Raw genomic sequence first — 72,089 nt, 5'->3', positions numbered from 1 at the left:
TAGACTTATTCCACTTAAGTCCAAAAATGTTATCATTAGAAGAGATGTAAAGTTTGTTGAAAATATTTAACCCTACGAGCCTAGTTCGGCGGATGTGGCACCTCTTTCTATTCCTTCTACTTCTGAAAATATTTCTTCTTTAGATGATGATAGCGAGGATAACAATCCTCACCCACCTTCTCAAGATCCTCCTTCAGCTCCTCGGCTTCCAAAATGGGTCTATGCTACTCGGGATGCAGTAGGTACTCTTGCAGGTGATCCTACAGATCAGCGATGTACACGTTCTCAGTTCGATAGAGCCTCTTCTTTATTAGCTCAAGCTTCAACGAATTATGATCCTGACACCTTTGCAGAAGCTTAATGCCATCCAGATTGGGACGCAACTATGAATGAAGAATATCATTCGTTATTGGCAAATGATACATGGGATCTTGTTCCTCTTCCAAAGGGACGAAAACTTGTTAGATGCAAATGGGTTTACAAAACCAAGTTTGGACCAGATGGAAAAGTTGATAAACATAAAGCTCGTCTTGTTGCTAAGGGTTTTTCACAAGTTGAAGGCATTGACTATACTGAAACCTTCTCCCCTGTTTCCAAAATGAACTCTATCCACTTTGTTCTTTACTTTGCTGGCTCTTTCAAATGGGAAGTCCATCAGATGGATGTTAAATCTGTTAAATTGGAAACTAGGGCCAATCTCCATGTGGGTCGGTTTATTTATGGCCGCTGATATTTTTATTGGATCCCTCTCGTCGAGAGGTGTAGGATTGATCCAAAGATCGTCCGATTCTGATAAGTATTTATGGAGATATGAATTTATTTTGTTTATGTAATTATTATCAAGCCGACCAACTCTTATGTAGGCTCTAGAAGCCCAACCGACGTGTCTATTCATCATCCTCATTGTGGTATAAATAGATGAGGATTTGATATCATTCACACACTTATTCTTGATGTGATCTCCTCTCCACGTCTTGGGTTTTTGGAAAAGGAGAGTCACAAAAGGAATACGTTGGCCTAGTTTGAGGATGCCCTAATCCAAGGTAGTATTGAAGACACTTAGCCGCAGTAAGGAAGTCATTATTACGCTGTTCATGATGGAGACTATTACGTTGTTAATAGAGACACATATACAGTGGCAAACAATGAGGATATTACGCTGTCCAGGAAGCAGTTTATACGCAGGTCATGAAGGTCCCTATCCGCTGTAAGTGGAGACACCTTATCCACCGTAAATGAAGACACCATATACGCAGACAAATGGAGATGTATTAGGTGCAGTCATCTATGAATTGGGCCAAGGTAACAAAGCCACAGTCATGATAACCTAGCCGCAGTAAGCAGCAGGAAGATGATCTACATACGTTGTAATGGGAGTCAATCATACGCTGTAATAAAGACATCTAAACACAGCATGAAGACTTTATACGTTCCTGGTGACACAGTCTATACACAGCGATGGACTGATCTATACGCAACCATGGAATATGCGGCCTTGGAAACATTGAAACGTAATCATGAACCAACGCAGTCATGAAGATGGATCCAACGCAGTCAACACGCTGTTATGAAGACTCATTCGCAGGTCATACGTAGATATGGAGACACTATTATACATTGGAAGACCTTATACGCTGCAATGGAAACCAAACACACAACAATGGAAACATTCCCTAATCCGTTGTCAATGGAGACATATATATGCAGTTATAGAATCTATACACACAGCGTGGATAGTCTATACGTTGTCATTACACGCAGCAATGGAAACTCTTTATACACAGCCGCAATGTTGAAGAGGAATCACTGTAAAGGCATGAAGCCGAAGAGAGCCGCAGTCAGGCAAAGTCATAGTCAAATGGAGTTACAATCAAGGTCATGGAGCCGTAGTGAGTTTAGTCTCCTCGGATGGATTAAGGAACTAAAGCCTATCCATTCTCGGCATCGCAATCTTGATATGAGAAGGAGCAGTTCTAATTTCGGTGGCAGTCGTATAGCAGACTTGTTATAGTCTTGCTATAAGAATTCAATGAGAAGATCCTTGGCATACGTATCATCACTGCAATCAGATCTAGCTCAACATGTTTCGAAGAAGTGGCAAGGACAACATGATGATGAATGAGATCATGATGTATGGGCAACATAATGTAGATCATGGGCAGCATGATGTATGGGCTGCACAGTGATGCATGAGATCAAGAGCAGCATGATGATGCATGATGTAGCATGATGCATATGCAGTGGTGCAGCTTGAGAACCTGATGTAGGATGATGATAGGTGAAGGAGTCACCTTGGAGGATCAGTTGAAACAGAATTTCTTCAACTAATCTCATCGTTATAGGAGATGATCTATGCTCATATCTAGAGAAGTCAAAGTGTTGACTTCTATTGTAAATGTACTCTCTCTCTCTTTCTCTGCTGAACTTTGAAGATAAAAGAAGAATTGATCAAGGGTTTCCCCACACATTGTGGGGTTTGTCCCTGGCTTGCGCCATATCTTGTGTCCTCTTGTCTTGGCTTGTCTTCTGCGTTTTACATTTATGTTCTATGTGCAGTTTATCGTAATGCTGATGTGATTGCTAACTGTGAAAATTTAAATAAATTGCTCTAGCATAGAACATACCTAAATTTAACATGGTATCGGATCTGAGGTGAAGACAATGCCCAAGCAAGAGTGAAAGAGCAATCACCAAAGACAGTTGGGACAAGACAGAAGGATCAATGGGTTCCTCATAATTAACCTAGGGTGAAGTCAAAGCAGAGAATGTTATCAAAATGGCGCAGCAGAAGATTCTGATGGTCCATCTTAAGATCACTTCATTGGGAAGTTCAAATCTAAGGGTGGAAGGAAAGGCAGATGCCTTGTTGAAATAAGTTCGGCTGTTATGAGAAGGAATGTCCGAATAGCAGAGACACATCTCTTGATGAAGATAACAATCATTCCCGAGACATCTTCAATGATCAAAAGAATGACTGGTAATGCAGGTCATCCAGGAAATGGTCGACTCTTCCAGGAAATCAAGGAACCCCAAAATCTCTTTTATGTACCTGATCGAACCTGATGTCCATCTCGGAAATGGAAGTCAAGGTTACAGGGTAGCACTTATCGATGGAAAGGTATGTGTTTGAAAACAGATCTTTTAAAGATGTTTTTGAGTTCAGGGTTGTATCAAGTTGAAGGAAGTCCACTGGGGACCATGTCCATTAACTCAGCACCGGAGGTCTGTGAGTCAGATGGTGACTAGGATGCCTGAATTCAAAATGAAGCGTGAAGGTACATGTCCGAAATGTACCGAAGGAAAACATTATAAGGGGATCATTCCCCTCATGCAGCAGGTCCACAGGTTTGGAACAACCCGAGGAGTTTGAGAATCATGATCAAGGAATCTCATGTATACAGGTGGAAGAAAGCCCTCTATGGCTTGAAGAAAAACACCTCGGGCATAGTATGAGAGGATTGATAGTTGTCTAATGCAGCTGAGATTCACTAGGAGTGAAACCAATCCAAACCATTTCTCGAAGGTTGTGGATGATAAACCTCTCGTACCGGCACCTATGTCTGACAGGTGCAGACCCTCTCATTTATAGGAGACAGAGGGAGTTGGATTCTGAATGTGGGAAGATAAGCTGCAAGCTTGTGACTGCCTCGAGGATCTTAACTTTCAGAAGTTGTATGGTAATGATGTCGGACCAGATTTGGGAAATGCCTCTGAGTTTCATAAACTCATTCGTGTTGATGTTTTTGGAGAACCTCTGTTCGGACATCTGTGTTGCAGTTAGCATGGTGAGCTCATATTTGGTTGAGCCTCACTAGATTGGTGCCAAGAATCTTCTAAGATATCTTCAGGGCACAATCTCTCATGAATTGAGATACACTGCCGGAAATATGAAACCACATGATTATTCGAATGATGAGTGGGCAGGCAGTATGGAAGATCACTAGAGCACTTCTCAGTGCTATTTCTTTTTACAATTTGCCTCGATATCCTGGATGAGAAAGAAGCAGAAGTCGGTGACTCTGAGCACCACCAAGGCAGAGTACATTGTTGATAGTATGGCCTTCTGTGAGGCAGTCTGGTTGTTGAAGCCCTTCAGTGAGTTGTTTGTACACATGATGAATACCACTGTGATTCTCTATGACAACTAGAGGTGGGATTCAATTATTGAGGAATCTCGTATTCGAAAATTGCTCCAGCAGATAGACATCAAATACTGCCTTCTCTAGGATATGGTAAGTCGATGATAAAAGAGGCTCCATCGAACTGAGATGATGTACAGGACAGAGCCCCGAGGAAAGATCAAATTTGTGATTTTCCCGAACGACTTGGAGTCATCGAGAGACCTTTGTAAAAGGGTCTTGTATGTTGCATACATTGAGCTCTGGGAGCTCTAGGGGGCTTGCAGTTCTACTGAAGCAACATACGACCATAAGGTGACTCACCCTCCCCTGGTGGTGCGCACTGGAACAAGATGATTCGCTCTCTTGTGGGACAAGATGATTTGCTCTCTTGTGTAGCAGGATGATTAGTTCTCCTGTGAGGCCTGGATTGATGTGTTCTCCATGGCGATTGTAGCAGGATTCATGTTTTCTCTTGTGAGGATAGGATTGATTAAGTTCTCCTGTCAAGGCATCATACCCATGCAGTCTGGGACTCATGGGAAGTACCTCTCATATGATCAATGAGCAGGGAAATGAAGTTAGGGACCATAGTAGTACCGATGGACGCATCGTTGTATCTACCGTACTCCCTACGCTAGGATGACCTCCATTGATCTGGGATAAATAATATTGGTCTGGGACCAGTGGTAGGAGTTGTACATACTATGACGCTGACTTCGGGTCGGCTGAGACTGGTCTGGGACCAGTGGTACATACTCCGAGACTGACTTCGTGTCAGTGCAGGACTAGTCTGGGACCAGTGAGAGTCGTACATACTATGACACTGACTTCGGGTCGGTTGAGACTGGTCTAGGACCAGTAGTACACTCTCTGAGCCTGCGATACTGCTCTGGGACCAGTGGTAGGAGTTGTACATTCTATGACGCTGACTTCGGGTCCACTGAGACTGGTCTGGGACCAGTGGTACACTCTCTGAAACTGCGATACTAGTCTGGGACCAGTAGTAGGAGTGGTACCTACTATGATGCTGACTTTGGGTCGGTTGAGACTGGTCTGGGACCAGTGGTACGCACTCTGAGTCTGACTTCGGGTCAGTGGAGAATGGTATGAGACATTCTCGATCAATTCTTCTTCTTCATAGTTCAGTAGAGCAGAGCCAGTAGCGCTGAGTAGAGCAGAGCCAGCAGCGCTGAGCAGAGCAGAGCTAGCAAAGCCAGCAGCGCTGAGCAGAGCTGAACAGAGCAGAGCTAGCAGAGCCAGCAACGCTGAGCAGAGCAGAGCAAACCCAGTAGAGCTAAGCAGAGCCAGCAGAGCTAGGCAGAGTAGTGCAAGGCACTAATGGCAGAGATAGTACAATCGTACATATGGATCAGCGGATGGAGTTCTCCCTAGTTGAGAGGGAGTGTTAAATTGGAAACTAGGGCCAAACTCCATGTGGGTCGGTTTATTTATGGCAGCTGATATTTTTATTGGATCCCTCTCGTCGAGAGGTGTAGGATTGATCCAAAGATCATCCGATTCTGATAAGTATTTATGGAGATATGAATTTATTTTGTTTATGTAATTATTATCAAGCCGACCAGCTCTTATGTAGGCTCTAGAAGCCCAACTGACGTGTCTATTCATCATCCTCATTGTGGTATAAATAGATGAGGATTTGATATCATTCACACACTTATTCTTGATGTGATCTCCTCTCCACGTCTTGGGTTTTTGGAAAAGGAGAGTCACAAAAGGAATACGCTGGCCTAGTTTGAGGATGCCCTAATCCAACGTAGTATTGAAGACACTTAGCCGCAGTAAGGAAGTCATTATTACGCTGTTCATGATGGAGACTATTACGCTGTTAATAGAGACACATATACAGTGGCAAATAATGAGGATATTACGTTGTCCAGGAAGCAGTTTATACGCAGGTCATGAAGGTCCCTATCCGCTGTAAGTGGAGACACCTTATCCACCGTAAATGAAGACACCATATACGCAGACAAATGGAGATGTATTAGGTGCAGTCATCTACGAATTGGGCAAAGGTAACAAAGCCACAGTCATGATAACCTAACCGCAGTAAGCAGCAGGAAGATGATCTACATACGTTGTAATGGGAGTCAATCATACGTTGTAATAAAGACATCTAAACACAGCATGAAGACTCTATACGTTCCTGGTGACACAGTCTATACACAGCGATGGACTGATCTATACGCAGCAATGGAATATGCGGCCTTGGAAACATTGAAACGTAATCATGAACCAACGCAGTCATGAAGATGGATCCAACGCAGTCAACACGCTGTTATGAAGACTCATTCGCAGGTCATACGTAGATATGGAGACACTATTATACATTGGAAGACCTTATACGCTGCAATGGAAACCAAACGCACAACAATGGAAACATTCCCTAATCCGTTGTCAATCAAGACATATATATGCAGTTATAGAATCTATACACATAGCGTGGACAGTCTATACGTTGTCATTCACGCAGCAATGGAAACTCTTTATACACAGCCGCAGTGTTGAAGAGGAATCACTGTAAAGGCATGAAGCCGCAGAGAGCCGCAGTCAGGCAAAGTCATAGTCAAATGGAGTTACAATCAAGGTCATGGAGCCGTAGTGAGTTCAGTCTCCTCGGATGGATTAAGGAACTAAAGCCTATCCATTCTCGGCATGGCAATCTTGATATGAGAAGGAGCAGTTCTGATTTCGGTGGCAGTCGTATAGCAGACTTGTTACAGTCTTGCTATAAGAATTCAATGAGAAGATCCTTGGCATACGTATCATCACTGCAATCAGATCTAGCTCAACATGTTTCGAAGAAGTGGCAAGGACAACATGATGATGAATGAGATCATGATGTATGGGAAACATAATGTAGATCATGGGCAGCATGATGTATGGGCTGCACGGTGATGCATGAGATCAAGAGCAGCATGATGATGCATGATGCAGCATGATGCATATGCAGTGGTGCAACTTGAGAACCTGATGTAGGATGATGATAGGTGAAGGAGTCACCTTGGAGGATCAGTTGATGCAGAATGTCTTCAACTGATCTCATCGTTATAGGAGATGATCTATGCTCATATCTAGACAAGTCAAAGTGTTGACTTCTGTTGTAAATGTACTCTCTCTCTCTTTCTCCGCTGAAATTTGAAGATAAAAGAAGAATTGATCAAGGGTTTTCCCACACATTGTGGGGTTTGTCCCTGGCTTGCGCCATATCTTGTGTCCTCTTGTCTTGGCTTGTCTTCTGCGTTTTACATTTATGTTCTATCTGCAGTTTATCGTAATGCTGATGTGATTGCTAACTGTGAAAATTTAAATAAATTGCTCTAGCATAGAACATACCTAAATTTAACAAAATCTGCCTTCTTGCATGGGGACTTGCATGAAGAAATCTATATGGAACAACCTCCTAGCTTTATACAAACAGACTCCAACCTTGTATGTCGGCTTAAGAAATCCCTTTATGGTCTCAGGCAAGCCCCTTAGGCTTGGTATGCCAAAATGGATAGCTTTCTTTTAGATACTGGCTTTTCTAGGTGTCATTCCGACAATATTGTCCAAGAAAGTGGTTAAGTCTCTTATCATTCTTGTTCTTTAGTTGATGATCTTATCCTTACTGGTAGTGATCCCAACCTTATAAACCATGTGAAGTCTAGCCTTAAAAAGCAGTTTGAAATGACAGACTTAGGACACTTGCATTATTTTCTTGGTCTTAAAGTCTTGCAATCCAAGGAAGGTATTTCCCTTTCCCAATTCAAGTATTCCTGTGATATTCTACGCCACTTTTACATGGAAGATTGTAAGCCAACCCCCTCTCCCTTTCAGTGTAGAGTCAAACTTTCAGTCACTTGTACTTTCACTAAAGTTGATGCTACCTTATACTGTCAACTTGTAGGAAAAATTTTGTATCTGACCCAAACCTGTCCTGACCTTTCCTTTGTTGTTGGCCTTACTGCTCGGTTTATGCAAAACCCACATGAAAGTCACTGGAAAGCAGCTAAAAGAATACTTCGTTATGTTCTAGGTACAATTCAGTTTGGGATTCATTACAGTGCAGAAGCATCTCCTCTATTGGTTGGTTTCACTAATTCCGAATGCGCTGGTGACCCTATGTTCGAAAGTCTACTACAGGTTATGTGTTCACTCTTGGTTCTAGACCTATTACATGGGCTTGTAAGAAACAAAGTGTCATTTCTCTTTCTTTAGCAGAAGCAGAGTATCGTGGCATCGTAGAATCTAGTAAGTAAGCCCTGTGGCTTCGTCAGATCCTGTCAGAGTTTGGCTTTTAGCAGCAGCATCTGACTACACTTTGGTGTGATAATCAAAGTGCCATTCAACTATGCAAAGATCCAGTCCAACATCAACATAGAAAACACATTGAACTACACATGCACTTCATCAGAAAGCTCATTCATGACCATGTTCTTGAAGTGCAATATTTTTCAATCGATGATCAAGTTGCAGACATCTTTAAAATGGCTCTCACAATTTGACTCCTTCTTATGAGAATTCTTCATATTGAGAATGTCCAAGTACCTTGCATGGATTATGAATACCTCCCTAGTTAAGAGGGAGCGTTGAAATATGTAACTAGGTTTAATCTTCATAATGAAATATGTAATCATGATTTTATGTATTTGATGTAAAAATAAAAATAAATTTATAATTGTCATTCTTGAGGCATGGGTGTCATGCTCAAGGGAAATTTATTTTTATGTCAAGCCCCCATTGAGTGCTTCTAGGGATTGTTATTGAGTCTACAAGTCAATTAAGTCATTGTCATGTATGGAAGACCCTTTTGGGCATGTTACATATTGTAAAGAAAATTTATTTGAATTAAAAATAGATTCAAAGACCCTCCCAGACCTTTTCAAACAAGTAGCAACAAGTCGGCCTACATGAAGGGACAAATCGGCCTAAAGGTGGCAATTTGTACCCCTCAAAAGCCTATATATAAGAAAGAACTCGACCTCATTTGGACATACTCTCAAGCAAGTTCGATCTCCTCAAGATAGAAGTTGGAAAAGGACGAAAAAGAACAAGGGGGGAAAGATCAAAGCTTTTTGCCTCTCTCTCTCTTGTGTTAGGGTTTCTACAGTTGTTGGGAAAGTCAAAGTGTTGGATAACTGCTGGGTTGAAGTTACAGAAGAAACTATTGGGTCAAATTTCCAAAATAAATTGTTGGGTCAAAGGTCCAAAAGAAACTGTTGGGTCAAAATTCCAAAAGAATCTACTAGGTCGAAGTTCTAGAAGAAACTATTGGGTCGAAGTTACAAAAGAAATTGTTAGGTCGAAGTTGTAGAAGAAATTGTTGGGTTGAAGTTGTTGGGGTCGAAATTGCTAGAAATAAAGCTCATCAAGGAGAAAGGATGACTTGGTCTTGGAGGGACCTTTATCAAGCGTCTTAGGTCTTGGAATTTGTTATTTGAAGGTTCTATTTAAGAAGAGAAGAATTCTTGTGGGTTTTCCTCTCAAGTGGAGAGGTTTTGGCCTTGGTTGATCACCTACATATTGTGTCATCTTGTCTCATTGTTATTTATGATTTGGTAATTGTTTTATGAAACATTAAATATAATCAAGACAAAGAATAAGCTAATCAAGTTTAGTAAAAATACATCACAAGCAGTTATCAAAGTAAGAGAAATCACCTAACCTAGATGCCCTGGATTTCACAACACTGACAACTGGATCAAATGTCTTCTCATATTCCTCTCCCTCTTCCTGGGATAATCCATGCTTTGTACTTCTTTATGGCATTTACTAAATGTTAGATCTTGTAAATCCACCTTGAAGTCATCACTAAATTTCCATGGATCTCAATACAATGACATCCTTCGACTTGCTGAACTGCCTACTTCCTAAGAGCCCTTTCAGTATGATTCTAGGTATCAATACAATTTCCGCCTCTTGAACATGAATCACTCCAGGGAGAATCCTCTTGGCACAAACCCTAATTCATTCTTCCAATACTTCCATCTGCTTCCAAAGCCTTAGCAGTCTTCACTGTGTACCTATAATCCTCACTAGTAGGCCATGGAAGAACAGCTATAACCCAACAAAAGAAACAAAGACAAGAGGCTAACAAAAATAATAAAATAAATAATAATCAAGGAAGACAAATATAGAGAACTTATCTTTTGAGGATTGTAAGGAATTGTCAACTCCCTCTTTCTCCTATCCTACTTCCAAAAATCACCGAAAATTGTTTGCAATCTTATCAACTTAGTAAAACATATCATCGTACTTATCATCAACGACTAATGCTTTTGTAGTCTCATTCTTGGATTTCTTCTTATGTGTATGCTCATCTTCATTATTGTTTGTAGCTAAGGTATTATGATTTCCCTTCCTCTTCCTATCATTCTTCCTTTTAGGACACTTATTTTTATAATGACCAAACTTGAGGTGACTGAAACATTGAATATCCTTCTTTTCTTGAGGAGTTGGTATTCTAACTGCATTCCTTTGAAAACTTCCAAAATTTCTCTATCCTGTGATATTCTTAGAGTGGGTTGTAAATGCTCGAGAGTCACCATCTTTAGGTCTTAGAATCTTCCCCTTTGAGACGAGTCTATATTACTCTTGAGTAGATCAGGTTCATAATTCCTCAATACTTAAAATTTATTTTCTGCCAAAAATACTAGATGCAAATGAATCCCATGAGTCAGGCAAAACATTAAGTATTATAGTCACTGTTGGAAAATCAAGAAACTTATGAATTATAGATGATTTTCCTTAACTTGATAATTACTTGTGATATATGTTAGACTTTTATTACTTTATTAGTTCTTGTTTAGCAAGAAATTACTAAAATAATGAAGATCACAAGTAGTCAAAGTACACAAGATATAGTCTCCAAGCCAGGGAAAAACCCCTCCAAGGGGAAAATCCAGAAAGAATGCTTCGATTCTTATACAATATTCTTACAATGAGACTCACAAAACCCAAATACCAAAGCCCAAGGTCCTCCCAAGCACCAAGTCAATCCCCCAACAAAATCTTCTTCAAAGCAACTTCCAAACTTCAACCTGTTGTAACTTCATCCCAGATTTTCGGCCCTGCAATTTCAGCCTCCTACAACTGGCAACAACAAAACCCTAACTTTGCACGTGTGGAGAGAGAGAGAATATCCCAAGATAATTTGACTTATTTTATTCGTCTTTTCCAGCGCTTTTTCTCCTTCGCTATTGCAGATCAGACTTGTGTTGGATGTGTGTCTCAAATGAGGTCGAGCTCCTTGTATTTATAGCCTTCTTGAGGGGCCAAATAGCCCTCCCTTAAGCCGACTTTTCCTTGACTGAGGCCAACTTGATCTTGGACGAATAAAAGGATTTTTCTTGACAAAATAAATATCTTTCTTTGTTACAAGAGTCCAAATGGAACTATTATACATGACATAAATTTTTCTTTTTCCTAGAAAGACCTAGAAATACCTAGAGGCATGAATAACATGATTTTGACCTAGACTTGAGCATGAAACCCATGCTTTACATAAAATAAAATTTTATTTTCTTTATTTTTCTTTCTTTATACAAAGTATATAATGTCATGATTACAATTAGGCCATTATGAAGACCAACTCTAGTTACAATTTTAACACTCCTCTTAACTAGGGAGGTATTCATAATCCCATTACAGGTACAAGGAATCTCAATCTTGAAGCATTCTCATAAGAAGAGTCGAATTGATAAGCCATCTTGTCAAGCATTTATATCATTACCAACATTTTCCTTGAAGGTCTTAACTATACAAGATCAACTTTATTCAAAAGCATTATGTTGGGAGGCTTTACGTGAATTGCCACACTACCTCTAAGGCAAATACCTCATCTGAATGTTCATTGGGTATGTCCTTTTAGGACTATTGTTATCTTGGATTTCCAATATTTAATCCTCAAATAATATCGGTCCTCTTTGACTACTCTTACCTTGGATGCCCTACCTCATCCTCAAAGAGTATCGGTCAACAACTTCTTTTTCTTGGATTCCACGATCCATAAGAAGTCTCAATCTCAGATGCTTATCCAATCCTATGGATTCCATTCTTTCTTTATGGCCTTCACTAAGACTTATTGTTGTTAGTCATGGTCTAGTGCATGACCCATAAAGACAAGAACTATCCAACATCACTCCCTCTCAATCACGGAAGAGATGTCTACCAACCCAAGCTTGTATCTTAGATACTCAAGCTTATTGTTTGGTAACGCTTTAGTCAAAATATTTGCTACCTGTTCATTAGTAGGTATATAGGCAGCTCCAAAACCACCCCATCTCATACCAAACTTCTGATATAGTGGTACTTATTATTTATCTGCTTCGTCCTAGCATGAAACACCAAGTATTTTGTCAATCCTATACAAATTTCATTGTCACAATGTATACATGTAGGGCTAAGCATCACTTTAAAGAAATTTGATAATAACTTCTTGAGCCAAACAACTTCCTGACAAACTTCACTTGTAGCAACATACTTAGCTTCAACACTACTTAAAGCAACTATATCCTGCTTTCTACTCATCCATGAGACCATGGAAGACCCTATGCTGAAGCATCCACCTTTTGTGCTTCTTCCATCTGTCTCACTGACACCCCAATCTGAATCTGTATGTCCCATGTGTTGGATTTAATTACCAGTATACTAGAGGCAGTGATGTATGGTTCCACGCAAATATCTTAGGATATGCTTTGCTGCAATCCAATGATCATGTTTTGGCTCCATCTAAAACTAACTGAGGACATTTATGTCAGGTCTTGTATTTACCAGATACATCAGTACCCAATCAACTTTATGTAGTAAGTAGGATCCACCAGACTAGAATATGAACTCCTCAACTTCTTTAGATTGGTAATCATAGGTGTCATCATAAGCTTGTTGTCCATCATGTCAAATTTTTTAAGAGTCTTGATCACATATTTACCTTAACCAAGATATCTCTCTCTCGTCTTCTACCAAACTTCTAGTACCAAGTACTAATGCATAATCCCAAGATCCTTCATATCCAACTCGGTTGTTAACTTCTTCTTTCATTCCTAAATCTGATGCTCTACACCTATGAGTAGTAGATCATCCACATACAAGAGTACGATGACTAGTTCACCTTGGACTATCTTGATGTATAGGTTAGGATCTGCAAAACTCTTGGTAAAACCAATTCCTAATATGTATGCATCCATTCTCAATACCAAGCTCTAGGTGCTTTCTTTAAACCATATAAAGCCTTCTTCAACCTACAGATACGAGTCTCCCTCTGATTTATTTCATATCGTTGAGACTACTCAATGTAAACCTCTTCATCGATAGTCCCATTCAGAAAATTTGCCTTTACATACATTTGATGGATGTTTCATCCCATAGTAGTAGCGAGAGAAACAAATGATATTATGGTTGTATATCTAGATGTAGGAGAAAAGGTTTCTTTGTAATCAATACCTTATTTCTGTGAGAAGCCTCTTGCTACAAACCTTGCTTTGTATTTATCAATGTTCTCATCCACAACGTGCTTTATTTTTTAAATCCATTTTGAAGTGACTATATAATTGTTACTTGGCCTAAGGACAATATCCTAGACATCGTTCTTCATGATTGACTGGTATTCCTCTTGCATTGTGTTCCTCCACTCTTGATGTTTATCTACATATTCATAGGAGGATGGTTTCTCTTCAATGAGATTTGTCATATATGCAGCATACCCAGAATACCTCTTCGGTATTTTTCTTTCTCTAAAGGTTCCCTTAGTTGTGTGTCCTTCTGCTTCTTGTAGAGTAGCTCTCAACCAAGCAGGCCTCTTTTGATTTTCTGGAGCAATTACTTGTTGCACAAGCTCACTTGGACATTGAACAACATATTCTTGATTAGATGTTTGATCATGACCATCATTGTCCCTTGATATATCCTCAAAGATAGGTATCTCTTCTTCATAAGAATCGACAAGAGCATCTTTTGATTTCCTATAAGTTATACTTTCATCAAAGATGACATCCCTGCTTACTTCAATTCGATAATCCTCCTTAATATAGATTTTGTATGTCTTATATGAAGCAATATACCCAACAAATATGCCCTTTGGACTGGTAGGATCCAACTTCTTTCTCTTTTCCATGGGTACATGTATATACACAAGACAACAAAATATTCGAAAATGATCCACACTTGGCTTCTTTCCTGTAAATGCTTCTTCCAGAGTCACGTTGTTGAGAATATTGTGAGGACTTCGGTTCTACAAGTATACAATTATCACACATGCTTCTCCCCGTAATAATTGAGGAATATCTTGATCGTGTAGCATGACCCTGACACGTTCTTCACTAGTCTTGTATTTCCTTTCGGCCAAACCATTTTGTTCAGGATTATAAGGAAAAAAGAGCTCCCTCTTAATCTTTTCTTCCTTGGAGAATGTTATTAGTTCTTTCGAGGTGTATTCTTAGAGCCTTGATCTTTCTCTTGGTTAGATTCTCCACTTCATTCTTGAATTCCTGAAAATTATCGAATACCTCATCTTTGTTCTTGATGAGGTATAACCAAGTTTTCCTTGAGAAATCATCAATGAAGGCCACATAATATTGATGCGCACCAAGAGACTTACTGTCATCGGTCCACATACATCTGAGTGTATGAGATCTAAAACTTCCTTAGATATGGCATCACTTCTTGCAAATGGCTACTTTACGTTCTTGCCTAGAGCAAATCCCTTACAGGTCCCTTCATGTTCTTCCTTAAATTCAGGGATGCCATTGACCAATTGACTTAAAGACGGAAAAATATTATAATGAAGGTGTCCATGCCTTCTATGCCATAGTTCAAAAGGACTCACATCCAATTGGACTAGGGCTTGAGATAGAGGTGTAAAAACTCTATGTAATGTCCCCTCATGAATCCCAATCACCCTAGCATCATCAATAATAGAGCCCTTACCCAAAACCAAAACCTTGCCATCACAAAAAACAATTATATCACCCTTCTACACAAGAAATAGAAAGTAAGTTTTTCTTCAAACTTGGAACATATAGAATATTGTTGAGGTGAATACTTCCACGAGACTCGAGCTTCAACGAAGTAGATCCAGTCCCTTTCATTGGATAGCTCTTCTTGTCTCCAAGTTCGATTGAATGAGAGGAGGTTCCTTTTAACAAAGTCTGAAGTTGACTACATTCTCCCTTCATATGTCTGGAAGCACCACTATCAATAACCCATGCATTCTCATCCTTGAAAGTTCCCGATAAAGCGGAGAACAAATTTCCATCTATTACTTCCTTTGATAGCTTGGAGATGATCTTCAATATGAAATTCTTGATAGATGTAGAGAGATTCCTATGAAACTTGTAACCCTTTCTCGTAACCCTTGCCATAGTGCCAACTAAGATGTGATCTTCAGTCTCCTTCTTGCACCTTAGCTCTGATACCATGTTGAAAATCAGGAGACTTATGAATTATAGATGATTTTCCTTAACTTGATAATTACTTGTGATATATGTTGGCCTTTTATTATTTTATTAGCTCTTGTTCATCAAGCAATTACCAAAAATTGAAGATCACAACAAGTCAAAGTACACAAGGTATAAGCTCCAAGCTAGGGAAAAACCCCTCCAAGGGGAAAACCCATAAAGAATTCTTCTCTTCTTATAGAATCTTCTTACAATGAGACTTCCAAGACCCAAAGACCAAAGCCCAAGATCCTCCCAAGCACCAAGTTAGCCCCCCAACAAAGTCTCCTTCAACGTAGCTTCCAAACTTCGACCAATTGCAACTTCATCCTGGATTTTTGACCCTGCAATTGCACCTCAGAATTTCGGCCCTACAATTTTTCCCTACTGCAACTAGTAGCAACAAAACCATAACTTTGGATGTGTGGAGAGAGAGAATATCCCAAAACACTTCTTCTTTTCTTCGTCCTTTCCATCTCTTTTTCTCCTTCGCTATTGCATATCGAACTTGTCTTGGATGTGTGTCTCAAATGAGGTCGAGATCCTTGTATATATAGCCTTCATGAGGAGTCAAATAACCCTCCCTTAGGCCAAATTTCCTTAACTGAGATCAACTTGGTCTTGGAGGAATAAATGGATTTTTGTCGACAAAATAAAAATATTATTTGATACAACGAGTCCAAATGGGACTACAACACATGACATAAATCCTTCTTTTTCTGAGAAAGACCTAACAACATGAAGAACATGCTTTTGACCCAGACTTCAGCATGAAACCCATGCTTTACAAAAAATAGAATAAAGTTTTCTTTCCTTTTCTTTCTTTTTCTTACTTTATACAAAGTATATAATGTCATGATTACAATTAGGTCATTATGAAAACAAAATCTAGTTACAATTTCCAACAGTCACAAGTTCTGTATCGGGAATAACTTCATCAATAACTTGAAGTTGATCTCTCAATTGAGAGATCCTCATGAAATATGAAGCCACAATATCATCCTTTGTCATTTTAACATCACGAAGTTCATTCTTCAAACTCATTTTCTGACCAATTTTATTAATGGTATACAATCCAACTAGGGCATCATACACATTCTTTGAAGAATCCAAACCTGAAACATATGGAATTAGATTATCTCTAATGGATTCCATAATAATCCTCATGGCTGTGATTTCATTCTTCTTGTATCTCTTTTTCCCTTCATCATCTTGTGGTTCAATAACCTTGCCCTTCACATGATCCAAAACATCATTTTCTGCAAGAATAAGATCAATCCTTGTCTTCCATGCCCTGAAGTTTGTAGCACCTTCCAACTTGTTTTCTGTCTTAGTATAGGAACCCATGGTCATAGATCTGGTCAACCAATCAGATTGGAGATGTAGGTATCTTTTAAGAGTGATCTCAATGCCCCTTTTCCTTCACCAAAGCTCTGATACCATGTTAATTTTTAAGGTGCAATTAAGACAAGCACAATTTTCTGTTCCAGATAATTACTTTCCAATGATACAATTTTATCTTTAGCACATTCCATATCATGAAGCAATTATACTTCAGAAAATTCAACCACAAATGCAATAGAGCAACAAAGATCACAGTAAAGAAATAAAGATGCACAAGACAAAATTATCTTATGAGAAATTATCTTATCTTAAGATAGCCTTTTCTTATGAGAAATTTTTCCAATTCAACAAGAGATACAATTTGATATTCTAGTCAAAGTTAAAGTCAAACAAACCACATCACTTTTCAAGTCAAATTTGGTTAAAGGAGAGAGAAATAACAGTCTTGTTCAACTGGTCAAATCTGGTCAATAAGTTGAATTTCGACCTTTGTTGCTTTGGTTAATTATGGTAAAAGAGGTCAAAATTCGGCCCTGCAACTTTCTCAGAAATTTTGGCCAAATTGTCACTTTGACCTATGGTCAACGTTGGTCAAACATGTCCGCTCAAGTCAAAATTTTGCCCATAAATTTGGTCAATGTCCATTCAAATATTTAAGTCAAAGCAACCCATAAAATGCGAAGTCAACAGTAAACAAAGATGGGACATGTCAAGCTTTGTTGGTCAATGTTTTCTTCCTCCTTTGCATGTGCGAACAAAAATCTTCTTCTTGTGATGATTTGAGTTGTTGTAATGATGCCAAATGTGGAGAACGAGTGGTCAATATATATGAGTCACATCAAGGGTAATTTGACCGAGGGTCAAACCCCTTCAAGAGGTGGGTCGATCTGTCAGTCTTGGAGCCTACATAAACAATAAAATAAAATTTGTTTTCCCTTTGACTTGTTGACATAAATACCGATCACAACTAAAAATTTCAACAATAAGTTGTCTAAATGCTACTTAACTTCTTTGGGTTCTATTAATGAAGGCTAGCAAGCAAAATTTCATTTAAACCTTTAATTATTAAGCGCTAATAATAACAAATGAGTGAGTAAAGAATACCCTTACCAAGGTGCCAAGTTTAAGATGACTTTGTTGTTTTACCCTTGGATAAGTGGTAGTAAATAAACAAATAATTATTTTTTTGTACTTTTAGATTTGCAAAATTGTCAAAAAGCACAACAAACCATCAAGCTAATATGCCTTTTTGGGCCACCCACAACTGTGGGAACACAAAGATTAATGGGTTTGTGGGTGGAGAAGCTTGGGAATGAATTAATGGTGATAAAAACAATCCAACAACTTGAATCTGCAAATAAAATGTAATTCCCAATAATTTGGAAATTACTTGTATAAACAAGGGTTTAACTCCCCCTGGGTCAAAACCTAGAATTTTTTTCAGCAACAAAATACACTTTTTGACAGTTGAAAAATGTTAATTTTTATTCCAAAAAATAAATAAATATGATATAAAACATATAGGGAAATAAAGCAAGGGTTTCTGATTGAAAATTTTTGTTGCAATAATTTAAAATTTATAAGAAGAAATTTCGACGTAAATCACATGCAGAAAATCTTTGTCGATGCATTTACACCGAAATTTCTTCTTATAATTGTTATGGATCACAGAAGCCTCAATTCAACCAATTTAAAATTTGTAAAATATCTTAATACTACCCTCATGAAATATTTAACTTAAGAGCAAAAAACTAGAAGGAAAATTATTTTTGGATAATAATAGATCTAAATTTAAATTCCCAGGGATCTACTAGTTTTCAATAAAATAAAATTTAATCCAAGCTTAGAGAAAAAGAAAAACAAAACATTTTTTTATTTTTATTTTCTATTATAATAGAAAATAAAAGAGGTTTTGTTGTAATGAGGCTTACCTTGATCCCGCTTTTGACCTTTCATAGCGTCGAATCACAATCACGGCCCTCTCTTTTTTAGTTGTGCATCTTGGATTAAAGAATGGGATTAGAGTCTAGACAACTATCGCACTCAAACTAGTCTACAATAGTGGTACGAGCTTCTGAATCCCACCACGAAAAATCTCTCCTTTAGAAATGCCTCCAACAATTGGATCAACTACGACATACAATGAGGTCACTCCCTTACTAAAGTAACCCCCGATAAAGGTTTCGTTTGTCCATCAATTGCACTTGATTAGCATTGTACACAAACAAAGATGACATGAAGCATAGCTCCTTAATCTCCCCTTCCATGTGACTCATTTTCCCTCAATGGATCAACCCAATAATCTTGCAATAAATTGAAAATACTTATGTCTAATGTATGAAGCACTAATACAAAAAGCTAAGAAGAAAAAACATAGAAGAATCAACCCACAAATTGCACTAAATTTTTTATTATTATTAAAAAGGAAAATAGTGGTCTCACTGTTAAACAATAACCTCTTTGAGTAGAGGGTCTAGCCTTATATAATTTCACATTGTAATAGCTAGTAAACGACTAATTTAACCCCCTCCCAAAATAATATTTTTTGACTTGTAATCCACAAATTTGATGACTAAGTCATTACATGAAAATAATTTTATGTAGTAAAATAATTAATTCACCCACAAGGGGGTCGACTTGTATGATTTGACCAATAATTTTCTTAGAGACTCCAATGTCTAGCTTGCTTTGACCATGAATGCACTTGATCTAATGAATGGTAACCAAAAATTCCCCAACAATTAGTTTAGAAGGTTCCCATGTGTGGCTTGGAGTGGAATCGACCCACATGAAACCGCACGTGTGGCTTAGTAATGGCCATGACTCATTTTGGAGTGAGTCATTTTGCTTGATTTGGGTTCAAAGATCCTTGCAAAGTCTAAGAGACCGAATATCTACCTTTTCAACCCAACATTTACCTTTATTTGGCCCCATGTGTGTCTTTTTGACCCCCATGTGTACCTAGAAAGTATTTGACCAATCCACATCATGGTTTGAATGTGGAGTGTTTCACCTGGAATTGCAAGCATTTGACTTAGAATGGGCAACATTACCCTTTGAATCAACATTTAGCTTACAATAGGCAATGTTTCTCTTTTGATTTTGTTGGACCTTCAATGTTCCATGTTACCACCTTTACTATCTCACAGTTTGCCTTTAGAGTAGGTCCATCTTGCTTGCATGGGCATGAAAACTTCCATGTTGATCTTATTTTAAGCTTTAGAAGGGTTGTATGTGTGATAGAGAGCTCTATACACAACATGCAACGTAAAAAGTATCACATGCAATGTAAAACTTGCTTTGTCACCTTTTCTTCATACATTATTAGGCCCATGTCCCCCTTTTAAGACTGAACTTTACATGAAAATACGTCTTTTTTTCCAAAATTTTGACGTGGCATGTCAAGTTAAAAGTATGCAACATGGTGAAAAAAATGTGCCCTTATTGGATTTTGGACTCAAAATTATGTGCATTGAGATTCTTCAAGTGCCTCGAAAAACATATATTTTGTGGAAAATTGAACTATATTATACCACAACTAACAAGATGCATACAATCTCTATGACTCATGACCATCTAGGAAAGACAAGTGCACTTACGACATAAGTTGGACAAGACCTACATAGTGCAATCACCCCTATAGAATCAATGGCTCTCGTAAATCGTGTCCCAATAGATCTATCTCAAAATCTCTAATTCTATCTAGGATGAAAAGTGGGGACTAAAGGGACTAGGCATGGCCAACTATAAGAGGTGCCATATACTTAATTATCACATGGCCTATAGGGCTTTGGGACTTGCATCTCTCTAGTCTTACAATGTTGTTGTCCTGAAAATATACATGGTACCTCCCAAGAGGTAGTACTCCACTTTCTATTCTCGTTTCACCACTTGTTTCTTGTCTAATCTTCATAATGGAAATATAACCTAAACTCTGAACTACCTTCCCTAATTACCCCTTCATCCACATGCATAAGCACCTTCAATTACTCTTGTAAATGGCGAAGTGGGAAGGGCAAATACTACACCTCCTTGTTTGACATGTGATCTCATGTATCATCTCTTTATAAGACCAATCAAAACTTATTTTTGAATCAACGTAGACAATGCCTTAATTTATCAAGTAACGAGAGCAAAGAATTAGATCTTAACGTTGGGTGTTTAGCCACAACAAAGCATGTTAGTGATACATGGCATTAATTGTACATGGATGTACACCAACTATTAAGCTAGCAAGAAGATTGCATAGGGAGAAAAATAATAAAGGATGAGTTTTCTCAGATATAACTAAACACTTTGACACTGAAACACGAGTCAATACTCGATATGCCTTATCATGCCCCTTGTATATCAAATTTGATAGTTTTTTATTTAAGAACATCCTAGATAACATCGTGCAATCAAGAGAAAAAACTAGCTTTAAGCAATGTCACCTAATTTGAGTTCAATGACCTTTGAAGTTCAACAAACAAATTTTAGTGATGAATTTGTCATTAAATTTTATAAACTATAAAATTTGAAAATTAAAAAATATATACTAAATTTTTTATATATATTATATGCCAATGATAAATATGAAAATAAAAATTATATATTAAAAATATATAATTAAAAAATAAACATAAAATATAATAATAATACTCTAACTAATAGATTGAATGGCCATTTTCTCAACAATTTTTCTCGTCGATTTGCGTAGAGATTTTTAACAACCATCAACTTAAAGTATTTAATTATTTAATTTACAAAGTTTAAACGCATCGTGTTTTTTAAGATTTTTTAAAATGCTAAATTCATTTATTCGTTTAAAAGTTTAAATAAACTTGAAGTATTAAATTATTTAATTTGCAAAGTTTGAACACATCTTGTTTTTAAAAAAAATTAATCTTGTTTTTAAAAAAAAATTAAGATGCTAAATTCATTTATTCATTTAAAAGTTTAAATGATAATAAATCAAAATCCCATTCAAAATTGTCCACATGGGGTAGCTCAAGCGGTAAGGGCCGTGGAAATGAAGTCTCACCGAACCGGAAGTCTTGGGTTCAAATCTTGGGCTACCCCTCCCCGATAGAGGGGTACACAATGGACATGTAAATCAGAAAGTCCCGCCCCAGCGTACAAAAAAAAAAAAAAATCCCATTCAAAATTGTATTGCCTACTCAAAAATAAATAAATTATTCAAAATTATATTGTCTACCCAAAAATAAATAAATTATTTCATCTATTAATTAGACTTAGACTTCCATACTGCCCATAGTACAATATAAATATCCTTAATGATTTATTAATAATATATCACATATTTAATAAAATGTAACTAGTAAAATTCAGACGAAAAATTATATATCTAAATGAAAATAGTGTCTCTCAGTCAACTTGTGATCGAACCTGTCTTTAACCCTCTCCTTGTGTTGCCTGTGAACTCGGCGTCAGGACTGTAGTCATTGGACAGTACGCTCTCACGGAATAAAACTACTTGCCCCTAAAAAAAATTTAGCTCTTAAGAATCTTTTTTCTGCAAAACAGCCCAAAATCATTCTAATCCAAGAAACCATGCACAGCACTCCTGTATCTATTTCAGAAAAATGTTGCCTACTTGGCATATGATTGCTTTAGAGGCAAATGGTCTTTCTAGGGGCCTAGCAGTTTTATGGAACCCTAATTGGATCAGAGCGAAAGCATTCAAATGCTTTGCCGGCATTCTCATATCGGCGTCTATTAGGGGGAATGACTGGCCCATAAACATTTTAAACATGTATGTTCCTTACAAAAACAAGATAACATACTAGGAGAAATTTTTTGCATCAGAAATTGTTGATATCGAGTATTTGATGATTGCAGGAGATCTAAATGTCACGCTAAGCTCTGATGAAATATGGGGGAACAGTCGGAAAAAAGATCCCCTTGCTGACCACATTAGATATGAGTTGCTGCACAGGAATCTTGTTGACATAAATCCACCTAAAATGATGCCAACATGGGATAACGGAAGCACTGAAGGAGCATATATAGCAAAGAGACTTGATCGTTTCATTCTTCATGGTAGTATAATTGACAGACTAGGCATGCCCTATACATCAATAGGAAATGATTTTATATCAGACCATAGGCCGATATTCTTAGGATGGAGAGAAAAGGGTATTCTTTTAAATTTAACAGGCTATGTTTGGAAGACACTGATTTCAATGAAACCATAATTAGACAATGAAAGGAATTATCATCAAAAGAGAATATGCCTCCATTTTTAACTTTTAGAGATAAGATGGTTTCCATTAGAATTTTTGTAAAGGATTGGCAGTTTAAGAAAAGAAAACAAAACAGATCAGCCCTTTGGGAAATTCAGAAGGAATTGGATAGCATCTCTAGAAATTTAGCTGCTCATGGTATCCCTTTCAACATGAGATGTCGTATAAAGGCACTACAAAGGAGGAAATGCAACATCCTGGAACAAGAAGAGGCATCATGGAGATTAAAGAGCAAGGCAATCTAGCTAAAGAAAAAAGACAGAAATTCAAAAAAAATTCACAGATTTGCAAGCTCAAGAAGAGAAAAGAATTTTATATGGAAAATAAAAGGCAAAAAGGGAGACTTTCTATACTCTCAACAAGACATCTCAAGTGAAGCAGTAAGATATTTTGGAAACCAATACAGAAGATCTGATGTTTGCAGAATCCAAGACATTCTGTGGGGAATAGATCCTTTTCCTCAAATGTTTGATGGGGATCAAAATGATTCTCTCTTTCAGCCAATAACGGAGGAACAACTTCTAGGAACCATGAAATCCTTTAAAAAGGTTAAGTACCCTGGACCAGATCGCTGGACACGATCGAATTCTTCATTCATTTTTTTTTATCTTATCAAACAAAATCTGCTAAGGATGGTTGAGGGCTCAAGAATGTCAGACAGCATCCACCAGATTACCTCATCCACTCATATCGCCCTCATCCCCAAGAAAAAGGAAGCGGAATCTTTCCAAGACTACAGGCCGATATCTCTCTGCAACATTTCATACAAAATCATTTCAAAAATTATCGCAGAAAGGTTAAAAGGAACCTTGTCAAAGTATTTAACAAAGGATCAGCATGCTTTTCTGAAAGGAAGAAATATTTTGGACGTTGTTGCTAACACTCGGGAGGTTTTATTTTCCATGCACAAAAAAAAAGTGAAGCTACCATCTCCAAAATTGATCTCCGTAAAGCATATCACTGCCTCGATTGGGGTTTCATCAGATGCCTTCTTGCAAAGATTGGACTAAGAGCAAACATGATAAATTGGGTAATGCCCTGTGTGGAGAAGGTGAACTATGCTGTTATAATAAATGGGATTCCATCTCCTTTTTTTCTTGCTGCCAGGGGTCTGCGCCAAAGATGCCCGCTATCTCCCTTATTGTTTATCCTGGCAAATAACTCACTAAGCCTGCACATCAATAAAGCAGTTAGTGAAAACAGATGTCAACCTCTGAGGATCTGCAAGAACAATTATATATCGCATAATCTATTTGTTGATGATATTCTTATTTTTGGAATGCTTTGCAGGCTCACTTGGTTATGCTTATATGATATCCTCAAAAAGTTCCAAAGGGTCACAGGCTTACAAATAAATGAATCCAAATCTACTCTCTTACATAATGATGGTAATCCGGAACTAATAGAGTGGATTTCCTCTCTCTTTGGGATTGAGACGCGGTCCATCAATCAGGGAATGAAATATTTGGGATTCTAGCTAAAAGCAAAAGGATACTCAAAAATGGACTGGCAATGGATAATAGAAAGATACTATAAAAAGATTTCAGTATGGGAATATAAATGTCTTTCTATGGCAGGAAGAGTCATTCTGGCTCAATCAGTCCTAACTGAACTCGCGGTTTACTGGGCACATCTTTTTTTTCTTCCAGCAAGGATTATTCAGAAAAGAACAAGATAACAGCGAATTTTATTTGGGGTGGCCAGGCTGAGAAAAGAAAATGTCACTTGTCTAAGTTATCTGCCATCTCGTTGCCAAAAAATCTTGGGGGATGGGGGCTGCTGGACCTGCAGGTTTCTGGAAAGGCCCTTCTATGCAAATCTCTATGGAGAGGGATTTTCGGAGAGGGTCCATGGAGCGATACCATAAAAAAGAAGTATATGGGAAGTAAGGATATCTCATACTGGTTCAGATTAGGAAGGATCGGCTCCATTTATGGTTCAGCAATATGGCTAAGTTTTCATAAGATAGAAGGATTTTTTCTAAAGAATCTAATTTGGAGTTTCCAAACTAGTAGTAAGATTCTCATAGGACTTGATGCCTTCTTGAGCAGGCAGGAGGAAATCATCGTGCCTGAGACACTCCTTAACTTTTTCCACAGAAAAGGTTATTTTACCTGGGACAAACTTATTGCTGAATGGCATGGACCCTTCCCTATTTGGAAAGAAGATGGCAATATGGGGATCACTGAGAATGTAGCAAGACAGTGGAAGAAGTTAAAAGTTTGTCTGAGAAACTGCGGAATACATCGCTCCTTAGATATCGATGTCCTAACATGGAAAGATATGAAAGGGATATCCCACGTTAGAGTATAAGATATTTACCTGAGTCTAATAGCCTCAGAAAATGCCATTCCCAGCGCTCTTTTTCCATCAACTTTCTGGAAATCAAGATGCCTCTCCAAATCCATTTTTTTCTCGTGGCTGGTATTCCACAATAAGAACTTATCTTGGGAAAATTTAAAAAAGAAGGGCTGACAGGGTCCGCCTTTGTGCTCAATCTGCAAATCTGAGGATGAAACAAACTGTCATATGTTCCTTCTCTGTCAGAAATCGCAGCAGATTTGGCAAGCTCTGGAAATTTTATATGGATTCCCTCATGCTTCTCACTCTTCCATACAAGAGGCTTTTGTTTGGTGGAACAGGCAAAAGGAATCCTGGAGGCCTATTTTTATCATTACCTTATGGTGCATATGGAGATGGAGGAACAACAAAATCTTTAAGTAAAGTAAGGAGCCTTTCATGGAAATCATCCATAGCATATCTTTTCTTTTTGATTCCTTAACTGAAAAGCCTCCTAAGGAAAAAAGATTAATTCCCATCATGGATGATCAATGTCATAATATGTTCCCGAAAGCGTTCTTTGATGGAGCGGCACAAAACAACTCTTGTGGCTGTGGAATCCACATCATCATGGATGAAAATACTCAATTTCTTATTTCATGGAATGGAGGAAAAGGATCCCGCTGCAAAGCGGAGGCGATGGCTCTTGCGGGGCTTCTCTCTTTCTATTTCTTCTTTAACATTCAGTCTGTCTCAATTTTTGGGGATTCCAAAGTAATGGTTGATTTTGTTCTGGGAAAAATCCATATTAGCAATCCTCACCTTGCAGGCTGGATGAACAGGATTGTTTTCCTATGGGAAAGGATGGTAGGATGTTCCATTCAGCACATTAACAGGGCTCAGAACAAGAAGGCAGACAGTTTATCAAAGGAAGGTCTGTTTACAACTCCAGGTATATGGCACATGAAGGTAATTTCAGACAAGCAAGTGTTCTCTATCACAGAATTTTCTTTACCTGATGCATAATATCATCTTGCTGGTATCAGGTATGTTTTGTCAATTTTGTCCTTGGCTGTCCTCGTTATGTTTTTGTCAATCACTTTTTTGGAATTGTGCTGTATCCTCCACAGAGGGTCTTAGTTCTCCAAATGTTTGCACTTGCAAAATATCATCTTTGAGGCCTTTTTTCAGAGAATGGCTCTCTTTTTTGGATGATCATCAGATCTATGTTTCTTGGGGATTTCTATCCTCTTTCTCAGGTTTCTTCTGTAGCGGATTATTAGTCCGTTTCCAGCTCATATGCTGTTTCTATCTGGCTATGTATTCTGATCATTATATTCCTTATATAATATAATCACTTTTTCGTTCCTGAAAAAAAAAAGGAATGATGCCATACTGTGTACACGGAGGGAGATCCATGCAGTTCGTTTTTTCTAATTTTTTAGACTCTTTATAGAGTATCCAATTTGAATTCCATCCAACTCTGCAATTTTTATGCCGAATTTGATTGATGTTGACTTTGTTGAAGATTCCCTTTCAAGTTTACCGAACCTGAAACGATTTTTATTCTATTTATCTCGAAATTCGGCAAATTTCAACTTTTGACATTGAAGTTTGTCGAATCCGGTGACACAAGCTTTAGGAGCCTATTTAATGATACAGAAGCATCATCTAGAAATGGATACAGAAGCCTCCAAATGCAACTGCTAAGAGGTAAGAGATAAGGAAATTGAACTCTGTTAACAGACAATTTGACAAGCTTATCAAGATAATATCAAACGTGCAACTCAAGCACATTATTATAATTCTTCATTATATTTCTATTGTACTATGTTGCTTCTTTTTGGCAAAATGTCTTAATTCAAGGTAAAACTGATCAAAAAACTTTGTAGTTTCCTTAATTTTTTATATCCTCGGCATAGATTTCATCACATATAGAGATCTATCATCAAGACCTTGATCATAGCAAATGATATTTGGCCTGGAGATAAGGCATATTTGTAAAGGTATTACAGATTTGTTTCTTTAATCCTGGAAGCATGAAATGAAATAGGTATATTATATAATTGATCTACAAAGATAAGTCCAGAAATTAGGTAAATGATATTAGCCATAGCACCCACTTTGCAGCGACGCATACACAATCTAATTGAGCTACAAAATCGATACTAACACCACAGCAAGACAATTATCATAGACCTAAGAACTGTGTCGGATGTCTCCAACATGTCCATGTGATTAACCCTGATCCATACAAATACTCACATAAAAGAATCTTCAATTAACTTTTATTGTACACAAAAAGAGGATTCAAAACAGCAATTTTTTTTGAAGTTACTATTGCTCACTACAACACATCAAGGTGTCAACTTAATCACTTCAATAACCACTATAGTAAATAAAGTAAAATATTCTGTATGGGAGAATTGTAACAAAGTTTACTCCCGGGAGGTTAAAACAGATACATTCATTGAAACAAGAGCCTGTAAGAATGCATCTTATGATAAGAATTACTTCCACTTTTTGAATTTTCCAGACTTTCCATGTTTCCCAAACTTCCCATGCTTCCCATGCTTCCCATGCTTTCCATGCTTGCCATGCCCACCAAAACTTTCGTAACCACCAAAATTGCCATGCCCACCAGAACTTTCGTGACCACCAAAATTGCCGAGACCACCAAAATTGCCATGCCCAAACATACCTTGTGTCCCCGCGTTGCCATGTGGTTTGCCCAAACCATGTCCTAATTCGTGAACACCATAAGCTGCAGCTGCAGCTGCTGCACCTCCAGCAAGAACTTTCCCCATGCCATGCCCTGAGGACTGCCCTGAAAATGCCAAAATGACCACTTAGAAAGATCCGTTTTTTCTATTCCTAAAGCTGTTGACTTAAAGAAGAAAGAAAAGGGCATTTTAACTCCCTTTAAATATTTGTCTTCCTTCGAGGGAATCAGTGGTCATAGCAGGAAACCATAGAAAAGGGAATTTATCTGCTTATGAGTAGTTGCATTTTTTTAAGAAACATTGACAAGTTTCAAATCCAAAAAATACACATCTAGCACAGCACAGAAATATATTAGCACTTGCCACCCCAAAAATATATCAAAAGAGTTATTAATAAGATAGAGATCACCATAGGTATAAAGTGTTTGAAAATGAAGAACTTTTTCAAATGTTATTTAAGGGGAAAAAAATCAGTTCAATCATATCACACAGGATGACTGGCCTATGCTCGTCTTTCTCAAACATTCCAACAAGGGTTCTACGTACCATAGGAAAAAGAGCTTACCCACTAGGCAGTTTACAGTTAACTCAAAAGTTAAGAAATACCGCTAATTAGGGGTGCAGGTGATTGACCATTATGCCCTTCCATCTTCTTGACCTCATTGACAATCCTCCCGACTGTAAAAGACTAAAGTCGAATTCAGTGAAGATTTCTTGACAAAACATAAGATATTCAGTCTCCAATTTGGATGGGATCCTAATTATTTCATTACCCAGGATTTAGTACATTTTAAGGATCCATTTGTTAAGTAACAGCGACTTTTCACTTGATAAAAGGCAAGAATCCAGTTTGCATTCTGAATGACATCTTCTGTTTTGATTTCACGTATGAATGCAACTACCATCACATGCGTATCACAAGGGGATACACCGTGCTTCAGACTTTAGACTAATAGTTTAGTGTGCAGCATAGAGACTATAAAATCTTCCCCGTGACTTCATTATGGAATACACTGGGAATTCAATATTATTTCGGGTCATCTACTTATTGAAGAGCCCGTTTCACATCATCTATTATTATTGTATTTATACTCTGGCCTTGTATTTTTCTAAACTGAGATGTTGAATCACAAACAAAATCTTAAAAATTTGATATTAGTCTGATTAAATTTGATTCACAGTTCTGATTCTAATAAAAGAGGTCCTATGGACCATGCAGGTCTCAAAGAGCATTAAAGGATAAACACATAAACACTAACATGTGAGCAAGAGACTCATCAAGTTAGCCCCAAGGGTTAGCTCAATTGGTAGAGTCCCCGTTGTTAAAGCACCTCTGCTATTGAGAGGTCGGGTTCAATCCTCTCGACACTCTTGGGGTGAGGCTCCATGGTTGAGCCGGCAAGAAGTGATTCTTTCGGGTAGATCTACCTGGTAGAAATATTTTTCTAAACTGAGATGTTCAATCACAAAAACAAAATCTTAAAAACTTGATATTAGTCTGATTAAATTTGATTCACAATTCTGATTCTAAGAAAAAGGTCCTATGGACCATGCAGGTCTCAAAGAGCGTTAGAGGATAAACAAATAAACACTAGCATGTGAGCAACAGACTCATCAAGTTAGCCCAAGGGTTAGCTCAATTGGTAGAATCCCCGTTGTTAAAGCACCTCTGCTATTGAGAGGTCAGGTTCAATTCTCTCGACACTCTTGGGGTGAGGCTCCATGGTTGAACCGGTAGGAAGTGATTCTTTCGAGTAGATCTACCTGGTAGAAATATTTCCGTGGACGTAATAGTGATTAATCTCCAGGGACCATGAACCATGAACCACATAGTGAAAAAAAAAGACTCATCAAGTTGCCAGAGTGCATAGGTATGGGTGCAGTTACATCACTTATTGAAACAGGGGCAGTGGTACGCCAGAGTACACACATCATAGTTTATATATATGAAAAAAACACAACTGAAATTTATGTAAGTCAGCAACGAAATTTATGTAATTCGGCAATTAATCAAATTCATTTTCATTGGACATTCAAATCAATCAAGCAGTCACCAATTGACAATGGACATTCAACATTGAACAATGTTAAGAAAAGCTTGATCATTCTCATTGAAACTCTAGAATCCTAAACCAAGTACAATGAAAAATTGCCTAATGGCATTTCCAAAAATGAAACAGAAAATACAACATAGCTAATTCATCAAGGCCAGTCTTTTTGTGCATCCTCGTCATCAAAGTTGCCATACCTGACTCAGCACAAGACTTCTTCGGGCCAGAGGGTCAAAGTTGACTCTAGACTTGTCAAAAACTCGCGAGTCAACCCAGTAATAACTCAACATATTGAACAATACAAGAAATATAATTTTCAAGAAAAAATAATTCTGAAATGAACTTAAATTAAAAATGAGAGATTACACTGAACATAATGCAAAAGCAATAAATATAATTCAAAAATAACATATGCAAACACAGCAGAATATCATACAATTACAATCAATCATCATATCATCAAAACTCGAGATTCAAAATTGCCATGTAATGAATATAATTCAAAAATAACATGTGCAAACACATGGCAGAATATCATACAATTACAATCAATCATCATATCATCAAAACTCGAGATTCAAAATTGCCATGTAGCATGAACTATAGCATGAAACTGTGATTCATGAAGCAAATAAATAAAGGTTCTCAAACTTTCAAACTTTCCAACATCAAGAGTCAGGACTTAAATTAAAATCTAAAACAAATGACAAAATCTGAAAATACTGCATAAATGTAACAGCCTAAACCAAACCCAAATAATGGACCCATTAAGTTGAACCCTGTTTAATTACGAGGTGGCTAGTCTCATTACAAACACATGTTCCCTAGGCATTTTCTTGATTCTTCTTTGCTAAAGTTGAATTCCTGTGTTTTGGTCTCACAGTATGACAATGCTCAACTCAAGAAGCGTAGAAGAGGATGCACGGTTCTATTTCACAAACTACTGAAATGCCAAAGAGTTGTGAAGACCGTTGAGAACTGGAAAACACCAATTTCTACTCTTTCCTTGTGAGGGATCCAACGGATATGAGTCCATTACCGAACATCCTAAATTTGGGAATCCAAATTTAAGCTAATGAAAGCAAAATATAAGGTAAATTATTGAAAGTTAAATACAATACCAAAGGAGTCAGCAGGTTTTTCCTTCAGCCTAGCAAATGATAGATTAGGGTCTACAATCTTGGGCCCACCTTTTCTTTTTATTTTCATGCCTTTAAAAAATAAATGCGTTTTTATGGGGAACTTGTGCTGAAGTCCCTGTTTAAGAGGGTACACTTCCTGAAATTGGGTATGTCTGTCTATTCTTGTCAGGGCATACATGAATGGACACAGCAAGTGAGGGTACATACCCAATCCCCAGGGCCCAGGTACAGGATACACACACCAGTACCTGTACCCAGGTACCCTGGGTCTGGGTACACATGCCCCTGATACATAATGTTAGTTACATTCTGCTTTTCATGGTGTGCATATGATGTGACAGATTCTATTGCTAAGTATATTTTTAAATACATACCCTAACATTATGAACATAGAAATACAGTGGCATCAGATAAAAAGTACCAAGCCCGTTGAATAGTGTGAACACTATCATCCAGTTCGTTCTTTTGGCAAACTTTATTAAATGGATAGTTCTCTAAGTTAATTCACTTTGCAGGAGGAACCCAGGTATGGTTGGGTCTCACGTAGAAACAGACAGCTGCTGTCATATATATAGTTCTTTTCAATTGATCTCATTTTGGGACATTTTTCTCTAAAACACTTTTACATATTCTGTAAGTTACTTGAATCATGTAGATCTCTAAGCTTGTTTATATGTTATTTAAGTTTGCTTCACGTGGTTTTAGATAAAATAATAATCCTGTGGATCCCTCATAAAATCCTTTAACATTCCAGTGAAGTAGAAACACACTTCTCATGATTTCTTTATCAGAATAAAGCAGATACAATTTTTTAAACTTGAAAATCAAACATATAACTGACATACCTTGGGGAGGATGCCCTGAGGAGGGACCTGGAGGCGGATAGCCACCATATGGAGAAGGATAGGCTCCTGGCATAGGCCCATGTTGAGGGTAACCATGTGGTGCATTATGCTCTGATGGAGGATAACCACCCTGTGGAGGGTACCCATGTGGTGCATTATGCTCTGATGGAGGATAACCACCCTGTGGAGGGTACCCATGTGGTGCATTATGCTCTGATGGAGGATAACCACTCTGTGGAGGGTACCCTGCAGGAGGGTATCCCGAAGGGGGGTATCCAGCAGGGGGGTAACCTGCAGGGGGATATCCAGAAGGTGGGTAACCAGAAGGTGGGTATCCTGAAGATGAGTGACCATGTAAAATGTTTGAAAACAGTCCTTTGTCACCTTCCTCAGCCTCGTATCGTTGTTTGTTGCCTCCTCCCATTCTTCTGTTTTGTGAACAGAGAAAATAGTGGAAAAGAGTCAGAATCATGAAATAACTCCTAATGAAGTTCAATTTAAGCATTCAAACGTTTGATATATAGTTCATCTAGTAAGCTCCACCTATCAGTAGGAAATTCTCCAAATATTGCTTTGAAGCTAATGTCATAAAAAAAGAACAGATGATAAACTGATTATATGATTCACTTTGGTATAATCACTTAAACAAGCAGAATTTTTTGAATGTCAGGACCAACTTCCCAGCGACAAGATAAGATTCCAATGACCTGAAGAAATGTTGAAATCAGTATACACTGCAGCTATGCAAGGTAACAATATATCCAGAGATGCAACTTTTAGAAGCAGAACAGAGTTGGAGACCAAAATTATGCCTGATGCACTTCACAAATCTGAAATGTAGACAACCTGTCAAAAACAGTCAGCAAGTTAACCTTAATAGGACACCACCAATTCATTCAAAAGATACATTCAATGTTCTTTAATTCAACTCAATTATTTTCCTCGCATGTAATAGACTTCAACAAAATAGATACGATTACAAATCTCTCTCATTTCCAGAAGCGATATAAACAATAGATCACTCGATTTCCATTTGTTTGTGTTATGGAAGTTTGAAGTTCAAACATTAAGATTGCTTAAATGGAAAGTCTACATTTGTGCAGCCTCGGATGCAGGTCTCGGCCAAGCCAACCAAGCAAACATCTGACCAGGATCCATGTATGAAGACTGACTCAAGATACTATGCAAATATCTTGGCTCCTACCAGCCTTCCCATAGGATTCTGCTAGGTGAGATAAGGCAGCAGGTTAAACAGTACTGTTTTAGTTTTGAATATTATAACTCATAAAGTTGTAAATGATTTCCAAATAATGGTCAAGTAGATAGCAATGCAGCTTGCCTGATACATCTCTACTGCCACATTAAATACTTTTTAAGCAGTGACAACAAAAAATAGTTTGGTACATATCTTCAAATATAGGGCTATTAATTGGCATACATGTACATAACAAAATTCTCTCAAGGGAAGTCAAGGTTGTTGTATGGCAAAGATAAAGTCCAGTGACATAAATTCAGTTGTCTAATTGATGAAAATGTAGTGAATGCTGATCTATTAAATGTTTCAGTGTTCTTTTTTCTTCAGTGGGGTATTACATTGTGGAAATCCCATATGGATCCGACAAAGATCCATGGTGTATCCTTTCAGAAATGGATCCATGAAAGTACCCAAGACACATCCAATGAAGATTTGGATTGGATCCAATATATATCAGGGTGTATCCAATGAGCAGCTGGGTATGACCCACTAACATTGTTTTATATGATAAAATATCGGATTAGTTAAATATTCAAGCACATAACATAAGTCAACCATAATTCATTTTTAGTAAAAAATAATCTATAATAAACTCAAGAATCATATGTCAATAAATTCAACCTAAAGGTATCTTAATATTTACTTACAAATTCAGTTTGACCCCAATCAAAAACCTACTCACCACCTTTCAAGTCCTCATCTTGAATTTGATAGGCAAATCAAACACTTCATGGATTTCATTAATTTATAAAATTTCAACATTGTACCTAATATATTTGTTAATTGCATAGATAGTTGATTTATACTTCTAACCATTCACATTTGCAGTATTCCAAGATGCTTCAAGGAAGCAAATATTACATTTTCACTTTATCTCCAGCTTTAAGCTATCTGCCTGGCCTATAGACTCTGAATCTGGAAGGTCCCTATATCCTAGACTCAAGGGGGACAAATATTCCATTTTCACTTTATCTCTAGCTCTAAGATATCTTCCTGGCCTATAGACTCTAAACAATTAAGTCCAAAATGTCATCTTTGTCTCGTCAGTAATACAAAGCAGACTTCCACATCATGTGATTTATTGTTTTTGGCTTGTGGCAGTGACACTCTTCTTTTAGGACTCAAGTCCTCAGCCGGTTGGTAGGAGCATGTGGGATGTGATAAGACTAATTTCCATCTCCTTATGGAAACGATATTGTCATGCAACTTTTCAAGAGGCAAACAAATCATTCCCCGTGAACAAAGTTTCCACATTCATATCAGATTTGGCTATCCATAATTCAGCCAGAATAGCTATTTTTCAGAAGAAAAAAAAAAGGATATATATATATCCTTCCAATTTGAAAATATTCAACCAGAAAAAGAATTCATGGCAGTCTTTGTTGGACTGCGTTTTGGCCAAGTTAATGACTCTGTGACCAGACTAGGGTGCATGACGATCACAATCAAGCAGACTGCACCAGCCTTCATACAGTTAATACTTACTTGATAACCAAATTGCAAAATGTTATTTAAATGGTTCCATGATGTAATTACTGATATTCTGATAGCCTTATGATAGAATGACAAATGTTGTTGAAGCCAATCACAATGCTACAATGAGACTCTTATGTTTGTATGATTTCTCCAATGTCAATAAAGCATATCTTTGGTCACAGTGTTTTTCTATTTATGCATCATTATGTTTTCATGTGAAATGTATGTTTAATGTTCACATAATGAATCTCTGCATGTAAAATTTCCTTACTGCATCTCAAAATGAACCATGAAGTAACACAAGCCCCCCTGTTACCTCAAGTGAGTGCTGGTAATATGTCGGTCACTTTGAGAGAAAAGCTGGACTACATAATGTTGGCAATAAAGGGTCAAAATATAAGCTAACATTTGGCTCCACAGTTGGGTATCCTCTGCACACACCCACATTGATGAAGGTCGTGTATTAGGAGTTTGGAGATCCACATTACTAGACATGGGAGAATGGTGGAACATTGACTGTGATAGTTTTGCTCTTAACTCTTGTGACAATGTCGACATAACACCTCAAAAGTTGAAGATCAATTTTATCTATCATTCACTTTGGGGATCATTTTGGTAAATATTTCCAGCTTTGTTGCAACACTGGTTGAACAGATTTGCAACAAAAAGGCGTTGACTTTCCAAATTTCCAAAATAGCAGAACTTTCAGTGGACTGATGAATGTTGGATCAATTGAGCACAATGATCATTTGTACGCATGCAGTATATCAGTGGGTGCAAGGGTACAATCAATTATTGTATCATCGAATTTGCAATTGGAATTTATGCATCATATGATCTTGCACACGAGGGGTTTCTAGTAGGATATTGAAACTGTTTGTTAAGTAGATACCTGTGTCCATCAAAAGTTGCTAATCAAGCAGGGAGTTGGGAGAACCCTGTCAGAGATCAATCTACAGGGAGAGCACATATCAGAGCAATGCTTTATTGGGATGCAGAGAGAGGCAAGATTTTGTTAGAGGAAGGTGGGAGATCAGAGGAGATGAAGTCCCAGTAGAAGTCCCAGTAGAGACTAGAATCACGATAGTATTGAGTAGGAGTAAGATGGCAATGTGACATGAAGAGAATTGATTGCAAACATCAGACAGAAAAAAATTAGAGTTGACAGAAGATGAGAATATTACAGCCACTTGTGATAGGAGTGGTAGAATGTATGAGATATAGGTCACAAAGTTGTGCAATGGGACAGGGTTGGGGCAAGATGAAAAAATCGGTGGTTGTCTTGTAACTCACAGATGAATAAGTGCTAAAGCCAAATGTTGCACATAGATATGCAAAAGAAGGTTACCAAGTCCATTGATTTGGGTGGTATTGTATCCCTTAATAACCCAATGGATTTAAAAGACTATGAGCATAGCTTCAATGATGGCATCGACGAAGTTGAGGATAGGCCTGTGTAATTACACTTGAGCAGCAAACGGATGTCGTTGCACTAGAGATTATCTCCACCATCCTAATTATATATCTCCATTGACATCCATAGAGACCAATTAGACAATCAGCATAGATTGTTGATAGTGATCCCACCAGTGGTGTCACCCCCAACATTGCTCCCCTTACATAAAGAAACCAATAGTATTTGTTATCAGAAAAAATATAATTGACGAGTTAGAGGAAAGATTGAGTAGAGAAGTTATTTCAAGAGACAAACTTAGCAATTCGTTTGAAGAATTTGAGATTATGAATTTGGAGATAGATTGATTCAAGTTGATATAGTTGGTTTTATACAACAATTACAATAGTTAATCACGTCTTTACACTCAATCAAGGCAACTATTATTATCAATGGCACCATTAGTGACATATAACCCTTCCGTCATGATGTCACAATAAGACAGAACAACAAATGTTGATAAGAAATTGCCTAGTTGTGAAACCATATGGATGGCCTGAAGCATAACAAATAAAGCTCGAATGTTGGCCAGATTTCCAGCTACTTTATGCAACCTCAGCATAGCATAGAGTGGCATATGACAATACAGCAATTATAGTGACAACCACACTTAAGAATGCAACATTTGAGACAAAAATTGTGTATCGACAATTTGAACAACAATATATTGTAGATAACCAAATTGAACAAAAACTTGGAGAATATTTTCAAGATATTTTGTAAAAAATCCATTTTCAAATTCCTGACATTTAACATAATGTTTATTTGTAGGTTGCAGTTAGGACTAAAAGAAGCGTTACTTTAGCATAAATTAGTGGATAATAACAATGAGTTGTCAATGGTCTTAAGGGTAAGGCTACTGCAAATTTGCCAGATGCAACATCAATGACCCAATCAGCTTGTGGGCGGGATCAGGATGGCATCCCTTACAAAGCAATTGAAAGCGATGGAATCAAACCCCACGAAGACAAGAAGTATAGTGTATGAAATGGAATACAAGAGGATACTATAAAAATTAATAATCAGAAGTTGCAGGTATGGTTTTTGTTTGATTGATACCAAGGGAATCTACGACAGTGAATGTGATCTATGGGGTTTGCAACACACATGGTAAGCATCCTACCCATTTGTGGCCATTGTTGCAACATTATTAAAAGACTATTATATCCACATAGTGTGTGTTCTATGCTTTCCATACCACAATATACACCGTGCAATAAAACATGTCCACTTGGGCTTGCATGTCACATGTCCCCATGTCAAACATGTGAGGTCCCAAGTGTAAGTTGGACACATGAAATGAAATATGTCCTCTATGACTTCACGAACCATATATGCAATGTGGAATTGGACATGTCCCTTTGGGCTTGCATGCTGCATTTCCATGTCTAGAATTGGAGATATTTGGGACCAAAACATACTACTCGATTTTGCAAGCCGTGTGTCCCCATGTAAACACATGAACATGCACTATCTAAGAGTTGAACGCATGTTAAGACACTCTTGGGCTTGCATGTCACATGTCCCCATCTCAAAAGTGAGCATGCATTATCCAAGTGACAAGCAAACATGGGACATAAGTCCCACGCATGTCCAACACTTGGGTGTCACATGTCTAACACTCAAACCTCGCCTCTCCCAAAGTGTTTGACACGTGGGATGCCAAAATATGTGTCTCAACATGTCCAAAAATGCATCTCAATGTGTATTTCATTTAGTTTTTATTACCCCCTCAGAATTTTTCTCCTATGATCCTGATACAAATGGCAGTTCCAAATATGACACCCATAGTTCTCCACAAACAATTGATGATGCTTCCCACATTATTGCTCAACTCAATCACACTTCATGGTCATGGTGCTCTACATACATGAGGTATATATTTTCATTGCTCCATATCAAGTATTAATGCCTTATGTATTTGACATGATGCTAGTGACCATCAATTGAGCCGGATAATGGATCATGATGCTCTAAATTTGTGCCCTTCACCTTGTTTCACTTGGTGGTCATCACCATCTTCTAGATAATGTTCACTTGGGTTGAGCCATACTACTAGGGGGGCTTGGAAAGGTATAGCTTACCCATATCCCATCCATACTTAACACTTTCCAACTCTCCTAATTTCCATGGTCCCCTTCATGATTGGTTGTCATATGTCACAAAAAGGTTCATGCTTCCTATTCTCATGAGAAGGATTTGTAAGCTTGAGGTTGATGCAGCTAGTATTTAATAAAAAAGGAAAGAGCAAAATATAAAATTCAAAATGCAAATGAAAATTGAAGGGATATAAATGATAAGTCAAAAGCCAAAGCAAGCTTGAGCTATGGCTCCTCACTATGAAGCCATTACTCCAAGTCCTATGCAATGAAATGCATATCTAAAAGGACTAAATGAAAAACAAAGAAAAAGACAAGCAAAGGGGTAGTAAGACATAATGTCAAGGAAAGGGTATCTCAATGCATAAGTGCCCCATCAACAAATGCACTCGTGGATGAATATCTAAAACAACTTAACATAATTATGCAATACAGTTCATGAAGTTATCTTCCCAAAACCATATTGTCTATCACAAAAACTACTCCTTGATGTTTTTTATTGGGAAATACTTCTCTTCTTAGGTACTAGCACATCTAATAGGGGCTAATGATGACCCTCCCATACCAAAACTGGGTAACTTGTATGAATTCTATCAATTATTATGAAGCTTGACAATGATGCTTAATGTGATCTACCTAGTGGCGTGTACATTTGACATGACTCACTTTTTATGTTGCATTGGGCTTGTGTACATGCCTCCAGATTGATGACTATATTGGGTCACTTGACCCCTCTCTTTGGACGATATACCTTGCATGACTATGACTTGTCCTTTGGAAGATGTTGAGGGGCTATTTGCACACTTGAAGGTGGTTGTTCCACCTTTTAGGAGAGGTCATTCCACCTTTTCAAGAGGATGTTGGGATTCTTGATGACATGACACCCTTGTGGAGAGGACGTAACACCTTCTTGATGAGACGTTGCACCCTTTGGAGGGAACATTTCATTTTGGAGCACCCTTACACACCACTTTTGAGTAAGTCATCCACTCTTGGATATCAAACATACCACACATGTAACTTTTATCATGCATTTATGGAGGATGACTTGACATTAGAGCATTTTTACTTCATTTTGGGAGCACCATTGGGGTCTTTTTGACTCATAAACTCTTGTATCGGATATATTATGTATTGTGACCTTATCTCCAAGGCTTGTAAAGAGATAAATGCATATTTTATTTTCTTAGGGCCTTCACTAGGAAAATATTATTATTTTAAATGGAAGGGCACTACATCTCTCATATAAATAAGAGAAGCACTTACCATTTGTAACTCATTTTTAGCACTGGTGGACAACTTCTTGTCTACTTTTACTTCTTTTCTTCTATATTTGCTATGGATGGATAGCCTAAGTGACTTGTTGAGGAGATGTTTCATGGATGACTTTATACTTTGTGGATGCTCATGACTAGGTTTTGAGAATGCAAATGATTTCTTGAGTAACTTAGGAAGGAAAAAGGGGCTGAAATGTTTTGTTGGCATAGCGTGGGGGCCCACCCACATGAGGAAATACGCACCACCTTAGAGGGAAGTTCGAATGACTAAGGAGGGAAAGTCGAATTGCTAGTTGGAGGGGGCCCACATGGGAAAAGAGGCCCACAAATTATAAATAGAGGAGGCTCAGCCTCATTTGGCAACTTTTTGACATATTGAACTCAACCTTAGTTGCTCGAGCTACTTAACTTGGTCACCCGTTGTTTAGCACAAGTTCTCCAAGCAAAGAACTCGCCCTCTCTTCGGTGGACCACGAGTGCCACCCTAGTGAGGTTTCTTTCTATCATTCCAAGAGATTGCAGGTGGATATTCAAAGCCCCCAACTAAGCCATCATTCAGTCAGTGCGTACTCCAAAAGGACGCAATAGTGGAATACACAGTAGATAATTCAGTGGCCTTCCAGGGAGTAATTACCGGAGGGGTTTTGGAGAAGGAAGTACAGGGGAAGTCTAGCCTTTCGGAGGATTTTACAAGCTGGAGATTTCTGTTTGGGAGCAATGTGATTGCCAGCACTCAGGACAAGCACAGGGATTCATCACTAGGCACACGTGGGGAATTCGTGGGTTAGTTGTGGAGCGAGTATTTGCCGAGAGAAATAAGGGAAAGTTCGGGGAAGATTATCTCAACCATTTTGGTGTGTTTTGGGGGGCTTATTCTGGAGTTACAGGCAAGTCGTACACTACAACAATTGTAGGAAGGCGTCGCTCTTGGGAGGCTGAATTTCCAAGGTCAAAACCAGGCAAACCCTTTCTGGGTTTTGGTGGGTTTTGGTCGAGGAGCTTGGGGCTAATTTTGCAGAATTTTTTGGGCAGATCTGAGGGTGTCCATAGGGGTCCCAACTCAACCAGCAGCTAGAGGAGCTAGGGGGAATTTGGGCCAAAATTCCGAGGTCAACATCTGACCAATTCCTTTGTGGGTTATTCTGGGTATTTGGTGGAGAGACCTGAGTTAATTTCCCAAATTTTTTGAGCACCAAAGGTGGGGTTTCCAGCAGCATCTTAGCAGCAAACAACACATTTTCACCAGGCAGCACAGAGCATCATTGCAGCAGTGATTTGTGCCATCTGAGCTTGAGATATTACCACTTGGGCTTGATCACGCTTGCCATTGAGGCAAGCCCAAGTGAACCACTTCCACATTATTGTACTTTTCTCCCAAATTATAATAAAATGGCTCAATTATTGTTTATTCCTGGACTTTTTTTGGGTGTGCACTGAATGTTTCAATTTTATGGTGTTGTTTTTATTGTTTGCTTTGCATAGCACTATTTTTCCTAGTTTGGAACATTACAGTGCTATCATAACACGATCTTGGCCCAGCTGTGGGTAACCAGTAAGATCATGGGAGATTTGGGCATGTATTCACAGTGACGAGTTACACCATACACCACCCATGGCTCAAGGGAGATTCAGTATGCAGGAATTATGGGGTGGAATTCGCTAGAACGATGAGAGGTTGGCTCAATTGAGGAAGGTGTCAGACCAAATCCATCCTTGTCCTTACAGCAGAGACACTAGAGGTGCACAAGTCATGGGAGTACAACCATCTACACCATGTGGGGAAAGCCGACAAAATCTGGGCACCGAATCTCCTGAAAAGGAGCAAGCAAGACAGGCACAGTTAGAGGGTGAGACTAGGGGGCGCTTTTGTTGGTGGGGTGGAGACCTGGCTTTAGATATCAGGAGCTTAAGGAGGAGGTTAAGCATGATGTTGAGAGCCCACGAGATGGTGAGGAGCACATCGATCTACCTGGTGTGGCACAGGAGTCACCATTATTCGAGACCTCTTTGACAGCCCCAGTTGACACCTTGGTGGAGAGGACAAAGCCTACACACACAGAGCCATTTGTTGAGGAGGAGCCACCCCTAAATCAAATATCGATAGTTGTTGAGGTATCCAGAGTTGTGACTGAGTCTGCAGGTGATAGATACCCATGGTAGTTTCATCATTTCCAGGTCGGCCTTCTAACATTGTGAGAGAAGATCACCACAATACGAGAGGACATTCTATAGCAAAACGACGAGCTGGAGGGCATGAGAGTGGTTTGTGCTGAGTCAGCGACCAAACTGACTCGCGTTGGGGAACAGTTGGATTCCCTAATGGTACCACTTGAGTGCACTTTAGAGCATCAGAGCAACCCTCTTCAGAGATACATAGATGGGGCTTGTAGCGTCAGTAGTTTGCCTCTGCACCTTGGAGGGAGAGAGGCAAAGCCACTTCAACATATTTTATGTGTTGACCAGGCCGATGAGATGAGGCGACATGAGTGGTGCAATGTGCAGCATTCGTCGGATGGAGGACTTGTCCTATGTATGAGAGTTCGTATATTCAATCCCTCTCTTGGGGTTGGATGGTGAGAGATTTTGAGTTGGTACGTAGTGCAGTGGGCTATGCAAATGGTAGTGGATCGACATGAATCTCAACAAGAGCTTTCATGCATTGGGGATACTGGAAGCCCAGACTGGCATTGGGATCCAGGCGGGACTACTTATCGTTCCCCGAATATACCGGTTCACTGTGACCGTGGTGGTGTAGTTGGCCTAGCGATTGAGCACACATTCACTAGGGGAGTTTTGGCCAGTACCAACAACCAACCAGTTTGTGGGCAGGCTCCTTCGATTGTCTTGGTATGACAATTGTGCATGGGATCACACGACGATCATCATACTCTGGCAGGAGTTTGTCAAAGGTGGTGGCACCGATAGGCCACCAGACAGTGCCTTGTATGGAGTTGGGGACTCCTCACGCTTGTGTAGGGCACGGAGGACACAAAGGAGCAGAGTAGTGGTGGCATCACTACTAGTACCAAGAGAGATTCACTTCTTGGGCCCCTCAGGGAGGATTTGGAGGGGAGGTCCCCCCATCGGAGAGCATGGTGACGCGACGATGGAGGTAATGATATGGGTTGGATGTGGGCCGACGCATATGGACACAAATTTAGGCCATTTCATTCAAGGATGGGTAGGAGCATCCAGTGTGGAGCGATGGTTTGCAAATGGGCGTGGAGACGCATGGGGGTGTGCCGTAGTATGTTGGACTGCGCTATGGAGCGGGAGTGCCTCACATCACATTGAGTATGTGCGGGAAGTGACAGGTGTAGTGACACAGACAGGACACGGGACAGTACAGGATGGCATAGTTGTAGCTGAGGGTATCCAGGGGTGTACAGGGGTAGGTCACAGTGTACAGTGGCATGTCCAGGAGTACTAGGATGATCAGTGGTATGCAAGGGCGTATGGTGTTGCACAGTGAGGTCTTGGTGTGTTGCCTCTAGGGAGACCCATGGACAGAGACATCGGGCATACCTTTAGGTGTAGTTCACCCAAGATCGACGGGGACACAAATGAGCCATACTTGATGGTGTCCGCGGGGACTCACACACCTGACCTCTTCTACATCCCTCACGGGTACAGTCGATTTTGCTGTTGACTTTTTGCACTTGGGCATGAGCAGCAGGGGATGAGGAGCTCACCCGAGATATTTGGATGACACTCAGCGCACTAAGGGAGAGACTTCTCAGCAGTGGGATTAGGTTGGTGCATCAGTTGACAGCCACAGGTTGGGGGATGAGGTGATCATTTCCAGGGGTGGCATATCGTTCATCATCGAGCCTTTATCTGGGGAGCTAGTCACGAGGGAGACATGAGTCACTCTTTCCTCAGGGCATGTGGGGCCATGCATGAGCAGAGGATACCAGGTACGGCTGAGGGAGTTTCCCAGTATGTGTCCGGGCTCCAAACATTATATTGACACATTATCGAGAGGGCGAATGGCAGACCCAAGGGAGATGGTTGGCAGGGACAGGAGGGATCCGCATACCCTAAGTCGATTACAAGTATCGGATACCCATCTATTGGTTGCATTCAGGGGGTAGCTATTTAGCACACGTGGCTTCTAGTAATCAACAGTACTACACAGTGGCAGGTACAGGACAGATTAGCATGCATCAGATTAGCCCACGATATATGGAGCCTATATATTGATCACATGAAGGGACTGGAGATGAGGCATGGATGGATTCCTGTAGTTGTCAAAGCTATGTTGCAGCAGGCCCAACTAAGGGATGCAGGGATTCAATTGATTGATAGATCACTCTATCTCGTGATGGTCAGAGTCATCGCAGAGAGTGGTCTAGTTCACTCTCGGGTTCGCACATGGGGGTACATAGTGGCCTTCATCGGATGATGAGGCAGGCTTTCTGTATGGCTGCACCGGCTTGGAGTTAGATTTAGATGGGCATACTTTGGCTTCATGGAGATGTCTGGGCAAGATGTGTCTTGCCTCTATCAGTATTCCACTATCGAGTTCCAAGGGAGGAGGATGCAGTGTATGCACGATGGGCAATCAGCTAGAGCCAAAGTGGTGCAACGACAACATGGTGGCAACCTTCTATGGCTAGCACGGGACCCAAAAATCACAATACTAGACAACTCAGCGACCATTAGGGGTGAGTCGGCTGCAACAGGGGGAGGTCACTCAGGTCTTCCTTTGGGCTTTAGCGAGTCACCGATGGCGTGGGGGACTTCTAGTATTTATACCAAATAGGATAGTGAGTGAAGCGAGGGGAGCTTCAGGTGGGACAAGATGGATTGGGACGCTGGTATTGAGGGATTCTTTCATGTCAGGACAATGCAGGGACCTAGGATGACTCAACGGCACGTTTGGGACCTCGTTATTACTGATGGTGATCAGCAAACAAAGGAGTCGCTTGTTCAGGCATTGCTGGAGGACGAGCGATTTTTGGTGCATTGGAGGAACTTGACGGATGAGGATGCCACCTGGGAGGGTGAATACATACATGAGCATCCAATGCTAAAGTTGCTTGGGGACAAGCAACATTTGGGAGGGTAGGATTGTATATCCCTTTCGAAATTCAATTCTTACAGGTTTATTTATTCTAAAATTTTGACAATTTTGGAGGCCATGGGACCCATGTGATTTTTGGAAAGATTTAGGAAGGAAAAAGGGGCTGAAATGTTTTGTTGGCATAGCGTGGGGGCCACCCACATGAGGAAATACGCACCACCTTAGAGGGAAGTTCGAATGAATAAAGAGGGAAAGTCAAATTGCTAGTTGGAGGGGGCCCACATGGGAAAAGAGGCCCACGAATTATAAATAGAGGAGGGTCAGCCACATTGGCAGCTTTTTGACATATTGAACTCAACCTTAGTTGCTCGAGCTGCTTAGTCGGGTCACCTGTTGTTTAGCACGATTTCTCCAAGCAAAGAACTCAACTCTCTTCAGTGTGTTGGTTTCCAGTAGCATCAGATGTGATCTAAGTCTCAAATTTTGCAAAGAGGCTTAGGTGCATGTATTCTGAAGAACCCAAAAAGCGTTTTGGGAAATTCCACCCAAAAACAGTTGTATTAAAATGATTAATTATTTTTAAAAGGACCGTAAGTCTAAACTTAGGAAAATAAAATAATTAAAGGGTATTAATATACACTATGAGTGTAACTTCTAGAAGAAGACAAGGATCAAGCAGAAATTATCTTAGCCATTGTTTAGCTTCTAATCTGGGCCATTGAATGTCAACAAGGAGATTATTTAAGGAGGCTTGAGGGTCATTTGGAAACACACAATGAGAGAGATCAAGAAAATCGAATTTCTAAGAGAAGGCAGCGCAACAGTTGGTAGAGGAGTGAACGAAGAGATCTCTTACAGTGAGGGGCAATGAGTATCCGGAGGAAGGAAGTTTTCCTGGGACGTAGAGTACGAGGCAGAGAGGGCAGGACAACGTCCAAAGAGAGGGAGGCGTTGGCCCACGCAGAGCTGACACAGTGGTAGCACAAAGCCTTGAGGGGGGTCGAATTCCTGTTGAGGAAATCGAGTTTCAGAAGCCGGGAGCCAAGGTGTGAGACCGAGAGGTAGAGATTCGGATTTTCCAGCCCGCTGAGGGTCCGAAGAAGGAGCAGCGTGATACCCAACAGGGGTGACGCAAGGACTGCATGATGCTTATGCAGTTCTGTGCAAAGGGTACACAGAGGCTCTAGTTCAGCGTGATCAAACTCAGATTCTCCCAATGACAAGGTGAGAGCACTTCACCATTCGTTTTGTCTAGTTTCTCTCTGTATCGGATTGTTAGCTGAGCATCCAAGAATTGTATTCAGATTTACCACTGCATAATAATAAAACCCTCAGATCTGTTGCACCGGTTTTCCCACATTGGGTTTTTCCAAGGACATTTGTCCAAAAATAACGGTGTTATTGTGTTGTATTTTCTTTCTTGCTCAGTCTCTTGTTTCCGCATATAAATTAATTAAGTGAAAGCTACAGTGTATGTATTTCAATATTTGTCGTAGGAAACTACAAATAACTTATTCATGTAAATCTAACAAGTAGGAAAAATATTGTCAGTTGCTGCAGTAGGGATTCTGGTTTAGGAATTTTCACACGATGGACCACGAGTGCCACCCTAGTGAGGTTTATTTCTATCATTCCAGGAGATTGCAAGTGCATATTTAGAGCCCCCAACTCAGCCATCATTCAGTCAGTGTGTACTCCAAAAGGTCGCAGTAGTGGAATACGCAGTAGATAATTCAGTGTCCTTCAAGGGAGCAATTGCCAAAGGAGTTTTGGAGAAGGAAATACAGGGGAAGACTAGCCTTTAGGAGGATTTTGGGAGCTAGAGATTTCTGTTAGGGAACAACGTGATTGCCAGCACTCAAGACCAGCGCAGGGATTCACCACTAGGCACACGTGGGGAATTCGTGGGTCAGTTGTGGGGCGAGTATTTCCCAAGAGAGATAAGGGGAAGTTCGAGGAAGATTATCTCAAACATTTTGGTGTGTTTTTGAGGGCTTATTCTGGAGTTACAGGCAGGTCGTACACTTCAACAATTGGAGGAGGGCATGGCTCTTGGGAGGCCAAATTTCCGGGGTCAAAACCAAGCCAAACCCTTTCTAGGTTTTGGTGGGTTTTGGTTGAGGAGATTGGGGCTAATTTTGCAGAATTTTTTGGGCAGATCTGAGGGGTCCCAACTCAGCTAGCAACTAGAGGAGCTAGGGGGAATTTGAGCCAAAATTTTGAGGTCAACATTTGGCCAATTCCTTCGTGGGTTATTCTGGACATTTGGTGGATATCCCCAGGTTAATTTTCTGAAGTTTCTAAGCACCAAAGGTGGGGTTTCGAGCAGCATCTTCACAGTAGACAACACAGCTTCACCAGGGCAGCACAGGGCATCATTGCAGCAGTGCTTTGTGCCATCTGGGCTTGACATATTAGCACCTGGGCTTGATCATACTTGCAATTGAGGCAAGCCCAAGTGCACCACTTCCACATTATTGTACTTTTCTCCCAGATTATAATAAAATGGCTCAATTGTTGGTATTCCTAGACTTTTTATGGGTGTGCACTGAATGTTTCAATTTTATGGTGTTGTTTTTATTGTTTTCTTTGCATAGCACTATTTTTTTGGAACATTACAGGATAGTTATAAGTGTAATTGCACGTCTCTAGCAGTGTCGGTGCATTCTCCTCATATAGTGCTTGGAAAAATCCCTGGGAAGATTACTAGTGGAGTTTCTTCCCTTGAAATGTATTGAAGTTTGTAAGGTACTATGTGGATCTTCTAGGGTTTAGATTGTAGAAAATCCATGAAAATCTGCAACTGCTCTAATGAACAATCTGAAAGCTAGTTTCTTTTCATTAGGACACAAATTTTCTCTACTTATTTGCAGCGGAATAGGAACATAAATAAACACAGTCACTCAATAATCAAGACACAAAAATTTCTAGGGAACCCAACTGGGAAAACCCTTTGCTTGTTTGAGAATTTTATTAATAGAAGAATGAGCAATAGATCTCTTACAATACAATATTGTCTCAACAGAAAACACAATGGTTCTCCCTACCTAAACTAGGCTTGAAACACCAGCAAGTAGCCTAATCCTACCTCCCTATTTTTATACGCATAGGCTGCCCTATTATTTAGGGGATTCTCCCTAAATCCTTGCACAAATCCCAAGGAAAATTCCTCCTCAAATCTGCACATAAGATTCTCTTGCACACTCTTCTTCTCACAAGCTCACACACAAACATGTGCTCTCTATTGCTTTGTCTCACCAACTCATGCTCACAAAACAATGATGTACAATGGTGCCTTCATCCTCCTTATAAGCAATTCGCATAGGCTAATTTGGCAAGTTGTATTTTAGGAAGTTGACTTGTAATTGATGAGTTAACTGAGTCAAACTGACTCTTGTAACTCGTCTAGTCTCAATTTAGAACTGAGACGCAATCACTCATCCTTGGCAAGTTGTATTTTAGGAAGTTGACTTGTGATTGATGAGTTAACTGAGTCAAACTGACTCTTGTAACTCGTCTATTCTCAATTTAGAACAGAGACACAATCACTCATCCTTTTCCCAAATCTAACTCGCACTAGAAGACAACAAACTGAGCCTTCCACTCCTGCATATTAGTCAAATTGCTTCATGAATTGTCCTAATATATAGGAATTTGTCCTAAATTTTAGGAACCCATGCATACTAAGAAAAATTGCTTCTTGGTCTCTTTGACTAAGGCACAAGCCAAAGAAGGACCTTTCTCACTACTATTTTCAGCATTCCCTCTCAGCAAGGAAGGTTCTTCTAGAAGAACCTCGTCCACCTGGATCTGTCTCCAACACTACCACGTTCTTCGTTGATGTAGTTTCTCCCTTTGAACCAAAAGACTTCCCTAATTTCCTTTATGGAACCTAGTCTAAGACCTGTTCTTTCCCACCATGTTCTGAGTCCACCACTTCCTTTGAACTAGAAGACTTCCCTAATTTCCTCTATGGAACCTAGTCTAAAACCTGTTCTTTCCCACCATGTTCTGTGAGTCCACCACTTTAGTCATTAAATTCCATGTACCCTTTGTACCTCTGTGGCCGCTTCCTCTAGCTGGAAGTGATACTAGAAGAATCAACTCTCTTCTTATCTCCCTTAACCAAATCCTCTGCCCACTTGGCTCGAACTCTCCCTATACTGGGAGTCTCTAACTGAGTGGCTGCCTCCACTCGCCCTGGGCTATGCTCCTCATCATCTTGTTGGTTAGCCCAACTGCCAACTAGCTTAGACTCAAACTGAGACACTGGTTGGGGCTCCATCTCAAGAGATCTATCATGCTCTCGCTCAACCACCACTTCTCTACTCTGAGCTCTCCCTGCCTTGTTGCTCAAGGTTGCACCTGTCTCTACCTGCAACTTGTAGAGATTCTTCACCCTCACACCTATCTACTTCTTACATCCAAAAGCTAAGTGTTGGAGGTACACCTTACCTCTGCTAAAGATGATATCATATCCCTTGTCCTCAAGGGTAGCTACCGAAACAAGATTCTGCCTCAATCCTGGAACATAGAGAACATCTCTGAGATGAAGAGGATTACCTGACTCCCTCTGAAAACTGATAGTACCAACTCCTCTAGCTGCATACTGACCATCATCTCCTAGCTCAATCTAAAATTACATGTCCTTCTCCTTCAGGTGGCTGAAACTCTTCTTGTTTCCGATCATATGGAAGGATGCTTCTGAATCAATATACCATATATTGTTATCTGTTGAGCTTGCCATGCAAGCAATCAATGAGAAATCTTTCTCAAACTGGGTAGAAAATGCATCTACCTCCGCTGATGCAACTATATGATCCTTACTAGACTCCTTCCACTTAGGACACTTAGTGGCATAATGTCTTCTTTCCCTTCTGATTGGACTCAACTTCTCCTTGGCCCTTCTTACCCTTGCCCTTCTTGCCTACCGGGGCAATATTCTCCTCGTCCACTGTCATAATTGATCTACCATCTCTAGTCCCTCTCTGGATCTCTTCCTGAATGCAATCAGTCCAAAACCTTTCCCAATTGGGAAAACTCTCCCTACCACTGACAGCATCCTAGAAACCCTGCCAAGTTTGGTGAATTCCAAGTAAGGCAAAACTCACAAGGTCATGATTAAATACAATCACGCCCACACCACCCAGTTCATCTCGTACCTGAGTGAACCTTGACAAATATGTGACGATGGGCTCATCCTTGCTCATCCAGATACTCCTCAACTTCTCCTTAAGAGCAAGCTTCCTAGTATCATTGGTACTCTAATATAGTTCTAAAATAGTTTGAACATCTCAAAAGTTGTCTTCTTCTCATGGATATGAGGAACTATATGATCTCTGACCCCTTCTAGAATAATCCTCCTTGCCTTGATATCATTCTTAGTATGTTGGGTCCACTGTTAGGGATCTTGTGGTGGTGGTATAGCCCGTTTCACAAATTCTCCGACTCCATTATCCTTCAAAACTATCATGAACCTCCCCTTCCATAGAAAGAAATTCAACGCTCCCCCTAAACAGTGATATGCTCTCAATCCTTAGTACGTCATCTTGCTTCCCCAGAAAGCTCTCCAACACATGCCCACTAACAGCCTTGTAATCCTTCACAAGAAGTTGTACTTAGGGCTCAAATAAGGCAACTTTTAATAGCCCTCCAACTTACACTCAAGCTTCCCACCAAATCTATCCAATCTGAACACCACCACTTAGCAATTACATCAACACAGAAGACACATACATACCTCAAAAAGATGACTTCTTTTTGCCTTCTCCTTCTCAGCCCTATGCATAAACTCCTGTGAATTTAGGCCCTGATTAGGGCTTGATGACAATCCACATCAACCCTCCAATTTTGGCCCAAAAGCTCCTCAGAAAACTACGTTATACCTTCTCCACTAAGCATTCCTTTCTGTGCTAACACAAACCACCCTGATATTATTGTTCCAGCACTTTGAGACCTTAGACCAGCCTCAACCTAGGGCTCGGCCCTACCTGTAATATCACAGAGATACTCGGCCTGTTGTACAGAGAAATAGCAACCAAAAACTATGCACCAAAACAACCCAGATCTGCTCCTCTTCAAGGTTGCGGCTACCACAGGTGCTTCTCCAATGATGAATTGCTCTTGTGATGAATGAATCACATTGTTTTGGTCTTTATTTTGTTCCCTACTCTGATACCATGAAGAAAATCCACGAAAATCTGCAACTGATCTAATGAAAAATCTGAAAGCTAGTTTCTGTTCATTAAGACATACTTTCTCTACTTATTTGCAGCGGAACAAGGATAGAAATAAACACAGTCACTCAATAATCAAGACAAAAATTTTTAGGGAACCCAACTGGGAAAACCATTTGCTTGTTTGAGAATTTTATTGATAGAAGAATGAGCAATTGGTCTCTTACAATATGTTATTGTCTCAACAGAAAACATAATGGTTCTCCCTGCCTGAACTAGGCTTGAAACAACTACAAGTAGCCTGACCTTGCCTCCCTAATTTTATGCGGATAGGCTGCCCTATTATTTAGGGGATTCTCCCTAAATCCTTTCACAAATCCTAAGCAAAATTCCTCCTCAGATCCGCACACAAGCTTCTCTTGCATGCTCTTCTTCTCACAAGCTCACACACACAAACATGTGCTCTCTATTGCTTTGTCTCATCAACTTTTGCTCACACAACAACTTGTGCCTTTGTCCTCCTTATAAGGAATTCGCATAGGCTAAATCTAGCAAAGTCGACTTGTGATTCATGAATTAATTGAGTCAAATTGACCCTTGTAACTCATCTAGTCTCAATTTAGAACCGAGACTCAATCACTCGTCCTTTTCCGAAATCTAACCCACACTAGAGGACAACAAACTGAGTCTTCCACTCCTGCATATTAGTCAAACTGCTTCATGTATTGTCCTAATTTATAGGAATTCGTCCTAAATTTTAGGAACTCGTGCATGCTAAGGAAAATTGCTTCCTGGTCTTCTTTAACTAAGGCACAAGTCAAAGAAGGGCCTTTCTTGCTACTATTTTCACATATATCACCCTAGATCTACTCACATCCTCTCAAGGGAGTTCTTAGCTAACCCCATGTGCCCCAAAAAAGCATTAGGCACTAGTCTTCTCCCATCTAGTCAATCTAAAACTCAAAATTCTACCTTTCATTTCTTGTTTTAGGGTAAAATCTAGGGTTTTATAACAGCTTACATTAACTTCCAGCCATAGAAAACCCTAAACATCTTGGTAATTGTGCATATATTTGACCAAAAAATCATCTTAATAATAATTTGACTTGTTGATTTTTATCATAGCCTTTTTAGGGCTGGACGTCTTGATATCTTTGGCTGTTATATGCTATTTAATTTTTAGAATTTGCTAGTTAGACAAACCCTAGTTTTATCTAATATTTTAGCACTAATTTCTAATTGTTTATAACTTGTTTCAAGGGGTAGTATATTGTTGTTGTAGCTTGTGTTGCTGCTGTAATTTCATATCTTTTATTCAAGTTTTGCAACAGCATTGAGTAATTTTCAGATTTGTAGTGTTTAAGGATAATTTTGCATTGAATAATAATTTGATTAACTCCCTAAATCAGCCTTAACATAAAATCCAAATCTGGAATTTACCTTGAGTAACCACCTTATCTTTGACTTGCTTGATACATCTCTTTGGTGGCGATTTGGGCAGACACTTAGGAGACCTTAGACTTGATTTTGTCTTGCCTTAGGAGTCCTAATTCCTACTAGCAAAGCCAACCTCATGTTGGATCCATCCTACACTAAAACCTGGGAAGTTGTTGCCCATGTGAGGGTGGCAACACTTCCACTGTTGCACTAGTCTAAGCACCTTGTGAAGGCTTTGCACTAAGGTGCTAGATTTTGAGATAACAGTTCTATAAGTTCAACAAAATTAGCTCTTGGGTTTGCATGTTGCTTGTCCCCAAGTTGGACACATGAACATGCACTATTCGAGTGTTCAACATGTGTGAGACACCCTCGGGCTTGCATGTCCTGTGTCCCCATGTCAAACATGAGCATGAACTATCCTAGTAACAAGCACACATGGGACATGTGTCACACATGTACGACCCATGGAACTTGTATGTCTGATGCTCAAAACTCACATTTCCCAACATGTTGGACAATGGAATGCCACAAAATGTGTCTCAACTTGTTAATATATGTATCCAAATGTAGTTATATTTTCATGTATCCAAAGTGTTTCATGTAGTTATATTTTCTAAATAAAGAAAAATAGATCTTTATCTCTTTATTATATTTCTATAACTTTAATATATATGGCCATGCTCATATTGAATTCTGAAAAAGACAAAGAGCTCTGACAATTAGGTTTTTTATTTTGCTCTTAGGGTTTTCTGTATATTTTGTTGGCCACCCCCATTGTGTGGGAAGGCACCAAATTCTCAAGTGCAATTTGAGAGGAACTAAGAAGGGTTGTCCACTATCACCAAAAAAACACCCTCTCACCATCTAGGTCGGCTTTTCTTTGGCACAAGGTAGGTACCCCTAGAAGATAAAAGATAAATTCAGATTTGAGTGGGTGGTGGGCTGCCAAGATCATTGCCAATCCAAGGGTTATGGAGTCAAGGAATACAAAGAAGAGGGTTTTGAATGATATGGAGAAGATGTAGCCAAGCCATACACTAATGTGCCATCGCTAATCCAAAAGGACTTTTTTGGATGTTTCATGGAGGGTGAACCTTTGGAGATTATTGCTTATCATTTTATGAAGTCTTTTGCATGGTCAAACCCCCAAGTTCAATTAGGGCATTTTGCACAAGTGATGGACATGTAGCATCTTCATTATATAATTCATTTGTTTAGTACTTCATTGCTCTAGGGCTTTTGACTTGTCATTTGTTAGTTGGAGGATATTGTTTATTTGTTTACTCCTCCCTAGAAGAGATTTAGGATATAACTTTTGATATTATTTTTTATTGGAGGAGGTTTTGAGCTCTTCAACTATATAAGATGAGATCCTCCTCTTCTAATGGTTGTTGATGGTTTGAGGAGACAATACCAGGGATGTTCTTAACTTCTTCATGACTATGTGACTAGTGGAGTTTCATATTATGTGTGGATTTTCTGCATGTTAAAACAGCAACTATTACTCTCATTAATCATCCATAATATGTCCTCATTTTTGCTTCATGGTTCCATATGCCTTTAAGAATATTTGGCACTAGTCCATCCCCATCAACCACCCTTAAAATCAACATAAATCTGTTTTACTAAAGACACTCTTCAATCACCTTTGAGTCTTACTTGTCCTAGCTTTAGTAATCCTACCCTTGGGGACACCCGTCTTGTACTAGAGGAGAGTTGGTCTGAAGTGAGTAGAGGATTTGTGAGTTGACATTGGCAACCCTCTTGAGTTACCCTTAGCCTTTCACTCAATCCTTGGACTTAGGATCTCCAGTGCAATATTTATTAGTAACAAGGAGCTAATATAGTTCCTACAGAGGTTCAAATCCTACTAAGTGACATACTTGTGCTTATGCTCACCTTTGTGGATGCGCACCAAAGCATGCAATCGTATTTGGGGTTAGGTGCAAATCCTGGGTGACTCTAGTGGAATAGATAATCCCCACTTGCGGTTGCTTGGCTAAAAAGAAAATAGATTAAATGGTGCTTATGCATCTGGCATAATGCTAAACTAAGCACGTTAACCTCACCATGATCAAGGTTAATTAAAAAAAAATAGGGAGGCAGGCTCAACTTGGCCTTTTTAACAATTCTTCTCAAAGTGTTATCCATCCTATGACTTTATATGTGCACAAATTCACAATTATCAATAAACAAATTCATAGGATTTCTCTCTTCACGACAAGGCTAATCTAATCAGATCAGATTCTAGAATCAAAGTCAAACTATATAGATAGTGTTTTATAATTAACCATTCTTACTTTTATTCACACATTACAATCAATATTCTAGCACATAATCCATTTCATATAATTGTAGGGCTCTAGCAGGCCTTGGTTATGACTTCATCTCCACATGTCTCAACACACATTGAAAGATGCTCCCCAACAGTGTATATAATCAAAGATCCCCTTCGTACCCTTTGTTCATTCCCAAGATTGGTTTTTAAAGAGCAAGAATTACTCTCTACAACTGTTGAATGGCAACTCTTCAGGAATTGGATTTACACCTAACTACAAAAATACGACCTCAATTCTATTGTAATGGAGTAAGTTAAAAAGTGGACAAACTTCGTTAATTCAGTGAGGATTTTATTAGAAGTTATAATTCCACTTGTTTGATGAGAACTTTGACTATGGAACTTTGCCCTTTAAAAGTTTCAGCCTATTTTAGGACAACACAGAACTTTACGTCACCGAAAAAGATAATCCAGCCAAAAACAGCCAAAAATTATGAGTACTTTTTAACTCACTGCCTGTCATAATTACTTCCTAAAAGATAGGATGGAAATTTCACCACAATCATTTCTATAAAACTGTTAAAGAAAAAAATGGCAATTTTGTTCATTTAAAAGATGTTTGAAAAAAGAATAACAGAATTTTCTTACATGGAATATATTTTTGCGTAATGTTTATCATAAATTTTCCATTAATGATTGGGCCGAGAGGCTCATTCTACAACCCAGTATGAGGGGATGTGTAAGTTTGTCCGTCCACTCCTTTTAAAATAAAAATAAATAAATTATGCTCTAAATGGAAAAATAATGTCGGCTATAATAAAAAAATGGATATGATGTAAAGTAATTAGAAGTAAAAAAAATGTGTGAGTAAGATGTTTAAACCTTATGCTTTTCAAAAATATTTCAAGAGAAAATTTAAATAAACTATTTGAATATATACGTAGCTAATTTATGTCGATATCAACTTCATATATATGTACATATAGAAGAAACAATTGTTAAAATAAAACATTTTTATGTTGTATATAAAAAAATATTCAATGTGGGTTATTAATAAAATATTTTAATACGAATTAATATTGACATATATTTGAAAATATATTTATAATAAATAAATAAAAATATTTTAATTTGTCGTGATAAAATGTAGTGATGTACATGTTATGTAAACTATTTTAATGTCAATTATGATTCATGAATATATATATCATTTAAAAAAAATATTAATATATCATGAAAAAAATAAGCTTTTATGGTTATAACGTTTACTTGGTAAAATAATGAAAAATTACATAATGCAGGTGAAGAAATCTGATCCCTCTCAGCTGCTCATGTTAGATCCATACTCAACAAGATGCATGTTAGATCCATACTTAAGATGGATATATGCTAGTATTTAATACAAGCAGATTCTACCAACAAACAGTGCATCCTCAAAAAGGTTAGTTGTCGGATCAGAATCCTTACTTGATTATGTATCCTCTGGTAGCCAAATCCTCACTTATGAGCCCAAATTAAATCTGTTAAAATTCATGACAAGGGCATCAAGTGCATGGCATCATAAACAATGGAGAGGTTAGCCGATCTTTCCTAGTGTCTGCGCTACCAGCGGAAGTGAAGGGGCAGCCCAAAGTGTCTATCAGTGGAAGTAGAGGGGCAACTATTGCCTTAACAAAATTGAGAGCTTCGAATCATCTTGTCCTGCTAATTTATTGAAGAAAACCATACCAAAACTTACGAAGAAAAATTAAATTCCCAATAAATAGGTAAAGTAAGTGTATATATATATATATATATATATATATATATATATATATATATATATTTATATATTACAAACCTAGAATTTCAACGCATGGCTCTAAAATACCGACAAATGCTAGGAAAAAAATAAAATAGCTCCAAATCATCTTGTCCCCGATAATAATTGAACAAGGCCGAAATTAAAGAAGAAAACTGAAATTCCCAATAAAATATGTAGAGTATATCTTAATTGAGACATATATAACAAAACTAGAGTAGCAAAGCAAGACTCTTAAATGCATGCCAGCAAATTCTTGAAAAGCACAAACAAATTGTTGTAAATGCATTTTTCCTTCAAAAACAGATAATTTCTTGTAAATGCAATTTTTCCCAAGAACAAAATTATTGTAAATGTTTTTTGCATTATTTGGTAAATTTTTGTGAATCTGAAAATGACGAATATATTTAATCCTCCCATCCCCTAGGCAAAGTCAAGGCAAGCCAAATCATCACACACAACCCCATAAAATTTCCCAGGTGTACTGTAGAAATAATGTATAAGACGTATAACCCTACAGGTTAGCATGTACACATTTTCTACGGACAGTCACTCCACTTCCAAATACAACACTCAAGGTCCTATCCCATGATCTTAACAAAGTGTTATGACCTTAAGAAGCCAAAGTTTGCAGCGGTTCCATTGCACTTATGTCCAGGTTAAGATCATTTCAACGTTTCAAACACAAATTGTGATGGCTTTACATAAAACGCCATTCAAGAGAGTAAAGTTGTGGCCAGGCTAATGAAAATCTACCAAAATTGCTATGGACATGACCTTGTGATCATCAAACACTGCAGAATTATTTCAATTTCTACAATTCTAGAAAAATTTGACAAAAGAGTTGGTAGATCTGAGAAAACAGACGGACCTATTGATCCCTGAATAATTTTCCATAGAAATGTTTTCCATTCCAAGCAGAAATCTGAGAAATGATACAAGGCGCGTTACCTGAAATTAAAATCTTTGTCCCAGAGATCAGATAGAGAGAAAAAGCTTATGTAACCGAATCGCATCCCATTGCTGGTTGCTGCGTTTTTGTAACGCTGAGGGCAGAGATCCGATCTTTAATAGCAAGTAGATCTGGGGCGGGCGCGTTCGAATTTCAATGACTCCACGTGACGTCACATGTCGTAAATGAAAGTTTCTTCCGGTAGGCAGTCCGTCAATTTACGGAAGCTTACGCGCGTCTGTTTGGCTTTTGACTTATTCATTTACGCGCTTCGCTGTTCTTATAAAATAGACATGTGTCCTAAGTCCTTGAATATCTTAATTAACAAAAATAAACGAACATGCAGCCTAACCGGAGTTTATCACAACTGACGTGGCTCTATTTATTTTTGAAATTTGCATTGTATTCTTAATTATTTTAATTAAATTTCTAATGTTTTGGGTTTTATATTATTACATTATATCTCTTAAAATTATGATAATAGTAAAGATAACTAGAAGACTTTTGTAACAAATAAATTTTAAATTTTAAAATTATTTGTTTAAATTTTAAATTTTAAAATTATTTGTTTATATCGTTATTTTGATGCGAGGTTAAATTTATGATAAAATACATTATTATATAAAAGATATGAAAAGTGTGGACCTTTTTTTTATTATTGTTTTTGATAGGTAAGAAAATAATTAAAAAAAATTAATTAAGATGAAAAAGTTAGATTTAAGGCTTTTGTGATCTATAATGTAGAAATATGTTTTCTGGATTAATCACGTTATTAGGATTTAATCCATAATTCGAACCAACTAATGTGGATAATGTGAAAAATTAATGGACCTCTGGGGATAAATAGCATGGATACATCATTGCCGAGAATTAGCCATTACAAATTAGCCAAGGTAAATTAGTTACTAAGGTAAGAAAAATATTTTTTTGGTAAAGAGATTGTGTATTAAAATATTATGAATTTAGTTAAAAACTAGCTCTTATGAATAACTAAATCTCGAATATTCTATTTCAATTAATTTAATAATTACTTATATAATATTATTTGTTATGGGAGGACCTATTCCATTAAATAGCTATGCTCACTTACCAAAATAATAATAATAATAATAAATTAAAAAACAAAAAAAAAACATATATATATATATATATATAAAATCTCCTGGTTCCCAAATAAGGAGAATATATGTTAACTAAATTAATAAAAATAGATGGTAGTGAATAGACAAGAGGGGAAACAAATATATATATATATATATATATATATATATATATATATATATATATATATATATAAACAAACAAAATTAAAGGAATTAGATAGAAATAAAGAGGAGAAGGAGAAGAAAGGGAGGAGGAATCATGACGAGAGAGCCGGAATCCCTCTTACTCAATTTCCATTTCTGGAATGCCTCTCAATCTCAATCGATTTTCTAAGCTTCCTGTGGTGGAAGTGATCAACCCTAGCAATGACTTTGGATTCCTCAATGCAAACATGGTGTTTCGATTTCTCAGCATGTTCTGCTAGCACTGATGAGAAAGAGCGAGGCAAATATTAGACACAATCACTCTCGCTCATCAGCCCTAGCATAATATGGTGAGAAATCGAAACACCATGTCTGCATTGAGGAATCTGAAGTCATTGCTAGGGTTGATCACTTCCACCACAGGAAGCTTAGAGAAGTGATTGAGATTGAGAGGCATTCCAGAAATCTCAATAGGGATGATGGTTGGAAATTGAGTAAGAGCTGGAATCCGGCTCTCTCGTTCTGATTCCTCCTCCCTTTCTTCTCCTTTCTCCTCTTTATTTCTATCTAATTCCTTTAATTTTTTAATTTTGTTTGTTTGTATATATATATATATATATTGGCTCTCTCGTCCTGATTCCTCATCCCTTTCTTCTCCTTTCTCCTCTTTATTTCTATCTTTTATATATATATATATATATATAAAGTCATTAATTATTTTTTTTGTTTCCCCTCCTGTCTATTCAATACCATCTAAAAAGCCCTCAAACAAGTCTCCTCCACAAGCACGTGGCAACAAGAAGTCCAATGGAAAAGTCATTGATGATTCTACTTTATATAGTCCCACATCCACACCTCTCACCTGGTCATCTGATCTTTATGTGAAAGAATTGTTAAATGCAAAACAAAGGTTGGAGGTTTTAGAAGCTAAAGGGCGGGAAAGAGATCATAAAATTCATATAATCACGGTTGAGAACAAGGCGTTAGCAAAAGCAAAAAAAAATTAAAAGAACAAGTGGCATTGCTACAGGAAGCTCACCTGGTAGGGAAGATAGAATGGAAACGCATGAAGGCAGGTGTGCAAAACATAAAGAAATCTGTAGTGGAAAGTACAGAGGAGTGAATGTGAAATCATCCCAGGATAAAGGGAAAATGATTGCACAAATAAACAACCATGAAGAGAACGCGAGAGAAGAAACAAAAGAAGATTCCACCAAAGTTTACAAAACTTGGGCTCAAGTTATTAGCAATTATGCTAATAAGGAAGGAGAAACAAATATTCAAGTTGACAACATGCAATATACTGAAGGCAAGGAAAGACAAAATAGGGCAGCAAACATAATTATTAAAGGGGTGAAAGACTATGGGAAAAATGAATGTACTCTTGACCTTGCAAGAGACTTCTTGAAAGACAAGTCGCTATGGCAAGGACAAATATGCCAAGCATGGAGGGTGGGTAAGTTTAACGGGGAGAGAACCAGGCCCATAAAAGTCATTATGCCTAGCTTGCGTGATAAATATATTATTCTAAGCAAGAAACATCTCTTGAGGGGTTCTAGTTATTTCCTAGAAGAAGATTTAACTGTAAAACAACAGGAGGAAAAAAGGAAGGAAATTTTAAAAGTTAGGGCAACAAGAGATGAAGGAAAGAGAGCATGGATTTATAAAGTCAAAGTTGTGATAATGCAACTTGGACCTCCTTCCAGAACAGAGCAACAAGATGGTAATAAAGAAGAGGCAACAAACTCTTCAACATGAAATCAGAAAGCAAGGTTGATATGGGAAAACAGGGACAAAGACTCAAACGTGAGTCTTGCATGTCAAAATAAATAACAATCAAGTCATACCCAGGTTTCCTTAAGATTAGTTTGTTGGAACTGTAGAGGTTACCCATGGAGACGAGGACCTGGGTTTGGGCCTATTGCGGAAAATAAAGACATATTTTGCCTAATAGAAACACATGAGCATGAAGGGTGCAAGACAACTTTGTTTGAAGGATACTAGAAGATGGCAGTGTGGAACAAGGCAGTAGGGAATGGCAAAGGGCACGGGGGTTATCATGGTTTTAGTAAGGGAGAAAGAAGGTCGTCTCATTTAGTTAGAAAAAGAAGATTCGAATAAGCAATTCATTTGGTTTAAAATATCAGAAAATGGAAACCACATTAGAATTGCAACATGCTATTTTGCGCCACAGATTTCAAAAATATACAAAGGTAGAGGGCTTGACCACAAAGATCCATTTGCAGCTTTAAAAGCAGATATTGCAACATATTCGCAGCTAGGTGAAGTCCTTATAGTGGGTGATTTCAATGCTAGGACTGCAAGTGAGCAAGCTAGCATTCTTTGTTGTAAAGATGATTGTGACCCTATTTGGCTTACAGAAGAAAGTAATCATCAGTGCGAAAGAATTTCAGAGGAAAAGGGCTGCAATCTCTTTGGTGAACAATTGCTTACTCTATGTGGGGCCTTTGATTTAGTTATTTGTAATGGCTTGACTAGATGGGCAAGTCCGGTAATTTCACTTGCAATACTTACAATGGAGCAAGTGTGGTAGATTATGTAATTTGCTCGCATGGTTTGTGTGAGAAAATGGAAGAAGTTTTGGTTGGAGATCAGCTGTGGGATTTGAAATCATATCACAAGCAAAGTTATTTATGTTTCTCTTGGATTGGAAAGAAACAATTAGAGTAAAAAATTCAGCATGTCCAACAAAATTTCCCACAAGGCAGAATTCTTTTGACCCCAGAAAATTGTAATACCTTCAAAATGACACTAGAGAGGCTCTTTGAGAAGGAGAAAATTACAATTCACAGCCTTCATAGTCATGAATTAACACATTTAATTCAATGCACACTTGCAAAGTGCAAAAGAACAAAAATCAAGAAATTTGAAACAAATTGCTTTCCTGTTAATGCTTGGTTTGACGAGGAATGCAAAAAGGCAAGGAGAATGTAGAAAGAGTCAAACAAGGATAACATAAAGCTCAAATCTTACAAACAGTTATTAAGCAAGAAAAAGGTTGATTTCATGGTTTCAAGGAGGGAAGAACTAATCTTCCTTGGGAAAAATAATCCCAAATTATTTGGGAAGGAGCTCCAACCGAAAAAAGATACAAATTGGAAATAATATTACAACTTCTAAATGGTTTGACTATGCAAGACAACTCTATGAGCAGGTGCCCAAGGTTGACTCTCCCCCCTTGGTCAACACTGTTACTGAACTCTTCACGGTACAAGAGGTAGAGATGGGTATCAAGAAGTTGGGTGTTGGAAAAGCAAAAGACTTAGCTGAACTCCAAGCAAAATATCTAAAGTGGGGCTCAAATATTCTTGCACCTCACATTACAAAAGTCTTCAACAACATCATACAACAAGGGCTCCCCACAAATTGGACAAATAGTCTGGCAATACCTCTTTTCAAGAGCGGTGATGTCAATAATCCCTCCAATTATAGGACCATCATGATAAACCCTTTGTTTGCAAAGCTATTTGGAAGCATGGTAGAAAACAAAATTAGCAAGTGGGCAGAAGAAAGAGATAAGCATGCTAAAGGGCAAGCAGGTTTTAGACCTAAGCATTCCACAATTGATCATTGCATAACTTTAAGGCACATCATTGAAAAAGTTTGGGAGAAAAAGAAAGAAGTCTTTTGTTGCTTTGTTGATTTCAGAAAAGCGTTTGACTCGGTACTTAGGGATAAACTTTGGAAGAGAATGGAGGAACTTGGGGTTCCTAAACATTTGAGAGCAGCCGTGCATAGGCTGTATGAAGAGGTGAAAGTCAAAATTAGAAATTCAGCAGGCATTTCTGAAAGTTTTAGAAGCGATATCGGGGTCAAGCAAGGTTGCCCACTGTCTCCTACCCTTTTTGGTTTATATATCGACAAGCTTGAGGAGTGGTTAAATTCGCAAGGGGGTGATGGTATCTATTTGTGCAAGTTTGCTATAAGGCTTCTTTCGTATGCAACTGATCTTATTCTGATTGCTAAATCGACTCTTGGTTTGCAAGAGCACTTACTATCCCTTGAGCATTTTTGTAGAAGTGTGGGGATGCAAGTCAATATCAGCAAAACGAAAGTAGTGGTCTTCTCTAAGAAAAGAAAACATAACCAGCATAAGTTCTACTTTGAAGGTGACATTCTGGAGGAAGTTGTGGATTACAAATACCTCAGAATTGACTTCAACAAAAATCTAACTTAGAATGGTTGTAGAAAGAAAAGAACTTTGGGGGGTTGGAAAGCATTTTATGCTTTTCAAAATAGGTGTAGAGAGGCAGAGTTATGGGACTGGAAGACCACTCAAACTCTTTTTGGGCTTCTGGTGATTCCGGTGATTCTCTATGGTTGTGAACTATGGGCTAGCAGTACCTCCGAAATGCAGTGGAGACAAATTGAGAAAATTTAGAAGTGTTTGATTACAAACAAATTTAAGATTAAAAGTGCAGTTCCTTATGATATCTTGTTAAGTGAAACAGGGACTGCTCCTATTGAAACAATTGCTATGGTGCGAGTCATAAGGTATTTAAAAAAAATTGAGCAAATGGAAGAGGGTATATGGCCTAAGGTTGTCTTTAATGATAGATTGTGCAAGAGAAAAAAAAACTTGGATGCAACAAAATTACAAATGGTTTAGTAAATGGGGTATTTGCTTGAACGCATGTCCCATAAACAACAAAGAGATAAAAGCTTTTGTTATGGAAAAGTTCCACAAACGTACTTGGGATAAGGAGCTAGGAAGAAAGAAAAATTACTATATTGAAGTGTTTAATCCCACTCATAATCATCAACCAAAAGCATACATAGAGGCCAATATCTCTTGGAGAGCAAAAATTCTTATTGCTCAATTAAGGACTAATTCTCATCAACTCCCTTGTGAAACAGGGCGCTGGAAAAGGCCAAAGGAAGTGTGGGAGGAAAGGGTATGCATTTTTTTTTCTTCCGGAAAAGTGGAAACATAAAAACATTTCATTTTAGAATGTGAGGCCTTCAAAGACAACAGGGAAAGTTATGTAGATATGTTGGGAGCTAGCTCTTGGGATAATCTATTTAGCGAGGGGTTTGTTGAGAAGCTGGGAGCATTTATTGTGAAGCTTCACAGAAAAAGGCCCGAATACATCATGCAGATGAAGAAGCAATCTGTCCCATAGGCTATCTTTAGCCTCGTGGACGTTAAAATAATTTCTTTATTTCTTTCTATTTTTATTAATTTAGTTAGCATATATTCTCCTTATTTGGGAACAATAAGATGATATATATATATATATATATATATATATATATATATATATATATATATATATATATATATATATATATATATATATATATATTATTTTTTTATTTTTGGTAAGTCAAGATAGCTATTTAATGGAATAGGTCCTGCCATAACAAATAATATTATATAAATAATTATTAAATTCATTGAAATAGAATATTCGAGATTTAGTTATTCCTAACAGCTAGTTTTTAACTAAATTCATAATATTTTAATACACAATCTCTTTACCCAAAAAAAATAAAAATAATAAAAATCTTACCTTAGTAACTAATTTACCTCGGCGGGAATTTACTATTCATAACAATTTTTAATAAACGAAAAAACGCGCGCGCGATAAGGAATGCGTTCTGCTAGGTTTTCGACCAGCTGCCGCCGCCATGGCTGCTCCAGGGGGTGCGGAGCCCTCCCCCACCCCTCCGATTTCGCCTGCAGAAGCCTTCAAGAAGATCCTTACGCAGAGAGGGAAAAAACGAATGCAGCCTGAAGCTCCGAAGTTTATCAAAAAATTAGAAGAAATCCCAGAAATTGCTCTGCCAGAAGACCAGACAATCAAAATCGCCCTTGCCCTGGCTGACAGAGGTTTAGTAGGGCAGTTTATGGGACGATGGCCAACAACCAAATCGACTGATGAATGGGTGCAAAGAAACTGGAGACCCCTGCTCCCAAACAATGTAATCAGCTACCCGATTGGAAGGGGCTACTTCATCTTTGAATTCACTACCAAGGAAGACCGAGATTTGGTGTTCAGAAATGGCCCATATTTCATGGGAAACCAAGGTCTCTTTCTGAATAAATGGACACCCGACTTTGACCCCTCAGTCGATGTCCCAAAGGAGGTCCCTGTTTGGGTTCGGCTCCCCAATCTTCCAATACACTGCTGGAGCTACCAAGCACTGCAAAAGATAGGAAATGGACTGGGAAGATTCATCGACAAAGCTGATAACAAGGGCCAATACACCTGCGCCAGAATATGCGTGGAAGTGGATCTCGAAGCTGGGCTACCGGAAGCTATCAAGTTGACAGTGGGAGATTGGCATCACTACCAGAAGCTAGACTACGAGCAACTCCCATTTAAATGCAGGATCTGCCATGAACATGGCCATTTTCAACGAAACTGCCCTAAAGCACCATCAGGGGATAAAGAGGAAGAAGAAGGATGGAAGGAAATAAAAAAAGGAAAGGTAGTCTCAAAGCCAAACGAGAAGAAGCAGACAGAATCAAAGGGAAATCCCCAGCCCAACGACAAAACCAAACCAGTCTCAAATGAAGGCCCATCCACAGCTGAAAAGGGGGAGGCCTCAGAGAAACATGAAGAAACTGAAGGTCAGCCGAAGGAAAGGAAAGAATCCGAAGAAGAATCAAATCCCCAACTAACCAAGGCAGATCAAGGGGGAAAAGCAGGCGACGACGAACACATTAGTCTTGCCTCCGAATCAGGAGAAGAATCAGAAGAAAGAGAATCTGAATCAGACAGTTCTCAAATCTCTCCTATCAAAACATCCAGGGGCCGAAAATCCAAGAAGAAACAAAGAGAGGAGAAAACCTACATGGATGTTCTCCAAGGTTCCCAGAAAACCCTCAAGGGAATGATGAATACCAGATCCGGGCGCAAGAATAACAAGGCTCCAAAAGGAGCCACTCCCCCCCTCTCCAGTAAATAATGAAATACGTCTCCTGGAATTGCAGAGGATTAGGTAGCAGGCTGAAAGAAGAGGCCCTGAAAGACATTGTAAGGTTGCATATGCCTGAAATCCTTCTCATCCAGGAGACAAAGATGGAGGACTCTCTTCTCCTCCAATCTAGCAAAACATTCTGGCGCAAAGGCCCTGGAAGAGCTGTCAGTGCTAGAGGTGCCTCTGGTGGGATCGCCTCCTTCTGGGACAGCTCCAAATACGACTTGATTCAAGAAGAAAGTGGCCAGCACTGGATTTTCACTCAACTCCTTCACAAAGATTCTGGTCAACAAGTAAGTTTATTTAACCTTTATGCTCCAGTCTTGCCATCGGAGAAAAAAATTTGCTGGGACTCGCTCCAGTCCTTTCTTGTTTTGCACAATCCAGGAAATATCATTATTGCAGGGGATCTGAACGTTACTCTAGCTGCTGAAGAGAAAAAAGGTGGTTCACCTGTAAGGGACCCTGCCAGAGAATGGGTAGAAGACATCATGAACGATTGGGATTTGGAGGACATCAAACCTTCAGCCGGGAAATATACTTGGTCTAATAAAAGACTAGGTCCCAGCCATATAGCAGCTCGCTTGGACAGATTCCTTGTCCAAACCTCCTTCCTCACTAGTGGTCTAATGACCTCATCCAAAATTCTGCCCAACTGCACCTCTGACCACAAACCCATAAGTCTGGAACTCTCCGTGGATAGATATCTTGGACCCATTCCATTTAGATTTAGCCCGTTATGGATTCAGCAAGAGGGGTTCAATGAGGTGGTTGCTGAAGTCTGGAACCGGAAAATTCAGGGTTCCCCTTTCTTCGTGTGGGAAGAAAAATTGCGGGCTCTTAAGAGAAAGCTCAAGGAATGGGCAAAAGCTTTGAAAACTCCTGCTGCCAATCGAAAAGAGTCTATAGAAAATCTTGCTGCCCTCCAATCCTCAATGGAGAATTCAGATATTACTCAAAGTTTGCTCCAAAAAGAAGTTGAGTTACAAAAAGCCTTTCATAAAGCCAGTAGGGACGAAGAGGAGTATTGGAGACAGAAATCTAGAAACTTATGGTTACAAGCCGGCGACAAAAATACTAGTTTCTTCCACAAACATGCCGAAGCCCGAAAGCAATACAAAAATGTTTCAGAAATCCGATTCCAAGACACAGTGGTTAATGATTTTGAGGGCATAAAGAGAGCAGCATTCTCCTTTTTTAAAGATCTCTATTCAGCTCCTGATTACCAGCCTATAGATCCCCAAGCATATCCGTACAATCTGATCCCCTTCTGTGTGCAAGACCCCGTCAATAATATGCTGACTGCCCCGATCAGCATGGATGAGCTCAAGAAAGCTTTGGATTGCATGGACCCGGATAAAGCGCCAGGGCCTGATGGGTTCACTGCCAGGTTCTTTCAGTCTTGCTGGTCAATTATCAACAAAGACCTTCTGAGAATGGTAAGGAAATCCCAATTTTGTACTAAGATAGGAGGCAGCACCAATTCAGCCTTCCTGGCTTTGCTTCCGAAAGAAAAAGGAGCTTCTGAGTTCAGTAGATTCCGCCCCATTTCGTTGTGTAATACTAGCTATAAACTTATTACCAAAATAATATCCATGCGCCTCAAGAATATATTGCCGAACATCATACCGGAGAACCAAGGAGGCTTCATCAAAGGGAGAAAGATACTGGATAATATTGTACTGGTTCAAGAGGCAGTACATTCAAGTGTCCAGAGAAAAGAGAAAGGAATGGTAATAAAGCTAGATCTGGCTAATGCCTTTGACAGGGTGAGGCATGACTTCCTGTTTGCAGTTATGACAAAAATGGGCTTTTCAACAAAATTCACAAATTGGGTGAAAGCCTGCATCGCCTCTCCTTGGATCGCTCCGCTGGTAAATGGAAGATCAACTGAATTTTTTACAGCTTCAAGGGGATTAAGGCAAGGCTGTCCGCTGTCCCCGCTTCTCTATGCCATTCAAGCCTCAGTGTTGAGTTTCCAGCTCGACTACTGTCAGCAAATCCAAATTCTGCCAGGTCTCAGAATGGTGCAAAATGTCAAAGAAATAAACCATGCTCAATTTGCCGACGATACTCTGCTACTAGGTGGAGCGAGTATTATTTCGGCCAATTCTTTCAAAAAGGAACTGGACATCTATAAGGAAGCATCCGGCAGCAAGATTAAATACTCAAAAAGTACAATCTATGGCTGGAATTGCTCAGCTAAAAACCTTGCTGATATAGCTAGGCTTCTTGAAATGAAAATCTGTCAAGACTGGGATTCTTTCAAATATCTTGGGATCCCAATTTTCAGATCCATCCCCAAAGTTTCCCATTGGATGCCCCTTTTGGACAAGCTCAAACTCAGAATTAATGCCTGGGGAGCCTCCTGGCTGAACACTGCTGGGAAAATTATCCTTATAAAATCTGTCTTAACAAGCATGCCTCTATTTCAGCATTCCATTCTCCTCGCCCCCAAAACCTTTCTCAGTAAAATGGATGGTATGCTGAGAAGATTTCTGTGGGAAGGGGGAAAAAACAACGAAAGAAGGCTTCATTTAGTAAATTGGGACACCATTAAGAAACCTTTCATAGAAGGAGGTCTGCAAATTAGAGACTCGGCTGCCCAAAATCTCGCTCTTGGCTCAAAAATATTGTGGAATATTGTGGCAGGAAAAATAAGCTGGAGCAAGAAAGTGCTGTGGAAGAAATACTTTCAAGGTCAACGATTGAGATGTCTTGATCTTCCTCCAAAAAATTCCAAAGGCTCCCCAATATCCAAACTTTGTATCGCTGCTCTGGACAACTTCAGCCTCAACCTCTATTGGATCCCAGGTAATGGGAAAAAAATAAGAATTTGGAATGATCAGATTCTTGGAGACCAGCCTCTTCATCATATAAAAGGCCTGGCAAATATTAAGCTATGGTTGCATTCCAACAACAAGGAAACTCTATGGGACATAACCAACTGGACGGAGGACGCTGAAAGAAGATGGGACAGCTGGAACCTCGGGGAGGTACCACACCATTTGCAATCTGAAGCTTCTTTACTGTTAGACAATCTGCAAGGGAAATCTCCATTATCAGCAACAGCCAAGGATAAAAGAGGGTGGGGCTCCCATACTGGCTCCTACTCGGTAGCTGAAGGATACAAAAGTTTAATTGCTGTCCCGAATGTCCCTCCAGACCCAACGCAATGGAAATTCATATGGAACTTTCCTTCTCTCCCTAAAATAGACTTTTTCTGCTGGACACTTGCTCATAATAGTATTCTCACAGGAGACAATCTGAGAAAACGGGGAATGGAAGGGCCCTCCAGATGTCCATTATGTATATCAGAGGAAGAAACAGCTGATCACCTGTTGCTGCTGTGCCCCTTTGCCAAGGCAGTCTGGAAAGGGGTCCTGAGTTCAAGGGCGGACAAGATTGAGCTACCAAGAAGTGTGCCATCCCTGTTCTACGAGTGGGCCAAGCTTCCTCCAATCTGCACCAACAATAAAAACCTCCTTAGGACTGCTTGGATGTGGACCCCTAAATACATATGTTGGAAATTATGGTTGGAAAGGAACAACAGAATCTTCAGAGGAGAAATCTGCACTGTAAACAATGTTATATCCAAAATTAAAGCTTTATTGGGAGAGACTTTGGAAGCTAAGCCAACCCTAAGGAATGAAGTAAAGCTGGACAATGAGGAGGAGCTGTGGCTAAAAGAAATCGTTCCAAATAATCAACCCATCCCTACTATTCCAACCACTTGCCATGCTAAGTGGGAAATCCGTATGGAAGAACAGGAATTTCTAAAGTGGAGATTGGCACTAGATGACCATTGTCTTTTCTTCGACGGGGCCTCTAAAGGCAATCCAGGAGCTGCGGGTGGAGGTGGAGTGCTGCTGAAACCCGATGGGTCTACTTTTCTCAAGTACCATTGGGGTCTGGGAATCGAATCAAATAATAGAGCTGAGGCTCTAGCTTTGTGGCAGGGGCTGACTCTGGCTCTAAAACGGAACATTCAAACATTGACGGTCTTCGGAGACTCTCGGCTCATCATTCAAGCAATGAATTCTCCTTCGAATCAGTGGCAGATTCATTTAGGCCGAATTCTAAAGAAAATAAGACCCATGCTGGCTAAGTTTCAGAAAATCTCCTTCTACCACATTATGAGGCAGCTTAATTCTCAAGCTGATTTTGAAGCCAACCTTGGAGCTGCCAGAAGCCAAAGAACCCTATCAGTCAATTTGGAAGATTCTCTCTGCATCATCCCATAATCGGATTAACCAGTAATTCTGTTTTAACACAGAAAACCCAGAAATTTGCTTGCTGAAAACGGTGTTTCAGCAACACAGTTATTTTATCAGTTGCTGAAACTGGTGTTTCAGCAACGCCGCTCGTGGTGTTTCAGCATCGCAAAATTTTGACGTCAGGCTCTGTACATTCAATCGGACAGCTGCCCATTTCGCACGGCTCTTTCTGCTCCAGGGGGAATTGCTTTGACAAATGATTTTGAAGCCAACCTTGGAGCTGCCAGAAGCCAAAGAACCCTATCAGTCAATTTGGAAGATTCTCTCTGCATCATCCCATAATCGGATTAACCAGTAATTCTGTTTTAACACAGAAAACCCAGAAATTTGCTTGCTGGAAATGGTGTTTCAGCAACACAGTTATTTTATCAGTTGCTGAAACTGGTGTTTCAGCAACGCCGATCGTGGTGTTTCAGCAATGCAAAATTTTGACGTCAGGCTCTGTACATTCAATCGGACAGCTGCCCATTTCGCACGGCTCTTTCTGCTCCAGGGGAAATTGCTTTGACAAAAATCAAGGCGTTGGAAGGTTAGAATGATGACTAGAGATGGAAAACGATTTTCATACTCCCAAGTGGAAATAGCTCATATCCGATTAGCTCCTCTGGCAACAGAGTTAGAGGAAGGCTCCAGAAAGGCATACTCAGGTTGTCAGAATCAGCTGGTAACATCAAGGTAAAGAACCATCCGGCAGAGATACAGCGTTGCTTCTCCAAAAGACGACCCTGAATCAAAGATTGATCATGGATTCGTGGACTTCATGAACTCAGAGAGAAATGAAATTGAGAAACTCAATCCAATGTAAATGCAAGCGGCAGCTGTTTTGCCGCCTTTTAAATAAAAATCTAACCGTTAAAGTAAAAAAAAAAAAACTAATTTACCTCGGCTAATTTGTAACGGCTAACTCTGGGCAATGATGCATCCATGCTATTTATTCCTACATCGATTGATTTCTCACCTTGTCCTGCCACATTAGTTGGTTCGAAATGTCGACCAAATCCTAATAATGTGATTAATCCGGAAGACAAATTTCTAAAAAATGAAAAGTATTAATGTTAGTCTGATGCTCTCCGAGTATGAAATAGAATATGGTAAACTCATATTAAATATTGTGGTTATTTTCTTAATATAACACATTTGTTAAGAATAACATAAAAGCTTTAACCTAAGACTAGGTAATGAGGTAATGCGCAACAATCAAGTGTAAACTAAAATTTTATCAATGTTCATGATTCACCACACCCTAAAAATTTATAGTGTAATGATCAATTATTTCAAAATTTTGAATGAAAACATGTTTACATTCAATTTTTTTATTTTTTTTTTCTTCACAAAAAATAGAGTTTCTTCATACTAAATAGAAAAGTTACATATTCCATATTTCAAGATAAAGACACTATACAAAAAAATAGTTTCGAGAACAAAAATGTTACAGAGCAAATACTAAGTGGCTACACTGCTAACAACATTTGAAAATTCAGCCTATAGAAAGCCAAAACCATGAGAAAAAAACAGAGGAACAGACATCTAGTAATCAGAACTCAAAAGAGCCCTCTTGTGAGATGGATCCATCAATCAGAAGTATGAAAAACATTATGCCAGGCAAAAGGGAAACCCCTCTTTTAGACAAAACATCCGCTTCCATATTCTGCTCCCGATAGATATGGAGAAAAGAAATGTCGCAGAAAGAAGAACGAAGCACGAAAATACGATCCATCCAATGGGATAGCAGAGGAACTTGGAGGGCATTCCGCCCCTGCATCCACTCAATGATAGACAACGAATCACCAACCACCTTCAAGGAGTCAATAGCCAGCCAGACAGTGCTTTGGAGTAACCCCCACAATGCCACTACCTCTGCCTGGCAACTTGAACCAACTCCACCATTCCAAAAGAAATGGTAAGTCTTGTTGGGGAAAATTTTAATGACTGCCCCACAACCACAATCCCCATCAATAGAAGCCCCATCAAAATAACCTATTGGGAAAAAAGATCCCAAGTCCTGGAGTTGGACTGAGCGTCGAGAAGGTTTGGAGAACCAAGGGCCAATCTCAAGGAAATAACCCACAACCTTGACGCTGACGGAATGATAATCTGGAACCTAGTCCTCAAAGATGAAAGCATTCTGGGATCTCCAAATCCCCCAAAAGACATATAAGGGAAGAGCATGAAAGGGCCTATGACAGGAAGGCCAATACATT

The 72,089-nt window shown here is 38.9% G+C and overlaps 1 protein-coding gene across 3 annotated transcripts; it reads right to left on the bottom strand.

Moving 5' to 3' along the window:
• Window positions 1-27,688: 27,688 nt before the first annotated feature.
• Window positions 27,689-57,610, bottom strand: LOC149180203 (uncharacterized). Of its 3 annotated transcripts, none has more exons than XM_089415949.1 (4): window positions 57,416-57,573; window positions 32,891-33,029; window positions 32,184-32,611; window positions 27,689-28,249 (listed from the first exon to the last, which is right to left on the bottom strand). In XM_089415949.1, exons 3-4 carry the CDS (start codon window positions 32,605-32,607, stop codon window positions 27,933-27,935), a joined length of 741 nt encoding a protein of 246 aa, XP_089272075.1. In that variant the 5' UTR covers window positions 32,608-32,611; window positions 32,891-33,029; window positions 57,416-57,573; the 3' UTR covers window positions 27,689-27,932. The 3 variants fall into 3 exon arrangements, with proteins under 3 accessions (XP_089272075.1, XP_089272076.1, XP_089272074.1); XM_089415950.1 differs by having other exon boundaries at window positions 57,336-57,471; XM_089415948.1 differs by lacking the exon at window positions 32,891-33,029 and having other exon boundaries at window positions 57,416-57,610.
• Between the last annotated feature and the right edge of the window lie 14,479 nt (window positions 57,611-72,089).

Source organism: Pinus tabuliformis, chromosome 3_2 (assembly GCF_031772625.1).
Source record: "Pinus tabuliformis cultivar Carrire ecotype Pingquan chromosome 3_2, CPIR1, whole genome shotgun sequence".
Classification (NCBI taxonomy): Eukaryota; Viridiplantae; Streptophyta; class Pinopsida; order Pinales; family Pinaceae; genus Pinus; species Pinus tabuliformis.
This window is presented reverse-complemented; position numbering and strand designations above follow the sequence as displayed.

Excerpts from the sequence above, each read along its gene's own strand:
- LOC149180203 (XM_089415948.1), bottom strand. The coding sequence starts at position 57,480 with ATGCGATTCGGTTACATAAGCTTTTTCTCTCTATCTGATCTCTGGGAC. Across the intron at positions 32,612-57,415 it reads GACAAAGATTTTAATTTCAG|AAGAATGGGAGGAGGCAACA; the intron begins GTAACGCGCCTT and ends TTCACAAAACAG. Across the intron at positions 28,250-32,183 it reads CTCAGGGCATCCTCCCCAAG|GGCAGTCCTCAGGGCATGGC; the intron begins GTATGTCAGTTA and ends TGGCATTTTCAG.